At 41.8% G+C, this 67217-nt stretch overlaps 1 protein-coding gene across 2 annotated transcripts; it reads right to left on the bottom strand.

Moving 5' to 3' along the window:
* Positions 1-13725: 13725 nt before the first annotated feature.
* LOC115502653 (zinc finger protein 665-like) lies at positions 13726-59581 on the bottom strand. 2 transcript variants are annotated; one of them, XM_030298242.2, is made up of 5 exons: positions 59441-59581; positions 58936-59028; positions 54418-54583; positions 44422-46669; positions 13726-14697 (listed from the first exon to the last, which is right to left on the bottom strand). In XM_030298242.2, exons 2-5 carry the CDS (start codon positions 58948-58950, stop codon positions 14037-14039), a joined length of 3090 nt encoding a protein of 1029 aa, XP_030154102.2. In that variant the 5' UTR covers positions 58951-59028; positions 59441-59581; the 3' UTR covers positions 13726-14036. The 2 variants fall into 2 exon arrangements, with proteins under 2 accessions (XP_030154102.2, XP_030154198.1); XM_030298338.1 differs by lacking the exons at positions 44422-46669; positions 54418-54583; positions 58936-59028; positions 59441-59581 and adding an exon at positions 22562-23034 and having other exon boundaries at positions 13726-15328.
* Between the last annotated feature and the right edge of the window lie 7636 nt (positions 59582-67217).

Below are 67217 nucleotides of genomic sequence, written 5' to 3'. Positions count from 1 at the left end.
CAAACACAAGAAGGGGAATTCCTGGTGACTGGGCATAAGAGGTAACTACAAAATGCCTCAGCAATCCAATGCAAAGTCAGGGTCGAGCACCACTCAGAGGGCACCAGCCCAGCACACCTCCCACCTGAGGCTCTGCTCTCTCCTGGGCCCCTGTCCCCTGTATCCAGACAGTGGAAGAGGAAGGAGCAGAGAGACCCATGCGGAGTAGGCATTACAGGCCAGAGCCGGGGTAGGGACGAGGCTAGGATGTGACAGGGCAGTGTCAGAGATGGCCCCACAAGAAAGTGATATCACAACAAAGACCTGGGGAAGGAAGATCACCATGTGCATTTGAGGAGTCACAGAATTCTAGGCAGAGGGACCACCCTTGGGAAAGCCCTGAGGCAGTGCTGACCCTGGCCCCAGGAAGAGCAGACCTTTGAGTGCCTCTATCCCAGCGAGGGAGGAAGAGGGAGGAAGAGACAAGCCGGGTATTAGGTCACAGAAGTAGATCAGGAATAGCCAGCCGGCCATTGTCTTCAGACACTGTTCTCCCCCATCCCGAGTGAATTTTGGAAACCATGTAGTCTCTCATACATCTTAAGTTAGTATCTAATTATTATTATTTTTTTACTGTATTTAAGTGAAAACACACACAATATAATATGCTGTGCATTTTGAAAACATGCCAAGATGGTCACCTAAGCCCCAGGAAGGATGGCACTACTCTTAACTGAGAAGTGGAGGACTGCAGGGAACATAATTGGGGGAGTTCAGGAGCTCATGTTTGGACATCATAAGGTGGAGACGCCTGTTAGACATCCCAGCAGACGTGTCAAGGAGACAGCTGGACAACACAATCTGGAGTTCAGGGAGGAGGTCTGAGATGGAGTGAGTAACTGGGAGACTGCAGGGGGTTTAAGGCCCTGAGATAAGGTGACATGGAAAGTCACCGGGTATAGATGGAGAAGAGAAGAGGTCCAAGACTATGCTATGGGGCCCTCCCCCAATCAGGGAGCAGGAGTTTAGGAAAAATCAGCAGAGGAAACTGAGAAGTGAACATGGTGGAGAGAAGAAAACTGAAACAGACACACAGATGATAGATAAGATCTGTCAATAGTGGGATGTCCCAAAAGCCTTAAAAAAATGTCTTTAAAGGAAGAAGGAGTCATCACTGTTCAACATGTTGCTGCTCAGACAGATGAGGAGAGCCAATTAGCCAGCGTTTCTTTGAAATGAGAGGACATCAGTGCCTCTGACACGGAGAGTGGAACAATAGATGGGAAGCCCTGACTGGATGAGGGTCAGTGTTAATTACAGGGAAGACTGAAGAGAACATAGACAATTTTTGTGTATTTTGCTCTGAAAAGGAGCAAAGGGCTCTTACTAAAGAAGACAATGTCCATAAAAGAAAATTTTTGTTGTTGTTGTGAAGATGAGAGAGAGAGTGAATGAAGGGCTTTGTTAAGGTTGGGCTATACTACAATCTGCGCATGATGGCTAAAATACTTCCCTAGAGGTAAAAATTGAGCACAATTTGGTAGGATACCATGTCCATGCTGAGACTTGAGGGGTCTGGGAAGTGGTGCACACCATCAGGGTGGAGGACAGCTGTGTGAGAGGGCGGTCCCTTCCTCATCCACAGTGAAGGAGAAGACCCAGACGCATGAGGTATGTAGGTGGCCCAATCAGGGAAGATCTCTTTCCCATCGTTCCCAGGCCCAGACAGACCATCTTGGACTGAAAGTGAAGACAGGAAAGGAGCAGATGGCCTTCTCGGGGGCCCTGGAAGAAAAGGTATGGTAGGCAAATAGGGAAATTCCAGAGGAGGTGGTCCAGGAATTTGAAGGGAGACCAGTCAACCTTGGTTTGTTTTCCTCTAGCTCTGATGGAAGACAGACACAATAAGTAAGCAGAGCTGGAGGAGATGATGATGTGGAGGAGAAAGCAAGGAAGTTAAGGGTATGCAAGGGAATGGTTACATCAGTCCTTTGCAGGTGTTTAATTTGCGTGGCTATTAGTCTGTCGCCATCTTTTAAAATAACCTGAAAAGGTGAGGAGGGCATATTCATAATGTTTACCATTTATCCCCCTACAGCAGAGAGGAAAAGCCTGGGCCCCACACACACAGAATGAATGATTGAAGGTCTCTAGTGTAACCTTCATGCAGTGGTTTACGCAAGGGTCCTTGATGTCTACAAGGGTCCTGGTTGTCCTTAGCATGGTCTTCTCACAAGTGAAGAGCGAGCCAGCCAGGGGCACCAGAAGAGTTCAGAGCCAAGGGTCCTTCACTGAGACCACTATCCTCACCCCCAGCAGGTAAGAAAGGCACACTTAAGAAACTGAGTCGGTTGAACCACTGCCGTAGCCACCTCGGGCGGAGCACACCCACTCCAGCAATAAAGGAGCCTGAACTCTGCAGAAAGAGCAGAGGCCTCTGGGCTGCTGAGAGCCACTGATGGTGATGGTCCTGGTGTCAAAGATTTCTGACTTTGCAATGACATTTGGCTGAAATATTCACAGCCCAAATGCTGACTTATTTGGTCTATGACTGTGCAAACTGAGAGGTGGAGCAGGAAGTGTGTGTGTGAACAGAACAGTACAGGGGAAGCTGGGAAGCTGGAAAACTGGAAGGAGGGGACACAGGAGAGGCACAGACAGACAAACCAGCTTTGTTCCTCAGGTCACCCACCTGGAGAAGCACCACTCTGCCATTCCAGAAAAGATGAAGGACAAAGGGGGAATCATGTATGTAGGGTGAATGTGTGCCTTGGGGGGAAATAACCCTTCTCTTTCCTTTTTTTTTAGTTTTTTTTTTTTTTTTTAATTTTATTTTTGAGAGAGAGAAAGAGAGTATGAGCAGGGGGGGTGCAGACAGAGAGGGAGGCACAGAATCTGAAACAGGCTCCAAGTTCTGAGCTGCCAGCACAGAGCCTGATGTGGGGCTTGAACTCACAAACTGTGAGGTCATGACCTGAGCCGAAGTCAGACGCTTAACCGACTGAGTCACCCAGGCAGCCCTGGACTCAGACACTCTTACAAACCTCCCATGGAAGCCAATGCATTCCCTGGAGACACCATCAGGATCCTTCTATTCAGCTATGGAATCCCACAACATATTCCAGGCCCCAATAACTCAATCATTTATGATAGAATAATACACATAAAAACGCCCAAAGACCCACTGATCCCTGAAGCTGTATTTTCATCCACCCCAAATGTTGGCACCTCCGTAATCTACTAAATAAAATAACGTCTCCAGTGATGTACATACCCCAACAAGACCCCGACATCTTCTATGCAAGCACCTCAAATTATCATTTGTATCCTCCCAAATGCATATAAAACTTTGACTTCCACCCTAACCGTAAGAGTTCCCTAAAAGACCAAAAATAACCTCCAAAATCACCTCTATTTTCCCTGTAATTCCACTGTTGGTTGCATAATGAATCTTACACCCTCAAGACGGCCTACACAAGTCACTTGCGGAGCGATGCTAAGGTGCAGCTCCTGGATCCACCCCCTCAGGACCAACGCACTCATGTCCCTGCAGACTGAAGGATAAAGAGCCTGAGTTATGATGGCCAAGGAACAAAAAGTGCAGGGAAAAGACTCGAGACAGAAAAAAACGTTGGTGTGTGGGAACAGAGAAAAGGCAAATGTGACTGAGGCACAGGTAGCCATGAGAGGAGGGTAAGTGCTCTGAATACATATATATATATATATATATATATATATATATATATATGCCCCTTAAACAATAACTGGCATACCTCCCTGTCCCCCCTGTGGCAACCACCACTCTACTTTCTATATCTGAATTTGGCCGCTCCAGGTACTTTATATAACTGGAAAAACACATTTGTCCTTTTGTGTCTGGCTCATTTCAATTAGCATATGTTCATAGTTTATCTATGTTGTAGACTGTTTCTGAATTTCCTTCCTAAATTTTTAAAAAAAAATTTTTTTACATTTATTTTTGAGAGACAGACAGAGCACGAGTGGGGGAGGGGCAGGGATAGAAGGAGACCCAGAATCTGAAGCAGGCTCCAGGCTCCAGGCTCCGAGCTGTCAGCACAGAGCCCGATGCGGGGCTCAAACTCACGGACCATGAAATCACGACCTGAGCTGAGGTCGGACGCTTAACAGACTGAGCCACCCAGGCGCCCCCCCTTCCTAAATTTTTAAGCTGAACAAGGCTCTGTTGGATGTATATACATTTTGTTCATCATTCATCCACTGATGCACATGTGGGCTGTATCTGTCATGAACACAGGTATAAAAATACATGTTCGGATCCCTGCTTTCTATTTCATTGGTACATACTCACAAGTGGGATTGGTTGATCATATGGTAATTCTATCTTTAATCTTTTTGGGAAATCACTACATTCTCTTCCAGAGAGGGTACACCATTACTTTCCCACCATCAAGTCACAGAGAGTTCAATTCCTTCACATCCTCTCCAATGCTGGTTATTTTCAGTTGTTGTTGTTTTTGTTTTTTTTTTTTAACGTTTATTTCTGAGAGAGAAGGACAAAGCACGAGTAGGGGACGGGCAGACAGGGGGAACAGAATCCAAAGCAGGCCAGGCTGAGCTGTCAGCATAGAGTGAAACATGGGGCTCAAACTCCCAAACCGCAAGATCATGACCTGAGCTGAAGTCAGATGCTCAACTGACTGAAGCACCCAGGTGCCCCTTTCGAGTTTTTTGGTTTTTTTTTATAATACATATCACAAAAACTGTGAAGGTATCTCATTGTGGTTTTCATTTGCTTTCCAAAATGATTACAGATATTGAGCATTTTTTCACGAGCTTACTGGCTATCTGTATATCTCTTCTATGGAGAAGCATCTGATCAAGTCTTTAGCCCATTTTTATTTAAAAACAATTTTTTTTTTTTTTTTTAATTTGAGAGAGACAGAGAGGGAGAGCACAGACGTGAGAGGTAAAGAGGAAGAGAGACAGAATCCCAAGCAGGCTCTCTACTGTCAGCACCAAGCCCAACGTGGGGCTCAAACCCAGGAACTCTGAGATCATGACCAGAGCAGAAATCAAGAGTCAGGTCCTTAAATGACTGAGGCACCCAGGTGCTCCTTTTGCTCATCTTTAAATTGGTTGGGTTTTGTTATTCTTGAATTGTAGGTCTTCCTTTCCCTACACCTACACTTTCCGGGGAACTCTTCACACCTATTTCGCCTTGTCCTACTCTTTCTCCCCAATCTTTCTGACTGCTCCACTCGCCATACGTTTCTGCCTCTCTCTGCCCCCACGGGTGTCCCCTCTGCTCTCCCTGTTCCAATCCCGCTTTCCGGTTACACCCCCTCCGCCCGACTCACTGGCACCCCCATCGGATCTCGCACCGCTGTTTCTCTCCCCGCTATCATCCCACCCTCTCCTGCTGTCTCTGTCTCTGCCTCGCCCGCCCGCAACCTTTTGCTCCTTCCCGCTCTGCGTTTGAAGCGCCTCGCTCTTGTGGCCCCACTTCTGCTTGTGCTCGCTATTTTGCTCCCCTTGTCCTGGGGCGCCTCCCTTTTCTCCACATTTCGCTCTTTTCTCTTCTCCGCCTGCCACTCTCCCGAGTTACTGCGTCCGCTCCCACGGTCCCTCTGTGTCGACCCTCTCACTGATCTTCCCTCCCTCATTCTCCGTCTCTCTCTCCTCATCCCTGGCCTCCCTGCCGCAGTCACGGCTTCCACAAGGCCCCTCAGCCTCGCGTGCGAGACGTGACCCGCGCTCTGACACCCCGCGCTCTCCCGTCCTCGGTCCCGCTCCTGAAAGCCCCCGCTCAACAGTGTGCTCTTCCCGGGCATCCGTCCTCCCACCACATGCGGGGCTGCAGGGGAGATTCCTAGGAGGCGGCGGGGTCTGCGCCACCCCAGGGCCAGACTCCGAGCCCCGATGGGCCCAGACCCGCCAGGCTGCGGGCACAGGCGCCGAGCGCTCCCATCCACCCCGCACGCCCATCTCCCGAGACTCACGCGGCGCGGGGGACACGGGTGCCCAGGGACACAAGGCGGCAGGCAGCCTCTGAAGGCCCGAGGGTCCCGAGCACCACAGGCGGGGACCGACTCCGAAAGATCCGAACCGAAACCAACTGGGACCCCCGAGCCGGCAGCAGGGTTCGGTGTGTCCGCGACGCCACTCACCGCGGTGGGAGGCGCGGGGGAGGCGACGCTAACGTGCGTTGAGACCCCCCCCAGGCGCTGGGCGTGTGCGACTGTGGACTGGAGACGCTCACGTACAAAACGGAAAGTTCAAAACCAGCAGCAGCCGTGATGACCTTTTAACCTCTCTAGCCACTTGTGTGAGGGGCTTGTAAAACGCTGCGCGTGCGCGTTAGTGGAAGGGCAGGGCTGAGGCGGGCCCTAGGGAGAGCACTACAGGCCACGTGTTGGGTACGATAAGTTACACGCCTTGGGAGTGGCTGACGAAGCGCTCTGGCAATGGGCAAGTTATGAATAGTTATTTATATAGTTATGAATAGGTTATGAATAATATTTAGCCCGGATGCTCACCTTGGCGGGGCCTGGGAGGAGCGCTTCCGGCAACCGCCCGCCGGTCCTGGTCAGGCCTGGGTCGCAGTTCCGGGTCGCAGGATGAGGCGGAGGTTGGGGAGCGCTTCCGGTAATGAGAGGGGGAAATAGGCCCCTGGAGCCCGGGGCGGAGGGAGCTACGCCGACAGCTTGTAGCCAGGAATCGCCCTGACGTTTGCCCTGGCTGGGCCCTTGGGGGTGAGGCCGGGACCTCTGGACGGGGTGGGCGGAGCCCCCAGGAGGAGTCTTTCTTTGGAATCTCTGTGTCCTATGTCAGTGGACAGCTCCCTGCCTGTTTTGAATCGATGCCTCCAACAATTTGAGGTAGAGCTCAGAGTTGTGTGGGCCACGTGTGTTGAAAGCGAACATGTTTACGTTTTATCAAGGTGAGCCAGTTTTCGTTAAAAATGCTTTTGTTATAGAGGTAGAGATTGGCCTCCTGGGAGAGGCGAGCTGGGCTCCGCTGTCTGGGACCTGGTCCTGGGTGCGGAGTGATGTGGGGCCACGGCTGGATCCAGGAACTGCTCCTCTGCTAGAATTTAATTTAAGCAATTTAACTAAGCCAAGGAGTCCACCTGTCTGTGCAGGAGATGCAAACTGAAATATGAAATGTGAAAACCTACCAATGTGAAATGTGCCATTTTTACAGACATTTTTCAGAACCTCATTTCCACTTTATCGACTTTCACCATGTGCTTATTTCCAGAGACATTCATAGGCACACACTAGGGTGTGGTAGATGATTTTTTTTTTTTTTTTTTTTAATGTTTGAGAGAGAGTGTGAGAGATTGTGAGCAGGGGAAGGGCAGAGAGAGAGAATCCCAAGCAGCCTCTGGGCTGACATGGCCACTACCATGAGATCATGACCTGAAGCCAAAATCAAGAGTCTGACACTTAACCGACTGAGTCACCCAGGCTCCCCAAGACATGTGATAATTTAGGTCACTAACCATTGCTTAAAATATATGTGTGTGTGGATATATATATATATATATATATATATATATATATGTATATATATATATATACCACCACTGTTGACAATAGGCAAAGTATGGAAAGAGCCCAAATGTCCATTGATGGATGAATGGATAAAAAAGATGTGTTGTTGGGGCACCTGGGTGGCTCAGTCGATTAAGTGTCTGACTTGGGCTCAGGTCATGATCTCACCGTTCATGAGTTCAAGCCCCCCATCAGGCTCTGTGTTGACGGCTCAGAGCCTGGAGCTTGCTTCGGATTGTGTCTCCCTCTCTCTCTGTCCCTCCCCTGCTCATGCTCTGTTTCTCTCTGCCTCTCAAAAATAAATAAACATTGAAAAAAAAAATTTTTAATGTGTTGTATACACACGCATGCACACACACACACAATGGAGTATTACTCTGCAATCAAAAAGAATGAAATCTTGCCATTTACAGCTACGTGGATGGAACTGGAGAGTATTATGCTAAGAGAAATTAGAGAAAGACAAATATCATATGATTTCACTCCTGAGGAAGTTAAGATACAAAACAGATGAACATAAGGGAAAGAAAAGCAAAAATAATATAAAAACAGGAAGGGAGACAAAACATAAAAGTCTTAAATATAGAGAACAGAGGGTTCCTGGAGGGGTTGTGGAAGGGGGGATGGGCTAAATGCGTTAGGGGCATTAAGGAATCTACTCCTGAAATTATTGTTGCACCATATGCTAACTTGGATGTAAATTAAACAATAAATAAATTAAAAAAAAATAAAATAAAAATTTAAAAACCATAAAAAAGCCCTTTAAAACATAGATCTAAGTTGAGTTCTCTGTATTTTTATTTATATATTCATTTTGAGAGGGAGAGCATGTGGGAAGGAGAGAGGGAATCCCAACCAGGCTCCACACTGTCAGCTTGGAGCCCAGTGTGGGGCTCTAACCCACGAACTTTGAGATCATGACCTGAGCTGAAATCAAAAGTCAGACACTTAACCTACTAAGCCACCCAGGCGCCCTGAGTTCTTTATATTTCTCATTGCATTCCACACCTAACATGACTGATAAATTCAAATAACTTTGAGCTGAACTTTTGTGACATTATAATTCATTGCTCAATAATTTCCAAATATAATTTCAAATCCACTTTACTTTTAGCCAAAGTAACGTGTTTTTATACAAAAATTATTTTATATTTTGGCACTTCTGTTTTCTATTTCTGAATGCTCTGGGAGGTGTGGATTATAAAACTCTCTAACATATACATTCTTTAGAAGACTATTGAGTTAGTTTTCATTTAAATACTTTTGCAATATTTCCAGGGGCATTTGATAGGCATGTGTATTCTCATTATATGAACCCTAAAGAAAGTGAAGCTAGTTATCAATATTCCAGTGGTTTTATTTATACTTTCAATAACCTTTAAGAGAATATCCATTAGTTACTATACACCATGAAATACAGGTTTCTCTAAAATACATTCATGTTAGGGGCGCCTGGGTGGCTCAGTCGGTTAAGCGTCCGACTTCAGTCCAGGTCACGATCTCGCGGTCCGTGAGTTCGAGCCCCGCGTCGGGCTCTGGGCTGATGGCTCAGAGCCTGGAGCCTGCTTCCAATTCTGTGTCTCCCTCTCTCTCTGCCCCTCCCCCGTTCATGCTCTGTCTCTCTCTGTCTCAAAAATAAATAAACGTTAAAAAAAAAAAATTTTTTTTAAAATAAAATACATTCATGTTAAAGATGAATTCCCCTGTAAGAAATGTTAATGAGATAAAGGTGTTTTGGATATATATTTTAAACATATATTAAATTTACAAGGTTTCACTGTTCTATATATTATATAGTGTTTCATAAGCTTTAAGCATTAGTCATAGCCTTTTGATGTTCATTTCATTTGAATAACTTAACATTTACTATGGTTAAAGTATCATTATTCATAAAATTCTTAAGTTCTCACTCAGAAATTAATACCCTGGGGACACCTGGGTGGCTCAGTCGGTTGAGTGTCCAACTTTGGCTCAGATCATGGTCTATCTCATGGTTCATGAGTTCAAGCCCCGCGTTGGGCTCTGTGCTGACAGTTCGGAGCCTGGAGCCTGCAGCATGCTTTGGATTCTGTCTCCCTCTCTCTCTGCCCCTCCCCCGCTTATGCTCTGTCTCTGTCTCTCAAAAATAAATAAATGTTAAAAAAATTAATATTGTGATGATCCCACAGGATTGAATTTTGGATGAAAACGTTTTAAGATTTCTCTGAGGTATTTGCTGGTTTTAGTAATGTCTGACCCCTTGGTTAAATACAGTGGCCCACTGAGTATAATTTTAAGATCTCCCAGTATGAATTTCTGATTAGCGAAGATTCATCCTGTCTAAAGACCTTCCAAATTCATTACATTTGCCAACTTGTTTTCTACACACTTGATCCTAGCCAAAAGGCCGAGAAGCGATTGCCAAGTTCGTTTCTAATATGTACAACTGTGATATTTAATTATCAACAAAGGATGGATCTATTTAACATGAGGCACCTGGGTGGCTCAGTGGGTTAAAGCATCCGACTTTGGCTCAGGTCATGATCTGGTGGTTCATGAGCTGAAGCCCTGCATCGGGCTCTGTGCTGACAGCTCAGAGCCTGGAGCCTGCTTCAGATTCTGTATCTCCCTCTTTCTCTCTGCCCCTCCCTTGCTTGTACAAAACTAACCCATGTAGCTTTAAAAAAGGGGGGATAGATCAAAACTTCCCACATTTATGCCAATGTTAGTTTTGACACCAGCAAAGCTTCCTTCAGTTTGTGAAACTAAGAAACCATCTTGCTACATGTATTTTTACCTGATTACATTTACAATGTGCATCCTCAGTTTTAATTTTTTTTTTCAACGTTTATTTATTTTTGGGACCGAGAGAGACAGAGCATGAACGGGGGAGGGGCAGAGAGAGAGGGAGACACAGAATCGGAAGCAGGTTCCAGGCTCTGAGCCATCAGCCCAGAGCCCGACGCGGGGCTCGAACTCACGGACCGTGAGATCGTGACCTGGCTGAAGTCGGACGCTTAACCGACTGCGCCACCCAGGCGCCCCTGCATCCTCAGTTTTAAATGTCAGCAAGTCACTCAGGTGTATGAACGAGAATCCAATCCTATTATCAAATCATTCCATGTGGTTTTTTTCTTGCATTTTAAAAAACATACAGTGCTAAGGATAGACTTGGTGATCGTAATATTGACAACCAGCCATGTTGGCATGAAAGATTTCAGCATGGACTCCCATGTTCACAAGCAAGTAAGTGACTAGTGGCACTTTCACTAAACACTCCACAGTTGGGAAGAAGCCCATTATAGGTCAAAGTCATAGATCCATTTTGTTTATGGGGAATTTTGCTGCTTGTAAAATTTACAAGTCACTGGCTGCGGGGACCCTTCTTCTCAGGGGCACGTCTGGAAGTCAGCTGAGTCCGCGGGCACACCCTTGACCGCAGCGCGGCTGAGCACCTACTGTTCGGGCTTTGGGACCCGCCTGACTCGGCCGCCGTGCGCTCCGGGCTCTACCTCCTGGTCCCTCAGCTTCCGCCTCCGTTTCTGGCCCGGGGAAGTTGCCCACAGACACCCCGAGTGCCAGCTAGAGTTCATCCCCCGAAGGCTGGAAGGCCTCTCCGCGCGGAGCAGTGGTTGCCCCAGCGCTCCGCTCCTGACCCGGAAGAGGTGGCGTGGGCCGCTCGGCCACCCCGTGTACTCCCCAAGCTCTCGGTGCGCGCAACGCCAACCCCGCTGCTGGTCCCGCGGAACCAACTTGGGAGCAGGAGACTGAAAGGAGGCGTGCGGGACAATCAAGGGACTGCAAAGGGGCAGTGACAGTCCTCACGGTGCGAAGGCTACGGCTTGTCGCTCCCTTTGGGCTTCCCAAGGTCTGGCCCACACCCTGGCTTCCCCAACCAGACAGGGCTGAGATGTGGGGAACGCATGAGCGGAGCAAGCAGGACCCGATGGAAATAGTGCTTCCGTCGCTGCAGGTAAGGGGCTCAAAATATTTTGGTTTTCACTAAAAATTAGCGAGAGTAGGAGGCTAAAGAAGGGCTGGAGGAAGGCACCTGAGCATGTATGTAAGTAAATAATCTTGCATGCAGGGAATGCGGGGGCGGCCATCGTGTTGGGGGGTATCAGCCCTACACTTCCGTATTTGAGCTGTGCGAGCAAGCTGGGTGAATCTGGTTCTTGGGGGTTTTCCATAAAGTGGAAGTCTCTACACCGTCACAGAACCAAGGACCTACTTCCAAGCTGACATTAAACGGAAGTTGTTTAATGGTGACCAAAGGGGAAGATTCACTAGGCGGACAGAAATCAGCCCCAGTCACGCTCCACGTTCTTACTGGGGTCTTCCGTTAGTCCTCTTCGTGCCGCACGGTTTTCCTAACCGAAGAGAAAGTCAAGTCCCAGTGCTGTCCAGCCACACTTCGAATGAGCTCTGGGCCCCGGTGCAGCTGCAGCTGCATGGAGCTGGGGAGGCAATTCTCTGACCAGATGCGCTCATGTGGTGGCCCTTAGCTGCTGTTTTCCATCCCAGTAGCATTCCCTCCCTCACAGGAGCCTGACTCCCTCTGGGAACCCTCCCCCCTCTGCCTTTTTCTGAAAAGTCCAGCTAAATTGCTCAGGAAACAGGCCAGCTTTCCTAATGTTCCAAGCTTCAGTCCTCAGGGCCTGCAGGGATGTTGGATGGGGGGCAGGTGCACCAGCCCCGCATTCTCCATGGGACCCAATCCACACTGGCTATCCTGGTCAGCCAAGTTCCCAATTCCCAGGAGGCTTCTGTGGCTACCTGCAAGTTCTCCAGGATCCAAGTAGCCACTGAGGTGCACACCGGGCGGGGGGTGGGGGGGGGGGAGTGGGGGACTCGGGGGTGGTGGTGGCTGTGGATGTGCTCTCAGAGTCCCATTGTGAGAAAGGGAGAGTGTGGATATGTGGACCCATCTCTAGCTCAGAAAGAGAGAGCTAGGGGAAGTTTCCTGAAAGTGAGAAGTGCTGCTAACTGTAGGAGCTTTTCCTCCAGATAAAAATAATAATAATAATAATAAAGCCATATTAAAAATTTAGACTAGTACAATAAAAATAAATTGGTCAGGAACTTTAAAGTATGTATCTCTGAATGGCACTGAAGGTCCCTGCATCTTTGATATGGCTGTTGTGTCTGTTCCTCTCACAAACACATCCTTAAGGCACACAGTGTTGAGTGATTTCACTAACTTCATGCCTTGTTTAGCAGCAGACTGAAGACTTGAACTTATGGGGGGTGGTAACAAATCACAGGATTTAACCATCATGATACACTGAAAAAGCTGGATGGCAATATTCTTCCAGTAATCTAGATTTACATTTAGGTGTTTTCATAACTTGTTCTCATATTTTAGATTACTGGTGTATTATTTATAATACTGGCTATGACCAGTTTCCATTTCCATTCTGTGCAAAGATTTATTTTATATGCTAATAAAAATTAGGCATAAAGCTCTGAGATCTTAATAAACTGTAGATACTCTGATTGCAACATAGTACCATAGGAACCTGCCTCATGACCGAGTTGGACTTAATGACTGCAAGATTCACTTCGTAACAGTATAACAGAGAGTTCTCTGTTTTTATACTAGGAAGAAAACAGAGTGGCACCTGTCACCAAAGCATTGAACTATTTCATACAATGTCCCAAAGTATGGTAGATAAAATGCCATTTACACCAAGGCTGCAGGCCATAAGGTTAAGGTACAAAAGTTAACTGCCTTCGGAGATACCAGAAATGAACAAGTGAATTGAAAATTAAAAACAAAACCCATTTACGTTAGGACCAAAACAAAAGGTTCCATCACGGGCACTGTTAGGGCAATATGTGAAACGTCTGTGATGAAGACATAATGTCAATAATATATTTTCAACCACAGGTTCAAAGTCAGTAATAAAGTAACCTCATTAAGAAATCTAAAAGAACAGGGTGCCTGGGTGGCTCAGTCAGTTGAGTATCCTGCTGAGGTCACGATCTCACAGTTCGTGAGTTTGAGCCTCGCATCGGGCTCTGTGCTGACAGCTTAGAGCCTGGAGTCTACCTTAGATTCTGTGTCTCCCTCTCTCTCTGCCCCCAACCCCATTCTGTATCTCTCAAAAATAAATAATAAATGTTTTTAAAAACAAACAAAAAAAAAGAAATCCAAAAGAATAAAAAGATTGTATAAACTTAAGGGGTTTCCACAGATGTCCCTGCTCCTTTGACACCCATCATCTCATGAATTTTAAAGCATTTTGACTTTTAATTTACCTGCAGAGTGTAACATTTGATTTGATTAACCTTCAAGAACTAGACTAAGTTCTCACTATTAGGAATTCTCTAATGCACAGTACATTGTGGAACCTGCTTAAGCAATGTACCACCTAATTATATTTGTAGGGTTTTTTCCAACATGAAATCTTTGGTGAATCCTGAGATCAAGTCATGGCATGAGGGCCGTGCTATATTCTTTTGTAAAGTTTCTTCACAGTATTCATTCCCCTATGACTCCAAAGGTGAGAACATTTAATAAAAGTCTTAACACATCCTCTATACCTTCACTGTATGTATATTCTGATGTCTACTGAGGCTTGAATACTGCTTAAAGGATTTGCCACATTCATGACATTTGTAAGGTTTCTCTCCAGTATGAATTCTTTGGTGAACTGTAAGGCTTGAATTCTGACTAAAGGCCTTGCCACATACTTTACATTTGTACGGTTTCTCTCCAGCATGAATTCTCTTATGCTGTGTAAGGTTTGAACTCCCAGTGAAGGCCTTTCCACACTCATTACATTTGTAAGGTTTCTCTCCAGTATGAATTCTCTCATGACTCCAAAGGTGTGAACGGGTGGTAAAATCCTTACCACACTGATTACATTTGTAAGGTTTTTCTCCAGAATGGATTCTCTTATGTTGAGCAAGATTTGAACACTCAGAAAAGGCTTTGCCACACACATTGCATTTGTAAGGCTTCTCTCCAGTATGAATTCGTTCATGGCCCCAAAGGTGGGAACGTATCATAAAATGCTTACCACATACATTACATTTATATGGTTTTTCTCCAGTATGAATTCTCTGATGCCTTGTGAGGTTCGAGAACCTATTAAAGGCTTTGCCACACTCGTTACATTTGTAAGGTCTTTGCTCAGAATGAATTCTTTGATGATTAGCTAAGGTTGAACAATGGCTAAAAGCCTTCCCACACTCACTGCATTTGTAAGGTTTTTCTCTACTGGGGGTCTTCTCATATTGTGTCAGTAATGAAGGATGCATAAGAACCTTCCCATATTTATTAACAATGTTGGTTGTGACACTAGAAGCAATTCTTTGAGGTGGTGAAACTGAGGACTTTTTGGTAGACTTCTCAACTTGATTACTTTCACAAATTTCCTCTTGGGTTTGAAATCTCTGCAGTTCAGCCAGATGTGAATGAAAGCTTACTCCAAGCTTATTGCCCAAGCAGTTCATACACTTGTTTCCTGAATGGCCTACCATGTGATTTAGTTCCTTGTTTGTCATATCATGTTTATAATATGGAGATGTACTTCTTCTTATGGAAACACTGTGCTTTACAGGGAAATTATTCCAGAATTTAGGATGTTGTTGGTCTTCTCTACAGGTGAGATTTTTATAATGGGATGTAGTTATTCCTTCATAATATTTTTCTTCATAAATCCACGGAGTCTCAAGTTTGTTCACATCTTGCTGGTCTTTCTTCAAATCAAAGTCATCAAAGTCATGACTTAGGTCTCTTTCAAAAGTCAACGTTTGCAGTAATTCTCCATTATTAATGTAGTCTTTTGGTGGTAATTCTTTGCCCACACATCTAGTAGCCTTATCTGTAAGATATAAATAATCGTAGACGTCTTATTAACCAGAGTTGAAGATGGGTATTTACACTGAAACGTATTACACCAAAAGTAAAACTCATAACTGACAAGGGTTATCAGGTTTCTCAACCATGGCATGCAAATGTATAAACACAGAAAAGACATAAAATTCTTCAGTAAAGAAAGGATGACTACATATGGTTTAAATTATTTTCAGGGAAACCTATGTTCAAAAGCTCTGTGGTCAAAAGTTCCAACTGCCCTGGGGCGCCTCGGTGACTCAGTCAGTAAGGTGGCCAACTTCAGCTCAGGTCACTATCTCATGGTTCGTGAGCTTGAGCCCTGTGTCAGGTTCTTTCCTGACAGCATGGAGCCTGAAGCCTGCTAGGGATTCTGTGTCTCCCTCTCTCTCTGCCCCTCCCCCACTTGTACTGTGTCTCTCTCAAAAATAAACATTAAAAAAAAAAAGTTCCAACTACCCTGAAATAATAGAATTTTCCACAGGCACCCCAAAGTTTACAGAACCTCACAAGAGGGATAAAGGTGAATCATATTTGTAAAAAATATAAATATTAAAGCTAACTGAATACTTATTTTGTACACAATATTAAGACCACATTTTGAAGATAGTAACATATTCTCCTGAAATACTTCTTCAAAAATATATCCATGCAAACAGGCATTCTGCAATGTTAATAATCAGTGCACTGAGGTTATATACCGTAATATACATAAAAATTAAGTGTTAATCAAAATAAAAAATAATAAAGATTTTAGTAACCCAAGGCAAATCCAGCACTAATTAATAAGTATGTTCATTTATTAAAAATATATGGACTTCAGAATTCTAAAGAACTCACCCATAAGAAAAAAAGAGGTTGTATTTTAGAAGCACATAATATCATAAATGGAAAACATAAATATTTTGAAATAGAAGTTCTGATAAATAATATTACAGAAATTAACAATGAGGAACTGTGACATCAAAATGGCAAGAAGGGAACTCCAAATGTACCTCTTTTTACAAAGCAGGAGATAAACTAGCAAAAATTGTCAGAATGAAATTTATAAGACCTCTAGAAATTAGTCACAGGATTCTAGGCACCAGATACACTCTTAATCAAGAAAAAGGTATTTGTTTTAACTTGCTGTGACTCTGTGCTCCGCACCCCAGCTAGGAAATGGCCTTGAAGATGGGAGCCTTTAAAGAATTGTGACTAGTCATTTGTTTGTTTCAATCTGTCTGCTGGCTCCCTGAGGGACTGGCTTAAAGTGTCTACCCTTCTTTGGCCTACCTCACATCTCTATCTAGGTGGAAGTGATAACTAGGGGCCACTTGTCACAAATATTTAAAGGTAAATGTAGTAGCTACTGCCATCTAGGGAAAGGGATAACAATTGGGGCAAATACTGGACAAACCAAAACCCTAAGAAAAACCTTGGGGAGTGAGGTGCAGTGGGAAATAAGGCTCTGAAGTCCCCCTACATACTCCAGGGACTCTAGAAGGATACAGGTATGTCCAGGACCAGGCTCATGAGAAAAGACTTGAGAAACCCCCAAGCTTTTACCTCCTGCTGACCATCAGATTCTGAGCAAGCAGAAGTGAAGGGAAGGCACCACTGTAAACGTCTATACTGTGTGTTTCATGCACTCCCCAACACACACACACTTATCTACAAAGTATGGAAAGTTGGTTTGTTTTGGGTTTGGTTCCAGCTGTTTCAGGAAATCTGTTGAATCACTAGCTGACCAATAAGCGAACCAAAGACTTCAGTGGCTACCTGTAGCAAAGAAAATATGCCACACAAAATTTGTTGAGAGAAACAAACACACAACAGCAATCACAAGAGACATAAAAAACCCTAGGAAGGGAGAATATTATGATTTCCAAAGTATCAGCATATTCATATTCATAATGTCCCGTTTTTTTTAATTTTGTTTGTTTCTGAGACAGAGAGAGACAGAGCATGAGTCGGGGAGGGGAAGAGAGAAAGGGAGACACAGAATCAGAAGCAGGCTCCAGACTCTGAGCTGTCAGCACAGAGCCCAACGCAGGGCTCAAACTCACAAACCATGAGATCATGACATGAGCCAAAAGTCGGTCACTCAACCAACTAAGCAACCCAGGTGCCCTAATAATGTCCCATTTTTTAATAAGAAGGTACAAAGGAGGCAACACAACAATAAAGTGCGACCCATACAGAAAAATAAATAACAAATCTTGACCCTAACGAAGCCCAAACTTTGGAATTATTAAACAAACACTTTAAATCAACTATTTAATCTAAAGGAAATGGTGGGCAAAGAATTAAAAAGAAATCAGAAAAATTGTGTTTAAATAAACAGAGAATATCAATAAAGAGATAGAACGTGGAAGATGAAACAAAACACCTTCTCAAGTTTAAATGTAAAATACTCAAAGTGTAAAATACACAAAATGAAAAACTTCACAGAGAAGTTCAATAACAGATTTCATGAGGTAGAAATAAGATTCAGCAAACTAGTAGGGAAGTCATTTGAAATCACCTTGTCTGAGCAGCACAAAGAATGAATACAAATGAACAGAGTCTAATAGTCCTACCAGACAACATCATGGGGAACAATATATGAACAATGAGAGTCCCACAAAGAAAGGGAAGGAGGCAAAGGAATATGGAGAAAATATGGTAGACAATTCTGTAACTGTTAAAAGACATGAATCTACAAATCTAAGTACTCAATGAACACACAATTAAGAAAAATTCAGAGAGACGTACACTGCAACAACTCATGATCACTACGTGGAAAGACAAAGGTAAAAAGAGAATCTTGAAAGCAAGAAGTGAGAAGCGTCATGTAGAAAGCACACACAATAACTTTCAGAGCTGAACGTTCATCCAAACCATGAAGCAAAAGACCATGGGATAACATATTTAAAGTGTTGACAAAGAAAACAAAAACAAAAACCTGGCAATCAATTCAATCTCCAGAAACCCTGTCCTTTGAAAATAAGGGAGAAATTAAGACTTACTAGAGAAACAAAAGGTGAGGAAGTTCCTTATAACTAAAATAACACTACAAGGAATAAACAATGGCACTTCTTAGTTTATTCTGAGGCAAACATTATTCTGATTCCAAACCAGACAAAGACATCACAAGAAAACTACAGAACAATACCCTTATTAATAAAGATGTAAAAGTCTTCAGCAAAATGCCAGCCAACTAAATAGAAAGCATATTAAAATCACACAACATAAGTAAAAGGGACTTATTCCAAGAATTTAGTGGTAGAAAGTTCAACATATAAACATCTATCAACGTTACAATCCACATTAATATTAGGAAGACAAAAAGAAAAACAAAACCTAATGATCTCATTGTATGCAAAATATCTGAAAAATTCTAGAACTCTTAAATGACAAAACACTCAGCATACTCAGAAGTGACCTTCCTCAACCTTGAAAGATTATTTATGAAAAACTACAGCTAATATCCTCTAAGAAACAGTAAAAAACTTCCCCCTGAGATAAGAAATAAGACATGAATATCCACTTTCACTGCTGGTATGTAACACTATTCTGCAAGTTCTAACCAAAGCAATAAAACAAGAAAAAAGGAAAACAAGCATAGATAATGGAAGAGAAAAAAGGAAAATTATCTCTGTGTGAAAATGACACAGATAAATAAATATATATAATATACATATATGTAAATATATAAAATATATCTGTTCTATAGATTTTCTTTTTCTATTTTGTCTGGACTCTTCACAGCCCTTTGCAGTTCTGTATGTTTTGAGTCATGTTTTGCACTTTCTTTAAAAAAAATTTTTTTTACATTTGTTTACTTTTGAAAGAGCAGGACCAGAGGAGGGGCAGAAAGAGAGAGGGAGAAAGAGGATCCAAAGTGGGCTCCACACTGACATACCCCCCCAACACACATACAACCTGCTAATGTTTAAAAAGACGTCAGGAAAGTTGCAGGATACGGTACCAAAATTCACTTGTGTTTTACACACTATAATGAACAATCTGAAAAGGAAATTTTAAATATGGTATCAAGTATAAAGTACCATCCAAAGAATAAAATACTGTGAAATAAATTTTAACCTAGGAGGTAAAAGACCTATACGCTGAAAACTGTAAAATGCTGCTCAGAGAAATTAAACACATAAATAAAGAGAAAGACAATACATAATTATGGATTGGAAGATTTCATATTTTTCAAGATGGCAATATGAGGGCCCTGGGTAGCTCAGTCAGTTAAATGACCTTGTTCTCAGCTCAGGTCTTGATCTCAGGGTCGTGGGTTCAAGCCTGTATTGGTCTCCACACCGGGCATGAAGCCTACTTAAAAAAAAAAAAAAAAAAAAAAAAGGCAATATTGACCAAAATGATCTGGAGACCCTACATAGACACGTGAAAACTCCAAAAACCATTTTTAAATAAGTGGAAAACATGGGGCGCTTGGGCGGCTCAGTCAGTTAAGCGTCCGACTTCAGCTCAGGTCATGATCTCGCTGTTTGTGAATTTCAGCCCCACGTTGGACTCACGCTGTCAATGTGGAGCCTGTTTTGGATCCTCTTCCCCCTCCCACCCCGCCATGAGGTGAGGGATGCTACCACCAAATGTATTAAAAAACATATAATTATCATGAATGAATAAAAATAACATGCACTTGCCCAAAATTAATAAATCCTGACTTCACAAAATTATCAGGAGACTATAGATAACCTTAAGGGTCATATGACCAAAACAACAAGGAATAACTTCTAATGAAGGTGGTATTACCAGTAGCAGTTAAGGGCAGAAACAATATTTGCCAGTTCCAAAGATCAATGGAAGAGGTTGGCTGTGCAGAGGTACCAACAATACAGGAAACAATAATGGTGGCAGAACAACAGGACAGCGGTATGTGGGTCAACAAGAACAACGTGAACCTTAGAGTTCAGGTTAAATAGAAGATGAGAAACAAAATAGTAATCATGGGTTAACTGAAAAATGGAATTTCCAGAACCTTAAAAATTTTGTGGAGATCTATGCCATAAGTAACAGTGATGAAGAAGTACATGAAAGAAATTGGTCATGTTGCTATAAAGTAAAATTAGATATTTAACTATTAGTTCAGTATACTCAGAGTTACACGGTGGATCTATAAACTGAGATGACTAAAATAAAACATTTGAACTGAAATTAAAAAATATATCAAATTTATATAAAACCCAACAAGTTATCTTTAGACAAATTAAAACATACTATAGAAAAGGATGATATCTTATATAACTGTTTATGGACGAAATTTTTATAATTCTGGAATTAACAATCATTTCATAACAAAACTATATTCTCAAGATATCCAATATTCCCAATTTTAAAATCCAAATTCACTCAAAAGAGAAAAGTATTTATTATTTTAATGTTTATTGATTTATTTTGAAAGAGAGAGAGAGAGAGCTTGAGGAGAGGAGGGGCAGATAAAGAGAGTGAGAGAGAATTCTAGGCAGGCTCCATACTGTCAGTGCAGAGCCCAATGTAGGGCTTGATCTAGGGAACTGTGGGATCATGACCTGAGTTGAAACCAAGAGTCAGAAGCTTAACCAAGTGGGCCACCCAGGAGCCCCAAGAAAAGCATTTATTAATAATGTGTTATAATGTCAAGCAAAACTCATGCAGAAAGGGTAACTATGATTTTACTCACCCCATTTTAGAGGTTATATAGGTTTGGGAAAAGGCGTGCTCACCCATAACCCTTAACGCTCAGGAAGGAAATCTTGTAAAATGTATGAGACAACATTCATTCACTGATTAAATAGTCCCACAAATTGCAGGTATAAGACTAACAACACTAACTTGAGGAGGAACAAGGGCATACACATGGAATGAATACTGTTGTATGAATATTAGTTTAGTCAACAGTCTCAAAGACGGGTTTCTGAAGGCAGACAAAGATCTCACTAGAATAATTTCCTGTATTTCTTCACACCAAATCAAAGGGGGATGACCCTTAGTGTACTCGATCCCTATTACCACTGTGCCCTTGAGAGACACTTTTGTGACACTCCAAAAACCAGAAGTCCTGGAGCCCTAAGCCAGGCTCTCATGCTACACTCGATGCCAGCATCCTGGAACATGCTGACCACTCTACTCAGGTGCTTCGGGGGCACAACTCCACTTGGCAGAATGGTGCTTTGACATCTAAATATAAGTGTTCTGCATCTAGAATGTTCTTTTTACCACTAAAACTTTGTATGGAAGAGTTCACCACACAAGTCATCCAGTACATAATGGGTAGGTTATCACCACAGAAAATACGAGGATAAAAGTTCAGACACTAAGGAAGTGTATTTCACAACCCAGAAAGTTTCAGAGGCAAAACCACACAAACTTAGGAGACTATGAAATCAGGGAGAGCCAAGGTTTTCCCACACTCCCAGACTAAGGAAGACCTGCAAGACAGAGACAAAGAAGATACGAGACTAAGGAAAGGGGTTATACTTTGTGGGATGTTGAAACAGGACCTGGGATCTACCTACAGACTCCTGGCTGATGGCCCAAAGCCTGAAATACGGTCCCCATGAAGGACTGGGGATCAAACAAAGGTCCCCCCAGCTGACTGCCCCCGCCACACACTGTCTTTACAGCATTGCTGAGTAACAATCTCGAAACAATCACTCCATTCCCAGTACACACGCCCCTACAGCGTGAAAGTGGAAATGAAGAAATGGCAGAGGCATGGAGCATGCAGAGGGCTTGGGCCAGCCCATGCACCTGCCTCTGGCCCAAGATGCAAAGAATGTTCCCATCATGACAGGTCACTCAAGCACATGAAACAGGATACAAGCTGGAGAAGGCCCGCAGTCAGGACGAAGGGGGCCTCACCTAAGATCTGTGTGACTGACTAGAGAAGGAGACGCAACGAAGGAAGACGCCCCTTACAAACAGCCCTCCATGTGCTCCCCAAGGTCGAACCAGTAAGGACTCCTGGGGGCAGAGAAGGGCATGCCTGGGTCGTGACAAAGACTTTGCCCTTGTTGCTGCCAGGAGCTGCACTCCCACTGAGGAGGGCAGGAGACACGCACACACCAAGAAGAGGGTGAAGGAGGAGAATAACACCCTCCTTTGAGACCCCACAAGAGATCAACTCTTCTTTTCCAAACACCTCTCCCACCCGGGGAGAATGTCCCAAACAACATTTCAGGGAGTCAATTCCTCTCTGCCATCTGACCCTCACTTGCCTTCACATCTTTGATACCTTCCCACCCACCTGGGTTTTGCCGCTAGTTTCACCCCACTCCTGGCCGTGCAAGGCTCTTCCTTCCTCCACAGTGGAGACGATATTCAGCTCAGAAAGAGGGTCTTGCTGACATGGAAACTGGTAGATGATGCCCTGCAGCTTTTCCATAAACTAATCCCAGTCCCTGGACAGCTGAGACCAAGGACATTCAACACAGGCGGGTTGTGAATAGCATTTCACAGACTTGTTCAGCGACGGACCTACATCTTCCAAATGCTTGAATGTTTGACAAATACAGATATCCAGCTCTCTTCCCAGAACTACTGAATCAAGAGTACAGGAGTAAAACCAGGCAATCTGATATTATAAAGTTTTGACATAAAGTCTTGTGTCTTCCCAACTTCTAGCGCCACCACTAACCTGCATGTAGTGAGCACATCATCGGAAGAAAGGGGGCACTTCAAATCCAGACACCTCGTTGTGAAGCTTTTCATTTCTGGATCAACAGGGCTTCACTCTCAGTCAAACAGGGCAGGGACTCTCAAGCGCCTCCCAAAAGAAACACAAAGGTAGCCTAGAACAGTTCCCAACCTCTGCAGGGAAACTATCCTCACCCAGGGAGACCAGGGTCCTGTAGTTCTCCAACATCACGTCCCTGTACCAGGCCCTCTGAGCGGGGTCCAGGCACTCCCACTCCTCCTGAGAGAACTCTATGGCCACATCCCTGAATGTCAACAGTTCCTGAAATGAAAGCACATTTCACCAAGAGGCCATCAGGAGAGTACTTCTTTCACAAAAATGAGAGAAAGAGAGGTATAAGAGTCAATTATAAGTGAGTAATCAGATAAGTACATAAAATATTTTAAACAAGCCACAAATCCCTGAATTTGCTTTGTTACATTTTCCATCAGAGAATTTCCATCAGCTAAACTATGGAGAATTTTACAATATTGTGCCAGATAAAATACACAAATAAAAAACTTCAACAAATGGTAGACTATATGCAAGTTCTAGACAGTATCATTCCAAAATTCCAGCATCATTCACAATATGCCTGACCAAAGAAACTTCCTTCATGGTTTTAGTCACATTAATCCCAAACAATTAGTGCCTCTTTTCCAGGAATTTATAGGGAAATGTTTTAAACATATAAAATGATAAACACAGAGATTTGCTGCTTAACATTTGGGTCAGCTATGGAAATGAGCTCCGAGCACATTTCCTGACCATGAATAGATGGGTTCTGTTGGAACAAAGTTCCAAGTCAACCCAGCCTACCTTCAACATATTCAGACGATGGACAAGGGGGACTTGAGGGAACATCTACTTCAAAGCTGACACCTAACTCATAGACAGATCACATCAAGGAAGACACGTTGTGCAATATTAGACTAACTTACTAAACTAGGTTCTGTCTAGATCATAGACACACCAAGTGCACAGTGAAATAGTAAAATTATTCACTGATTAGAAAAAATGTTCCAACATATGACAAAAAGTAGAAAGAATGGAGAGCTGCTCATCTGAACTACACAAAATATATATTTTTTAATCAGCAATTTTCATTTAATCTAATGTCTTCTGGGGTCAAAGCTTTAAAAACTGCAACTACGTCCTATTTAGAAAAGAATAATAAGGGCTGGTTTGAGATGTCAACAAAGCTTATTGAAGAAGTTAATGATTATTTACAGAACAGCAGATATCCAATACACTAACATTTACCTCTATTTAAAAAGATAATAATAGGGGCGCCTGGGTGGCGGTCGGTTAAGCGTCCGACTTCGGCTCAGGTCATGATCTCACGGACCGTGAGTTCGAGCCCCGCGTCGGGCTCTGTGCTGACAGCTCACAGCCTGGAGCCTGCTTCAGATTCTGTGTCTCCCTCTCTCTCTGCCCCTCCCCTGTTCATGCTCTGTCTCTCTCTGTCTCAAAAATAAATAAACGTTAAAAAAATTTTTTTAAATAAAAAGATAATAATAATTAAATGCGAGAGAGGTAGAAAAATTAAATCCATTTAAAAGGAAAAGAAACACTTGATAGTGCTTTAAAAAGCATCATGTAGTGCCCGATTCAGTAATTTCTTGCTCTAGTCCACCTCCTTCATGCCATCCCAGGATAAGAGAAGAGGGTGACCCATAACTGACTGAAACAGGTCTCTCCCCTCTGGCTGATTAAGGTTGCAAATGCAAGCTATGTTATGATGCAAATAATTATAAAATGCGCGAGCCATATAAGCAGGAGTTCTGTAATTCTTTTTCCCATCTGTTCAATTCAAACCAGCAAATTTCACTTGTTATTTATTTTTTTAGAGAGAGAGAGACAGAGAGAGACAGAGTGCGAGCGGGGGAGGGGCAGAGAGAGGGAGACCCAGAATCCAGAGGCTCCAGACTGAGCTGTCAGCACAGAGCCAGCGATGGGGCTTGAGCTCATGAACCATGAGGTCTTGACCTAACCCCAAGTCGGACGCTTAACCGACTCAGCACCCAGGTGCCCCCAAACCAGCAAATTTCAAGTTAAAAAACCTTATGAAGACACAGGTCACTGGATCACAACTTAATCACCCATATCCCATCAACCACCACTCATCCAGACCTGGGTTCCCCCTTTTTTGTCCCTCCGAAGCACTGTATTTCTATCAATCTGTTCATGTCTCCCTCTTTCCTGATTCTCTCCGCTGTTTTTCCTGTGTTTCCCCATCTCCTCCCTTGCTTTCTCCCCTTTCCTCTCTTCCTTTCCCGACACCTACACTTTCCGGGGAACTCTTCACACCTATTTCGCCTTGTCCTACTCTTTCTCCCCAATCTTTCTGACTGCTCCACTCGCCATACGTTTCTGCCTCTCTCTGCCCCCACGGGTGTCCCCTCTGCTCTCCCTGTTCCAATCCCGCTTTCCGGTTACACCCCCTCCGCCCGACTCACTGGCACCCCCATCGGATCTCGCACCGCTGTTTCTCTCCCCGCTGTCATCCCACCCTCTCCTGCTGTCTCTGTCTCTGCCTCGCCCGCCCGCAACCTTTTGCTCCTTCCCGCTCTGCGTTTGAAGCGCCTCGCTCTTGTGGCCCCACTTCTGCTTGTGCTCGCTATTTTGCTCCCCTTGTCCTGGGGCGCCTCCCTTTTCTCCACATTTCGCTCTTTTCTCTTCTCCGCCTGCCACTCTCCCGAGTTACTGTCGCCCGCTCCCACGGTCCCTCTGTGTCGACCCTCTCACTGATCTTCCCTCCCTCATTCTCCGTCTCTCTCTCCTCATCCCTGGCCTCCCTGCCGCAGTCACGGCTTCCACAAGGCCCCTCAGCCTCGCGTGCGGGACGTGACCCGCGCTCTGACACCCCGCGCTCTCCCGTCCTCGGTCCCGCTCCTGAAAGCCCCCGCTCCACAGTGTGCTCTTCCCGGGCATCCGTCCTCCCACCACATGCGGGGCTGCAGGGGAGATTCCTAGGAGGCGGCGGGGTCTGCGCCACCCCAGGGCCAGACTCCGAGCCCCGATGGGCCCAGACCCGCCAGGCTGCGGGCACAGGCGCCGAGCGCTGCCATCCACCCCGCACGCCCATCTCCCGAGACTCACGCGGCGCGGGGGACACGGGTGCCCAGGGACACAAGGCGGCAGGCGGCGCCTGAAGGCCCGAGGGCCCCGAACACCACAGGCGGGGACCGACTCCGAAAGATCCGAACCGAAACCAACCGGGACCCCCGCGCGGGCAGCGCCGCCAGCACGGTTCGGTGTGCCCGCGACGCCATTCACCGCGGTAGGGGGCGAGGGGCAGGGGACGTTAACGTGTATTGAGACCCCCCAGGCGCTGGGCGTGTGCGACTGTTGACTGGAGACGCTCACGTACAAAACAGAAAGTTCAAAACCCACTGAGGTCGATACGACCTTCGCTTCGTCCAGCCGCTTCCGGGTCTTTCAATAACTGCACAAGAGCGCAGGTGGAAGATCGGGCATGGGACATGCCTGGAGGGAACGCTTCCGGTAATGGGCGGGGTGTGTCTATTGGCCAGGCCCCGACGCGCAACGGCTGAGGGCGGGGTTGAGGCGGGGCCTAGGTGAAGCGCTTCCGGCAACGGAGTGGACGCAGGCACCTGCCACGCCTTGGCCTAAACGCTGCAGGCAGGATGGGGCGGAGCTTTGGAGGGGCGCTTCCGGTAATGGGAGGAAAACAAATATGGCCGCTGGGCTGAGAGTATCCGAAGGGCCTTGACAGGGCGGTGACCTGAGCGGATTGTTTAGGCACCCGTTGAAACGCGATGTTCGCTGGGACTGGGGCCTGAGGGCAAGGCCAAGACTTCTGGGCGGGATGTGCGGGGGCGGGGGGGAGGTGTGCTGGTCTTCTCTGGGTGCCGATCCCTGGGCGTGTCTTTTTTTGGAAATTCCCACTCTCTGAATATGCTTTGTGTTCTCTGGGTCAAGACTGTTCCCTCCCCCCCAATAAATTTTTTTTTACGTTTATTTTTATTTTTGACAGAGTGCGAGGGGGAAGGGACAGAGAGAGAGGCAGAATCCGAAGCAGGCTCCAGGCTCTGAGCTCTCAGCACGGAGCCTGATAGTGGGGGATCATGACCTGAGGCGAAGTCAGAGGCTCCACCGACCGAGCCCCGGGGCGCCCCTAGAGTTTTAGAGTTGTGTGGGCCGCTTGTGTTAAAAGTTTACATTTTATCAAAGTGACAATCGCTTAACTCAAAAACTTTTCAGAACAATCTCTTTATCCCTCTCTCGCTGCCCCTTCCCCACTTGCACTTTCTCTCTCTCAAAATAAATGAACTTAAAAATATATATATTTCCACAACAAGAAACACTAAGCCCCTTGGCTGGGTGTGGAGACAAAGGAACTCCCTTGCACTGTTGGTGGGAATGCAAACTGGTGCAGTCACTATGGAATACAGTATGAAGGTTGCTCAACAATTTAATTCTGTAACTACCTTATGACATAGTAATTTCATTGCTGGGTATTTACCCAACCAAGAGGAAAACACTAATTCACAAGGATACAAGCACTCCTGCGTTTATAACAGCATTATTTACAATAGCCAGAGTATGGAAAGCAGATTAGTGTCCATTGATAGAGGAATGGGTAAAGAAGATGTGGCATAAATACACAATGGACTATTACTCGGCCATAAAATGGAGTGAAAGTTTGCCATTTCAAAGAAATAGACGGAGCTAATGTATATTATACTAAGTGAAATAAGCCGGTCAGAGAAAACAAATACCATAGGAATTCACTCGTGGAATTTAAGGAAAAAAAGAAAAAAGAAAGAACAAAGGGGGGAAAAAGACCAAAAAAAAAAAAAAAAAGCCTTTTTATTGTTTTGAGAGAGAGAGAGAGAGAGAGTGTGTGAACAGGAGAGCAGCAGAGGGAGAGAGAGAGAGAGAGAGAGAGAATCCCAAGCCAGCTGTTCATTGTGGTCTTGACACATTCTGGTCTTGACCTCACCTACTGTGAGATCATTACCTGAGCTGAAATCAAGAGTCAGACACTGAACTAACTGAACCACCCAGGTGCTCACCCCCTAAAACAGACCTTGAACCTTAGAAAATTTATGGTTAGCAGAGGGGGAACTGGGTGGGGATATGGGAGAAATAGGTGATGGGGATTAAGACTACACTTATGATGAACACTGGGTAGTATATAGATTGGTTAAATCATGATACTGTACACCTGAAACTAATGTAATACTGCATGTTAACTATATTGAAATTAAATTTTAAAACTTAATTAAAAAAAACTTTTCACAAAGTGGTAGAAAGGCACATCCTGCGAGAGGCAGGCAGGGTCTGCAGTCTGGGACCAAGTCACCCATGGAGAGTCTATGTGGGGCCATGGCTGGATCCACATATGTCTCCTGCATTAGAATTTAAGCAATTTAACTAAGTAAGGAGGGCTTCTGTCTGTGTAGGGGATGCAAACTGAAATGTGATATGCAATGCTTACCAATGTGAAATGTGCCACTATTTACCGACATTTTTTCAGAACGTCATTTCCATTTCTATCCCCGTTTACCATGTGCTCAACCCTGTGCTCATTTCCAGAGATGTTCATAGCCACAACACCTGGGATGTGGGAGATAAGGGATAAGACATGTGATAATTTAGCTTACCAACCATTGCTAAAAAAAGAAAAGAAACCTAAAACTTCAAAATGTGAAACTAAGTTGAGTTGTTCTTTGTATTATTCATTGTGTTCCACACTTGAGGTGATTGATAAACTCAAATAACTTTCAGGTAATCTTCATGACATAATAATTCATTTCTCAGTAATCTCTAAATATAATTTCAAAATCACTTTACTTTTTTAATTTCAGAAGATTTTTTTATTTTTAAAAAATTGTTATAGTTTATTTTTATTTCCACTTAGCTAACATATAGTGTTAATATTAGTTTCAGGTGTAAAGTATAGTGATTCAGTAATTCTATACATCACCCAGTGTTCATCAGGACAAGTGCACTCCTTAATCCCCATCACCTTTTTAATCCATCCCTCCATCCACCTCCCCTGTGGTGACCATCAGTTGTTGTTTTTTTTAATTTTTTTAAGTTTATTTCTTTATTTTTGAGAGAGACAGAGAAAGAGTGGGTGGGAGGGGGCAGAAAGAGAAGGAGAGAGAGAAAATCCCAAGCAGGCCCCTCACTGTCAGCACAGAACTGGTCACGGGACTCGAACCCACAAACCCTGAGATCATGACCTGAGCTGAAATCAAGAGTCAGATCTTTACCCAACTGAGCCACCCAGGCACCCCCTACCCCCATCAGTTTGTTTTCTATAATTAAGAGTCTATTTTTTGGTTTGTCTTTCATTTTTTCCCCTTTGGTCTTTGTTTTCTTTCTTAAATTACACGAGTTAAATCGTGTGATATTTGTCTTTCTCCAACTGACTTATTTCACTTAGCCTAATACACTCTACCTCCATTCATGTTGTTGCAAATGGCAAGATTTCATTCTTTTTTATGGTTGAATAATATTCCAGTGTGTGTGTGTGTGTGTGTGTGTGGCACATCTTTTATTATTATATTTTAATTTTTTTAAGTAAGCTTTATACCTAACATAACACTTGAACTCACAACCCTGAGATCAAGAGTTCTGTGCTTTACTGACAGAGCTAGCCGTGCCCCTATACTACATCTTCTTTATCCATTCACCAATCGATGGACATTTGGGCTGTTTCCATATCTTGGCTATTGTAAATAATGATGTTGTAAACATAGGGATGCATGTATCCCTTTGAATTAGTGTTTTTGTATTCTCTGGGTAAATACCCAGTAGTGTGATTGCTGGATCATAGGGTAGTTCTATTTTTAACTTTTTAAGGAAGCTCCATACTGTTTTTGACAGTGGCTACAACAGTTTGCATTCCCACTAACAACGCGTAAGCGCTCCTTTTTCTCCACGTCCTTGCCAACACCTGTTGTTTCTTATGTTGTTGATTTTAGACATTCTGACATGTGTAAGGTGATACCTCACTGTAGTTTTGATTTGCATTTCCCTAATGGTAAGTGATGATGAACATCTTTTCATGTGTCTTTTGGCGATCTGGTTGTCTTCTTTGGAGAAATATCTGTTCATGTCTTCTGCCAAATTCACTTTACTTTTTATCCATAGTAACTAACATGTTTTCATTGAAGAAAATTATTTTATAGTTTAGCAATTTTGTTTCTTTCCTGTTTCATTTTGGATAAAGACTTTTCATATATTAAATTTGTAAGGTTTTTCTTCCTTACATGCATTATGCATGTAAGTAGTGCTTATAGTTTTGATGGTCATTACATTTGAATCACTTAACATTTACTAAGGTTTGAATATCATTACTCATAAAATTCTTAAGTTTTCATTCCAAAATTAATAATGTGATTATCCCACAAGGATTGCGTTTTGAATGAAAATGTTGCCACATATATGACATTTTAAGATTTCCCAGCACCTGGGTGGCTCAGTCAGTTGAGCATCCGACTTCAGCTCAGGTCATGATCTCGTGGTTTGTGAGTTCAAGCCCTACATTGAACTCACTGCTGTCAACCTATCAGCACAGAGCCTGCTTCAGATCCTCTGCCCCCCGCCCCCCCCCATCCTTCTCCCACTTGGGTTCTCTCTCAAAAAATAAATAAAACATTTTTTGTCAAGATGTCTCTGAGGCACTTATTTACTGGTGTTTAGTAATGTTTGACTGTTGGCTAAATACAGTGCCCCATTCAGTATAATTTTAAGATCTCTCCAGTTTGAATTTCTGACTAGTGAAGATTTATCCTAAAGACTTTCCAAGTTCATTACTTTTGTAGTTTTTTTTTTTTTTTGGTAATAACTGTGATATTTTATCAACAAAGAAGGGACCAAAACTTTCCCACATTTATATAAATGTTGGTTTTGACACTAGGGGAAATTCTTTCTGATTGTGACACAAAGGGACTATTTTGATAGATTTCTTTACTTGATTACATTTACAATGTGCATCCTCAGTTTTAAATGCCTGGAATTCACCCAGATAGATGTGAAAAGAGACTCCAATCCTATTATAAATCATTCCATGAATTTGTTTCCTACACATTAAAAAAAGCACAGTGCTGGGGATATATTTGGGAATCTTCAGAAGGTAATGTATATAGATTATGCTGTATTACATAATATTAACAACCAACCATGTTGGTTTTAGAGATTTTAGCATGGACTCCCATGTTCACAAGCAAATAAGTGACTTGTGGAACTTCCATCAAACTCTTAATAGTTGGGGAGAGAAGCCAATTATTGGTTGAAGTCATGGACCCATTTTGTTTATGGGGAGTTTTGTTCCTTGCAAAATTTACAAGTCAGCAAAATTAAGACATTCACAGGAAAAAGAAGAGACTATCTCCTCAATCACAGGAAGATTTTGAAATATGTCTCCCTGTTACATCATTATATAACAGATGCAAATTATTAAAGATTTAAGACTTCAAAATCATTAGACTTCAAACGTCAAAAAAAGCATAGGAACTAGCTTAATTAGGTGAATTAAAAATTAAACGTTGTACCACAAAAACAGAGACAACATTTTTTAAGAACACATATTTATCAGCATAAAAATTTTTAAATCTGGACTTAGATAAGGAGAGTATACACAAAACATTATTGCAACAGAGAAAATTCTCTGATCACAAAATGTGCAAATATTTCAAAGGACAGACAGAAAAAAAAGTGTTTCTTTTATAAAAAGGAGTAAACAAGACCAGAGAGAAGAGGAGATGGGATAGTTGGATGAACAGGTGTCATGACCTATAGCTGATGAGGGAATGTTTTGCCCAAAGGTCAGCCTTCTCTTTGGACAGACTATTAGGAGGAAGGATTTTTTCCTAATTATAATGCTCAAGGATGAGGCAATGTTCAGGGTCCTTAGGAGATAAGCTTAAGTAACATTTGATTAAATCATTTACAAATATTAAATTCTGATTGATCAGTAGGACAATCAGTTCACCTAATTATTCATAAGATAAGAAATGGGAATTTCAAGGATCTGTGTCTGACCTTGTCCTAAGCAATCTATGGGCTATCTATAAGTCCTAACAAGTAATATAAGAAAGGGTGTTTTTTGCAGGAAGCTGTTTCCTGGAACAGATATAATTGGGGGAATTTCTTAACCATACTGTTTTCCAGGATCTCATACAGATAAATTTCAATATTGTCACTACCCATTAGGAGACCCTAAAATGAATGTAGTTCAAAAAAATGAATACATGTTATATTTGTAAAAAGTAACATTAAAAATGTGGATTAAAAATGTGATGATGAACTTGCCTAGGAACTTTGAAGCATATACCTTTGTATGTCACTGAAAGGCCCTGCATCTTTATTATGTCATTTTTGCAAAATTTTGACAGGATGCTTAAAAATTATTATACAATATACGATGAGGTGCAGAATGATAACCCCATTTTGTATGATAGTATCACATTTTATGAGAGTCCATTTCATCTTAAAGGGGTCTTTTCTAAAAACCTGGAAAAGAGAGTCCATGTGTATTTTCCTAGGATGCAGGGGAACAGATCATATTTAGGTAAGCAGAAGAACATGGAGAAGTGACGGTCATATAAATGACAAAAATGGTGATGTTTAGTTAGTTCAGCTAGTATGGTTATGACTGGGGAAAGATCAAAACAAGCTATGGGAACACCTACTTGTAGCAACCTAATTTGATAGATAACATACATAGGCTTTCAGGTATAATCAGTAGTGGCATTTGGGAACTAAAGGGAAATTGGTTACAGTAAAATCAAGTGGTCTTCAACATAGTGAACAGATCACAATTTTTGGTGACAAATCCAACAGTCAGAAAGATTTTCCCCTTTTGGAATGGATTGACACAGTGCATATTGGAGTACTGTCTAGGAAAGAAACCCCAGAAATTAAATCTTTGTGTGAAACCACAGAAGAAGAGTTTTCCTTGCTCAAGCACATGAATAAGTCCTGGAATAGAAGAGGGGTAGTGAGGAAACCAAACCCTGACCACTGGCCCCTCCAAGACAATGGATTATTTTTTGGTTGGGAGGTTTTGATAACAGATTCCACTTCCTTACTTGTCATTAGTCTGTTTAGATAGATTTTGTTTGTGATTTAGTCTTTGTAGATTGTATATTTCTAGGCACTTTTTTAGGTTATTTAATTTGTTGGATGGTTCATACTTTCTTATGATCCTTTGTATTTCTATGTTATCTGTTGTAATGTCTCCTCTTTTCATTTGATTTTGAGTTTTCTTTCTTTTCTCTCCTAGTATAGCTCAAGTTTTGTCATTTGTATTTATTTGTTAAAAAAAAACAGTCTTTAATAATAAAGGGGACAGTCCAACAAGAAAATATAACAATTATAAAATTTATGCACCCAACATAGAACACCAAATACATAAAACCATTAATAACAAACATAAAGGAACTATTTGATAATAATACAATCATAGTAGGGGACTTTAACACCCCACTTACATCAATGCACAGATAATCTAAACAAAATCAACAAGGAAACAATGGCTTTAATAACACACTGGAACAAATGAATTTAACAGATATACTCAGAACATTTCATACTAAAATAGCAGAATACACATTATCTTAAAGTGCACATGTAACATTCTCCAGAATAGATCATATATTAGCTCACAAAACAAGACTCAACAAATTCAAGATAGAGCTCATACCATGCATATATTCTGATCACAATGCTATGAAACTAGAAGTCAACCACAAGAAAAAAATATGGAAAGACCATAAATACACAGAAGTTAAATAACATGTTACTAAGAAATGAATGGGTCAACCAGGAAATAAAAGAATAAATCTAAAAATATATATGGAACTAAATGAAAATGAAAACACAATGGTCCAAAACCTTTGGGACACAGCAAAAATGGTTCTAAGTGGGAAGTTTATAGCAATACAGGAGTACTTCAAGAAGCAAGAAAAATCTGTAATAAACAACCTAGCCTTACACCTAAAAGAGCCAGAAATGAACAACAAACAAAACCTAAAACCAGCAAAAGGAAGGAAATAATAAAGATCAGAGCAGAAATAAATGATATAAAAAGTAAAAAACAAGAGAACAGATCAATGAGACCAGGAGCTTGTTCTTTGAAAAGGTTGGAAAATACACACACACACAGACACACACACACACACACACACACACACACACTAAACCTCTAACCAGACTTATCAAAAAGAAAAGAGAAAGGACTCAAATAAAATTGCAAATGAGAGAGGAGAAATAACAACCATCACCACAGAAATACAATTAGGGGCCCCTGGGTGGCTCAGACAGTTAGGCCTCTGGCTTTGGCTCAGGTCATGATCTCACAACTCATGAGTTGAGCCCCGTGTCAGGCTCTGTGCTGACAGCTCAGAGCCTGGAGCCTGCTTAGGATTCTGTGTCTCCCTCTTTCTCTGCCCCACCCCTGCTTGCTCTCGGTCCCTCAAAACTGAATAAACATTAAAAAAAAAAGAAATACAAACAATTATAAGAGAATTATGAAAAATTATATGCCAAAGAATTGGACAACCTATAAGAAATGGATAAATTCCTAGAAACATAAACTACAAAAACTGGAGAAAGGAAGAAATAGAAAACTTGAAAAGACTGATAAAGAAATTGAATCAGTATCAAAAAACTCCCAACAAGCAAAAGTGCAGGGCCAGATGAATTCACAGGTGAATTCTACCAAACATTTAAAGGAGGGTCAAATCTTACTCTTCTCAAACTTTTCCAAAAAAGGAAAAGGAGGGAAACCTTCCAAATTCAATCTATGAGGTCAGCATTATCCAGATATCAAAACTGGATAAAGACAACTGGATAGAAAAGGGAACTATAGGTCAATATCCCTGGTGAACATAGAGGCAAAAAAACTAAATAAAATACTAGCAAACCAATTAAAAGAATCGTTCACCATGATCAAGTGGAATTTACTCCTGGGTTGCAAGTTGGTTCAATATTTCCAAATCAGTGTCTACATCACATCAATAAGAGAAAGGATAAGAACTATATGATTATATTATTAGATGCAGAAAAAGCATTTGACAAAATACAACATCCATTCATGATAAAAATCCTCAACAAAGTAGGTTTGGAGGAAACATATCTCAACATAATAAAGGCCTTATATGAAAAACCCACAGCTAACATCATCCTCAATGGAGGAAAACGGAGAGCTTTTCCCCTAAGGTCAGGAACAAGACAAAGATGTCAACTCTCATCACTTTTATTCAACATTGTACTAGAAGTTCTAGGCACAACAGACAACAATAACAACAACAACAAATTAAAAGGCATCCAAATCGGTAAGGAAGAAGCAAAACTTTCACTATTTACACATGACATGATACTATATATGTAGAAAACCCGAAGACTCCACCTAAAAAATTTGCTAGAACTGATAAATACAGTCAAGTTGCAGGATACACAACCAAAGTACACAAATCTGTTGCATTTCTATACATCAATAATGAAGCAGAGCAGAAAGAGAAATTAAGAAAACAATCCCAGAGCATCTGGGTGGCTCAGTAGGTTAAGCGTCCGACTTGGGCTCAGGTCGTGATTTCACAGTTTGGGAGTTAGAGCCCTGCATTGGCTCTTTAATAGCTCAGAGCCTGGAGCCTGCTTCTGATACTGTGTCTCCCTCTCTCTCTGCCCCTCCCCCACTTTCTGTCTCTGAAAAAGTAAATAAACATTAAAAAATATTTTTTAAAATACCATTTACAATTGCACCCAAAATAATAAGATACCTAGGAATAAAACCTAACCAAAGTGAAAGACCTGTACTCTGAAAACTTTAACACTGATGAAAGAAGTTGAAGATGAATACAAATGGAAACACCCACACCCACCCACGCGCGCACGCGCGCGCACACACACACACACACACACACACAGGGAAAGACATTTCATGCTCATAAATAGGAAGAACAAATATTGTTAAAATGTCTATACTACCCCAAGCAATCTATACATTTAATATAATCCTTATCAAAATACCAATAGCATTTTCCACAGAACTAGAGCAAACAATTCTAAAATTTGTATGGAACTGTGGCACCTGGGTGGTTCAGTCAGTTAAGCGACCAATTTTGGCTCAGGTCATGATCTCATGGTTTATGGGTTTGGGCCCCATGTCAGGCTCTGTGCTGACAGCTCAGAGCCTGGAGCCTGCTGTGGATTCTGTGTCTCCTTCTCTCCCTGCCCCTCCCCCACCTGTGCTCGGTCTCTTTTTTTCTGTCTCTGTCTCAAAAATAAACATTAAAAAAATAATAAAATAAAATAAAATAAAATTTGTGTGAAACTGCAAAAGACCCTAGGGGCGCCTGGGTGGCGCAGTCGGTTAAGCGTCCGACTTCAGCCAGGTCACGATCTCGCGGTCTGTGAGTTCGAGCCCTGCGTCAGGCTCTGGGCTGATGGCTCAGAGCCTGGAGCCTGTTTCCGATTCTGTGTGTCTCCCTCTCTCTCTGCCCCTCCCCCGTTCATGCTCTGTCTCTCTCTGTCCCAAAAATAAATAAACATTGAAAAAAAATTAAAAAAAAAAAAAAAGAAACTGCAAAAGACCCTAAATAGTCAAAACCATCTTGAAAAAGAAAAGCAAAGCTGGAGGCATCACAATTCTGGACTTCAAGTTATATTACAAAGCTGTAGTAATCAAAACAGTATGGAACTTGCACAAAAATATTCACATAGATGAGGGAACAGAATGGAAAGTTCAGAAATAAACCCACAACTATATGGTCACTTTCTCTTTGACAAAGCAAGAAAGAATATCCAATGGGAAAAGGACAGTCTCTTCAACAAATGGTGTTGGGAAAACTGGACATCAACATGCAAAAGAAAGATACTGGACCATTTTCTTACACCATATACAAAAATAAACTCAAAGGTCTAAATGTAAGACCTGAAACTATAAAAATCTTAGAACAGGCAGTAAACTCTTTGACATCAGCCATAGCAACTTTTTCCTAGATATGTCTCCTGAGGAAAGGGAAACAAGAGGAAAAATAAGTAATTGGGACTTAAAATAAAACTCTTCTGCACAGAGAAGGAAACAATCAACAAAACAAAAAGGCAACTTACAGAATGGGAGAAGATAGTTGCAAATGACATATCCAATAAAGGGCTAGTATCCAAAATATATAAAGAACTTATAAAACTCAACACCCAAAAACCAACTAATCCAATTAAAAACTGGACAGAAGACATGAACAGAATTTTTTCCAAAGAAGACATCCAGATGGCCAAGAGATACATAAAAAGATGTCATCACTTACCATCAGGGAAATGCAAATCAAAACTACAGAGAGATGACCTCACACCTGTCAGAATGGCTAAAATCAACAACACAAGAAATAACAGGTGTTGGCAAGGATGTGGTGAAAAAGGAACACTTATATACTGGTTGGTGGGAATGCAAACTGGTGCAGCCACTCTCTTTTGGTTTCCATTTACATGGAATATCTTTTTCCATCCATTCACTTTGAGCCTTTGTGTATCCTTAAGTCTAAAGTCTCTTGTAAGCATCGTGCAATTGGGTCTTTTTTTTTTTTTTAAAGCCTTCCAACAACTGTCTTTGATGAGATAATTCATTCATTTACATTGGCTAATTATTGATAGGTAAGGGCTTACTAATGCCATCTTATCAATTGTTTTTCTGGCTGTTTTGTAGTTCCCTTATTCCTTTTTTCCTTTCTGGTTTCCTTTAGGAATTGATAATTTTCTATAGAGGTATGCCTTAGTTTCCTTTTCTTTCTCTGTGTATCTACTGCAGGTTTTTGCTCTGTGGCTATTATAAGGCTTACATAAACCATCTTGTAGATAAAAGTTCATTTTATGGTGATAAGAACTTAAATTTGATTGCATATAAAAACTTTATTCCCCTCTCACATTTTGTTTTCGATGTCACTGTTTTTACATTGCATGTGCATTAAAAAAGTTATATTTTTATTACTTTTGTCCTTTAATTTTTTTATACTTGATCTAAGTGGTTAACACACCACTCTATTGCAATATTAGAATATTCTGCATTTGACTACATACTTTACCAGTGTTTTTTCTATTTTCATATTTTTATATTACTAATTAGCATTCTTTCATTTCGGCTTGAAGCCCAATGTCTGGACATCCTCAAAGATTGTTTCTGTTTTTTAATTTTTTTTTGTTATTGTTGCTTTAATATGAAATTTATTCTCAAATTGGTTTCCATACAACACCCAGTGCTCATCCCAACAGGTGCCTTCCTCAATGCCCAGCACCCACTTTCGCTTCCCTCCCACCCCCCATCAACCCTCAGTTTATTCTCAGTTTTTAAGAGTCTCTTATGGTTTGCCTCCTTCCCTCTCTGTAACCTTTTTTTTTTCCCCTTCCCCTTGCCCATGGTTTTCTGTTAAGTTTCTCAGGATCCACCTAAGAGTGAAAATATATGGTATCTGTCTTTCTCTGTATGACTTATTTCCCTTAGCATAACATTCTCCAGTTCCATCCATGTTGCTACAAAAGGCCATATTTCATTCTTAATTTCTTTTTTCTTGTGACTGAGTCATACTTTTGTTTCTTTGCGTTCCTCGTAATTTTGGTGAAAACTTGCATTCAAAATAGTATAAAGTGGAACTCTGGAAATCAGATTCTCCTCATTTTTTTAGAGTATGTTTTTGCTGTTTGTTATGGGTTATAATTCGCTTAGTGACTTTCTCAAACTAATTTTGTAAAGGCTGTTTCCATTATCATGTGTGATCAATAGGCTCTCTTCCATTAGCTTAGTAATCATATTGTGGTTTGACAGATTTCACCAAATGTCTAGCACTAAAAGAAAGAAAAGAGGAAAAGAAAAAGAAAGAGGAAACGAAAAAGAAAAAGAAAAAATTCTCCCATCATTTGCAGATTTGCTCTTAGTTGTGACACTCCAACTCTTAACCAAGCGGTTTACCACTCTGCTTTTACCTTTGTTTTACACTTTGTGCAGAGCCAGAGGAGACAGCTTATGGTTTTCTCAGGTACTTTATTCTCCAGTATATGTAGGCTTTATTCCATACACTTTTTTTTTTTTTTTTTTTTTTTTGCTCAGCCTCTCCCCATGCTTTTGGTCTATTGCTTATCCTATTTTCAGTCTACTATGGTCAATCTTTTGCTTTTATTTTATTTTTTAATGTTTATTTTTGAGACAGAGAGAGACAGAGCATGAACGGGGGAGGGTCAGAGAGAGGGAGACACAGAATCTGAAACAGGCTCCAGGCTCTGAGCTGTCAGCACAGAGCCCGACGCGGGGCTCGAACTCACGGACCGCGAGATCGTGACCTGAGCCGAAGTCGGCCGCTTAACCGACTGAGCCACCCAGGCGCCCCAATCTTTTGCTTTTAAACACTGTATGATTCTCACTGGTTTGCTAATGAGAAAAACCTAGATGGAATTTGGAAGGCAAAGTGAAACAGAAAATGTTAATCTCGGGAGAAACCAGTGACCAGATAAAGATTTTGCAGACCTCCCCACTAGCTCTAACTACATATTTAAGGCAACCAGAGGCAGTAATTTCTCAGATATATGCATGATTTTTGGCTTCTCCACCCACTGTGGAGCTTTAAGATGTAACTGTTAGTAACTGTTCCTATGATCTACCAGTCTTTCACACATTTCACTGCTCAAACTCCTTCCAAAATCTTGCCTTAATTTATACAATTCTTACTCTTAAATAATTGTATGTATATATTTCCCTGACCAAACACTGATCACTACAGTCCCTCAGAATACTACTATTTACGTATTTTCAAAGTCTAAAAATGTCAACCAGCCTGACTATATTGGTTCCATGGCCCAGTGGTCTTATTTCTCTTAATAAAAGAGCAATTTTGATCTTTTTAAATATAGTAAAGGAACTCTGATGCTTAAAAACATTGAATAGATGGAGGGGAGCCTGGGTGGCTCAGTTGGTTAGGTGTCCGACTTTGGCTCAGGTCATGATCTCACAGCTTGTGAGTTCAAGCCCCATGTCAGGCCCCGTGCTGACAGCTGTCTGGAGCCTGCTTCAGATTCTGTCTCCCCCTCTCTCTCTGCCCCTACCCCGCTCATGCTGTCTCTCCCTCTTTCAAAAATAAACATTAAAAAATTAAAAAATATATATTGAATAGATGGGACAATTGGGTATCTACATGGAGACCTCACACCATATACCAAGGTCAATTCAGAGGCGCCTGGGTGGCTCAGTCGGTTAGGCATCCGACTTTCGTTCAGGTGATGATCTCATGGTTCATGGGTTCAGGCCCCACATTGGGCTTTGTGCTGACAGCTCAGAACCTAGAACCTGCTTCAGATTCTGTGTCCCCCCCCCGCCCCTCCCTTGCTTGTACTCTCTCAAAAATGAATAAATGTTAAAGAAATTTTTTTTAAAAAGTCAATTCAAAACAGATCAAAGAACTTAATGCAAGAACTATAAAATATTTGGAAGAAAACATAGGTATAAGTCTTCCTGACATTTGAGTTAAGCAATGGTTTCTTAGATACAACACCAAAAGTGCAAGCAACCCCTTCCCAAAATAAAGTTTCACCAAAACTTAAAAGTTGTGTGTCAAGGACATTGTCAAAAACGTGAAAAGATAACCCACAAAATACTTACAAATTATATACCTGATAAGGGTATAATATATCTATCATATGTAAATTATTCTTAAAACAAAAAACAACTTCTCAATTTAAAAATGTGTATAGCACTTGAATAGTTTTTTTTTTCTCCAAACAAGATATACCTATGGCCAACAAACACATGAAACACATTAGTCATTAGAGAATGCAAGTCAAAAACACAGTGAGATACCACTTTCACCTGTTGGGGTAGCTGTAATAAAGAAGGTGGAAAACAACTGTTAATGAGGAAGTGGAGAAACTGAAACACTTGTGTATGATTCTTATGGTACTACAATCTCAACCCAATACATGTACCCAAGAGAACTGAGAATGTCCACCACACACACACACACACACACACACACACACACACCAAAACCCAAAACCCAAGAGGTTGTAAGTGCAACATTACTTAAATAGCTTAAAAGTAGGAGTCCAAAGAATTTCATACAATGATTTCATATATAATATTTCAGGACACTTATAATACTATAATTCAGCCATAAAAAGGACTCATGTAATGATCCATTACAACATGGATCAGTCTTGAAAACATTTTCACAGAAAAAAGACATGACAGGCCACATATTGTATGATTTCATTTATATGAAATGCCCAGAATAAGGACAAACATGGAGACAGAAATTACAGTGCAATTTCCAAGGGGTGGGGGTGTGAAGTGCTAAAGGGTATGGGGTTGCTTTATGGGGTGATGAAATTGTTCTGGAGTTAGTACTGATAGGTTTTACAAAATTGTGAATACAAAGTGACTTAATTGTACACAGTTTTATGGCATGTGAATTATATATAAATAAAATGAACAAATATCCATTATATTTGCATTGAATTCAGGAAAACATTCTGACTGACTCTGTCCTGCAAGACCTTGGAGATATGGGTCCCAATCTCCATTGCAATAGAAGTGATGACGACAGCAATTGTAACAGCAGAAAGAGCATGTATTTTAGAAACTTCTCAGGTGAAATGAGCATATTTTTAACTAAAATTCTAGTGACTTTCAGGGAAGCACTAGGTCTCCTGCCTCCACATTACAAGATACCAGTTCATCATCCTGTACCATTGCAATTGTTACACTGAACTAAAGACATGACAGACCTTCTTTCTTTACATTCATAAAGCACTTTGTACCTCTCATTTTTATGTTTTAAAAGTTTCAGAAGCCCTTTGTCATACATCCTACAAATTTTTTACTGACTAAAGGGATAAAATGTAAATTAAATATATGTTGATTTAAAAGATGTGAAGGGAAAAGTGGTAAGAAAAAAAACTTATAAGAAAATCAACATGAGAGGTGCCTGGGTGGCTCAGTCGGTTAAACAGCTGACTTCAGCTCAGGTCATGATCTCGTGGTTTGTGAGTTTTAGCCCTGCATTGGTCTCTGTGCTGTTGGCTCAGGGCCTGGAGTCTGCTTCAGATTCTGTGTGTGTTTCTCTTTCTATCTCTTCCCTGCTCACACTCTGTCTCTCTCTTCCTCTCAAAAATATATAAACATTTAAAAAGTTAAAAAAAAAATTAAAATGAATCTCTAGCAAAGTTGAAAAAGAACCATGAACCATAAGGCTTGTTACCATAATCCCAAATTGAGATTTTTTTTTTTCAACGTTTATTTATTTTTGGGACAGAGAGAGACAGAGCATGAACGGGGGAGGGGCAGAGAGAGAGGGAGACACAGAATCGGAAACAGGCTCCAGGCTCTGAGCCGTCAGCCCAGAGCCCGACGCGGGGCTCGAACTCACGGACCGCGAGATCGTGACCTGGCTGAAGTCGGACGCTTAGCCGACTGCGCCACCCAGGCGCCCCTCAAATTGAGATTTTGATAGCCTTTGAAAAACTGCTTTCCTAGTAAAATCCCTAAATCATATCTATTGTCTGATAAAACTTCCTACACATTCATTTTCATGAAATTACCCTAAAAATGTCACAGGCAATTTATCTAAACAGTATTTCACAAACACTTTCACATATTATATAAATGATCCTACATGTGCAGCAGAAAAGGACACGTGATTATTAGCACGAGGAAAACTCATCTTTCCCAACCAAGAAGTGAAAAACTTTAAGAGTAAACGCTCAGTGTTAAATTAGTCTAACTTTATTTTTTGTTTACTCATTTTGAGAGAGGGAGGGAGGGAGGGACAGAGAGAGGAAGAGACAGAATCCCAAGCAGGCTCTACACTGTTAGCACAGATCTGATGTTGGGCTCAAACTCAGAAACTGCAAGAGCATGACCTGAGCCAAGATCAAGAGTCCAACGCTTAATTGACTGAATCATCCGGGTGCTCCATTCTGACTTCATTTTTTAATTATTTGACTATTAACGGCTTCAAGTCTCCCATCCTTCCTCCCTTCGTCCAATTAGGTAAGCTGATTAGATAGCCTATCTACTCTTTCTTTGGCATTGGTTGGGAGGTTTAAGCCACATTCAGTACCCTCCTCAGATCCACTATAAAAGCCCCATACCAACAAATCTGGAGAAGAGGGTCCTTAACACATTGGTCTTGATGACTGGGATCATAGTTTTACATCCACTATATGCCACCCACACTGTCACTCAAATTCATGGTTCTTGTTCTTGCAGGAAACTCTGGACATGGATGAACATCACCTAATGAAGTTTGCCCTTTTATCTTATTAAACCCTTCCAAGAGATCTTCATGGTGACATGAAAGGATTGTAATGAAGGTATAACATGAACAGATTTCAAACCTCAGGATGAAAATCATCAACAGTAACTTGGCCTTTTCAAGAAACCTGAAATAAACTATATAATAAGAGGAAAGTAACAGGACCTTTTCACAGATAGCCTTGTAACTTAAATAACCAATTAATAGGTATTATTTTGATTTTTTTAACTAATCACTATTAACATTATTTGGAATTTTTTAATTTTTTTTTTTGGTGTTTATTTATTTTTGAGAGACAGAGAGAGACAGCATGAGCCGGAGAGGGCAGAGAGAGAGAGAGGGAGACCCAGAATACGAAGCAGGATCCAGGTTCCGAGCTGTCAGCCCAGAGCCCGACGCAGGGCTCGAACCCACAGACCGCGAGATCATGACCTGAGCCGAAGTCAGACGCTCAACCGACTGAGCCACCCAAGCGCCCCAACGTTATTTGGAATTTAATTGAATAACCCTTCAGGAGAACTTAGACATTATCTTCTCCACTATGAATTATCTGATGTGTAGCTGATTGTGAGAAATGGTTAAAGAAATTATCACATCGTTTCATTTTTAAGGTTTCTCTACAATATCAACTCTCTGATGAATCTTAAAAGTCAGACCATTGTCTAAAGGCCTTGCCATTTTCAATACATTTGTATGTTTTCTCTCATGGCCCCTAAGGTAAACATTTTAACATCTGACAAAAGTTTAACACATTCATTATATTTATATGGTTTCTTTCCAGTAGGAGACATTACATATGCTTGATCTTTGGATAAAAGCCTTGCCATACCCTTTACCTTTTTGTGGTTTCTTTCAAAGATGCATATTCTGGGGTCTAATTAAACGTGAACCCTGGTTACAAGCTTTGCAAATACATGACTTTTATATGGTTTCTATTCAGCATGGATTCTTTGATGTTGAGTAAGTCTTGAACACACATTAAAGGTTTTACTATAAACATTATATTTGTAAGGTTTCTCTTCACTACAGATTCTCTGATGATCCCCAGTACTTGATTTTTGGACAATAGCATTTCTACACGTATTGAATTTACAGTGTTTCTATTCAGTATGCATCTTCTCATGTCTAGTAAGATTTGCAAATTGAGTAAAGGACTTGCCACATTCATTGCATTTGTAAGGCTTCTCTCCAGTATGGATTCTTCGATGCCGGACAAGGCTTGAACACACATTAAAGGCTTTGCCACACTCATTACATTTGTAAGGCTTCTCTCCAGTATGAATCATCTGATGTATGACAAGGTTAGAGGACTGGCTAAAGGCTTTGCCACATTCTTTACATTTGTAAGGCTTTTCTCCACTATGGATTCTCTTATGTTGAGTAAGGCTTGAACCCTCCATAAAGGCTTTGCCACACTCGTTACATTTGTAAGGTTTCTCTCCTGTATGAACTCTCTGATGAATTATAAGATTTGAATATTGACTACAGACCTTGCCACACACATCACATTTATATGGTTTCTCTCCAGTATGGATTCTCTGGTGTCTAGTGAGGTGTGAGATGCAGTTGAAGGATTTGTCACACTCATTACATTTGTAACATCTCTGCCCAGAATGAGTTCTCTGATGATTGGTGAGGTTTGAGCTGCCTCTAAAAGTTTTCCCACAATCATTACATTTATAAGGTTTCTCTCCAGAATGGATTTGTTTATGTCTAGTAAGGCTTGAATACTCAGAAAAGGCTTTGCCACATTCATTACATTTGTAAGGTTTCTCTCCCATATGAATTTTCTGATGCTGTGCAAGATTTAAATTTTGACTACAGCCCTTGCCACGTATATTACATTTATATGGTTTCTCTCTGGTATGGATTCTCTGATGTCTAGTAAGTTTTGCAAATTGGGTAAAGGCTTTGCCACATTCTTCACATTTGTAAGGCTTTTCTCCACTATGGATTCTCTTATGTTGAGTAAGGCTTGAATGCTCCATAAAGGCTTTGCCACACTCATTACATTTGTAAGGCTTCTCTCCTGTATGAACTCTCTGATGAATTACAAGATTTGAATATTGACTACAGACCTTGCCACACACATCACATTTATATGGTTTCTCTCCAGTATGGATTCTCTGGTGTCTAGTGAGGTGTGAGATGCAGTTAAAGGATTTGTCACACTCATTACATTTGTAAGGTCTCTGCCCAGAATGAATTCTTTGATGAAGGGTGAGATTTGAGCTTCCTCTGAAGGTTTTCCCACATTCATTACATTTATAAGGTTTCTCTCCAGAATGGATTCGCTTATGTCGAGTAAGGCTTGAATACTCAGAAAAGGCTTTGCCACATTCATTACATTTGTAAGGTTTCTCTCCTGTATGAATTTTCTGATGCCGTGAAAGATTTGAATTTTGACTATAGCCCTTGCCACATATATTACATTTATATGGTTTCTCTCTGGTATGGATTCTCTGATGTCTAGTAAGTTTTGCAAATTCGGTAAAGGCTTTGCCACATTCTTCACATTTGTAAGGCTTCTCTCCTGTATGAACTCTCTGATGAATTGTAAGATTTGAATGTTGACTATAGACCTTGCCACACACATTACATTTATATGGTTTCTCTCCAGTATGGATCCTCTGGTGTCTAGTGAGGTGTGAGATCCGGTTAAAGGATTTGTCACAGTCATTACATTTGTAAGGTTTCTGCCCAGAATGAATTCTTTGATGATTGGTGAGGTTTGAGCTTCCTCTAAAAGCCTTCCCACAATCATTACATTTGTAAGGCTCTTCATTATTATGTGGTTTTTGATGTGTAAGTAATGGAGGATGAATAAGAAATTTCCTGGATTTACTACAAATGCTAATGTTGATATTAGAAGGAATTCTTTGAAGTGGCGAAGCAGAACTACTGTTGATCAACCTCTCAACTTGATAAGATGCATGAATTTTCTCTTCAGTTTGAAACTTCTGAAGGTCAGTCAGATGTGACTGAAACCTTAATCCAATCCCATTTTCAAAACATTTTATATACTTGTTTCCTGCACAAGTTATGTTATTTTCTAGTTTTAACAAATAACTTTTATATGACTTCTCGCATTTGTAAGATTGAGAAGTACTTTTCCTTACAGAAACATCCTGTTTTAGAGGGAAAACATTCCAGGAGATGTTATGCTGTTGATCTCTTCTACCAGTGAAACTGTGGTTATGGGCTGCAGTTACTCCTTTGTAATTTGTTTCATTATATCCATAGTGACTCTCAAACTCATGTGTATTTTGCTGGACCTCTCTGAAACCCAAGCCCTTGATGTCATTTCTTTTGTGTCTTTCCAACATCAGTGTTTGGAACAGTTCTTCTTTGTTAATATCCTCTTTTGTTGATAATTCCTTAATCACACTTCTAACAGAAATATCTGAAAGATATAAAGAACCATAGGTTTGCTATTAACTAGAGTTGTAAAATGAATATTTTACCTTGAAAACATAACATTATGCCAAAAGTTATTCTTAGATAGTTCTAAAACTTCTCAACCAACGTATGCAAATATTTAGGAATACAAAGGGAATTGGATTCCTCAATTAAGAAAGGGTGTTTACACATAGATAAAATTATTTTCAGGAAAGCCTACTTCCAACACCCTATGATCAAACCACTCAGAGTATTTACATAGGCCCTGAAACAAGTAGTATCTTTCTGTTGCCACCCCAAAGTACTCACCATTTGGCAGTAGATATTTGGGTGTCTCATATTTGAAGAAAAGCAATATTATATTAATGCACATACACTGTAAAGGTACCTAACTATTTAGGTACAACAATAAAGGCTAAAACAGAGCATTGATATTATAATGATAAATAATATCTTAATTTTTTTTTAATGTATGTTTATTTTTGAGAGACAGACAGAACACGAGCAGGTGAGGGGCAGACAGAGAGGGAGACACAGAATCCAAAGCAGGCTCCAGGCTCTGAGCTGTTAGCACAGAGCCTGACGCTGGGCTCGAACTCACAAACCACAAAATCATGACCTGAGCCAAAGTTGGACACTTAACCGACTGAGCCACCCAGGCACCCCAATGATAAATAATATCTTAACAAACTTCTCTAATAAATAAATCGCAATTCACAATTACAAAATAAAAACAGCTCTGAGAAAATGAGGCAAACTTGATAAAACACCATTGTAAGAATAACAAATACTGTTCTGAATTTCTATAATAAAACTATCTATATTCATGCAGACATTAACCACTGGTGCATGACAGTCATAATACATAATGGATACTGAAAACCATTATCTGTAAATCATAATAAAATGAATCTAACATTTTTAGAAACCCACAGTAAATCTAGAAGATAAATAATAAGCAAACACAATTACAAACCATTTCAATCTGTGGCATTCTAAAAACTTCTTCCGTCAGAACAAAGAAAAAGGCTCCTATTTCAGAAGGAGTACGTACTATGAGCATTGCAGTCAAATGTTCTACCACTGAGCTATACCCCCACCATATGAGAATTGAAACATATGTTAAGAACCACTGATGTTTTAAATATCTGGTTCAGGTATATACATATTTTAAGATAAAGAATTTGGGAAGGCGATCAGAAATCAGAATTATGATTTCATACTTGCAGTTAACTAACTAACAACCAATAGAGCTATTTCCTAACTATGAAACAACACTTAATTATGCAATTCTGCAATTACGAAATACATGTACTAGAGGGGCGCCTGGGTGGCTCAGTTGGTTAAGTGACCAACTTCGGCTCAGGTCATGATCTCATGGTTCATGGGTTCGAGCCCCGCGTTGGGCTCTGTGCGGAACGCTTGCTCGGAGCCTGGAGGCTGCTTCAGATTCTGTTGTCTCCTTTTCTCTCTGCCCCTCCTCCGCTTATGCTCTGTCTCACTCTCTCTCTCAAAAACAAATAAATGTAAAACAAAAAATTTTTTTTTTTAAATTACATGTACTAGAGTATGTGCCTCGAAAATTTACTAAGGCAGAGACAACATTGAGATGAGACAAATTACAAAATGAATACAAACACAATACACTGCAGGCAAAGGTCAATCACGTAAGAGGGATTAAAAAATATTAGAAAAACAAAAGTAAATTTTCAGTCCTTGCTATATGCTATACAAAAATCAAAATGTTCTCACAGCATTAACATATTTAATATTCTTGAGGTAAATCATCACATTACTTCAGGTAAAAACAATGGGCCCATGGTGTTTATGTATCTAATACTAATTCACCCAGAAAGTAAATGTGAAAGCCAAAACTTGAACCTGGGCCTGCAAGCTCAGAGCACAGGTCCTTGAGCACTAGACACTGCTGCCCACCCCAGGAAGTAAGCAAAAGGGCATAATAAATCCCATCAACCTGCAGAGAAATGCTTCAGGAAAACTACGGGAATTGAGTTGTGTCACTAATATTGTTACTGACTCCTCCCTCCTGGATAACGGCATCTGAATCATCACTCCCTGAAAGTGTTGATTTAGAGAGTGACCAGGAGTGGTGCTATCCTGAGCAAGATGTCCTCTGGAAGAGTATAGATCTTTATACAATGTGGGAGAAGGGGTAAGGATAGGGTTCTCTGAGGAGACTTGGGTGTCCAGGGGCTCAACAATAATACGCCAATAAAGGAACAGTGTGCTCCATCCAGATCAATGAACAATCTGAGAAAAGGTAGAAGAACAGAGCCTATGCTTGCAAATTTATGAGAATACAATTGTGCTGGGACAGTACAAATCTTTATCTTACAAAAAGACATGAAGTGATTTATCAAGTGGCACAATATTGACCCATTCTTCAGGAAATGCACTATGGGTGTGGCAGGGGTGGGGCAGGGAAGAATGAAGAGATTAGAAAGGCAGTCGGTATGATACAGTGGGAGGAATATAGGTTTACCTTCCAACATTTGCCTTAAAATTTATCAAATTGAATATCCTTGGCTTTCTGTTTATAAGCATATACTCAAAAGAATCCTACATACATATTACAATCAGACATGTACAAAAAATGTTCTCAACAGGTATCAAAAGCAAAATTCTTACGGTGCCTGGGTGGCTCAGTCAGTTGAGCATCTGACTCTTGGTTTAGGCTCAAGTCATGATCTCATGGTTCATGGGAATGAGCCCTATGTGGGGCTCTGTATTGACAGCATGGAGCCTGCTTGGGATTCTTTCTCCCAGAGAGAGAGGTTCTCTGCCCCTCCCCACTGTGTGTGTGAGCTCTCTCTCTCCAAATAAATAAACATTAAAAAAAATAAAAGCTAAATTCTGGACATGGCCATCAAGGAGAGAATGGATGAATTCATTCCAGGTACACATGCAGATGCAAAGAAAGTCTGTCAAGAATTCAGCAATGGAGGGTGACACATGGCAAGATGATGAATCCCTGGTAGGGAAGACAAAGGGTTTGTTAGGAGGAAACAAATTTAGCAGCAGATTTTTGTCAAGTTCTGAACTTGGGGGGATGTGGTTAGATTAAGCTAAAAAAATAAAAATAAGGGGAGCCTGGGTGGCTCGTTCAGTTAAGCGTCCGACTTCAGCTCAGGTCATGATCTCATGGTCTGTGAGTTCGAGCCCCGTGTCGGGCTCTGTGCTGACATCTCGGAGCCTGGAGCCTATTTCCAATTCTGTGTCTCCCCTCTCTCTCTGACCCTCCCCCGTTCATGCTCTGTCTCTGTCTCAAAAATAAATAAACGTTTAAAAAAAAATTTTTTTAATAAAAATTGAAAATATATATATATATACCAACCAAATTATTTACATATTTTATAAATAGAAATTTACCAATTTTGGCATGTTAGCCTTTTTGAGGCTAAGTATCCTTGTTTGTTATATAAAAATAAGAGTGCTTCTTTTGCACTCTCCTCTAGTTATCTGAAATCATATATTTGGATCTCTTTACACCACTGCTGGCATAAAGAGACATGAGGTAAAGGATGTTCTTGCTATAGGTATTGGTGGATATATAGTTATTATGAATCAGTGGAAATTATGTGTACCTAGCCAAAATTAATAAATTCTGATTTCATTAACAATTATCACAGCCTAGGCAACCTCAAGGGGAAAATAATGACTCACAGTGCGGAATGGATTCTACCGAAGGGCAATGTTAGTACCAGGTGACTCTACAGAAACAACTTGTGGCACTGCCACGCAGGGGGCAGATGTGCAGAGAGGTGGTTAGCAATGTAAGCAGTTGACTGTAGCCAGGGAACTGCAGAGTACTGACAGGTGAGAGTCAACGAGGACCAGGTGAACTTTTTGTGGAATGCAGTTTAAAAGATGAAGATCAAAACAGCCTTCAGGTATTAAGCAAAGGATGTAGTTTCCAGAACGTGAAAAATTTGGTGGAAAATTCCAGGAGTTATAGAAGCAATAGTGGTGAGGATGTACATGGAGTGGAAGAGGTTGGCTAAATTCCCAATAAGATAAAATGAGACATTCAAACATTAGTTAAGTATACCAAGATGTACATGATAAATCTAGAGAGGGAAATTAATTATCAGAATAAAGCATTTGGGGGTGACTGGGTGGCTCAGTTGGTTAGGTGACTGACTTTAGCTCAGATCATGATCTCACTGTTCATGGGTTTGAGCCCCACATCAGGCTCTGTGCTGACAGCTCAGAGCCTGGGGCCTGCTTCAGATTCTGTGTCTCCCTCCCTCTCTGTCCTTCCTCTCTCTCTCTCTCTCAAAAATAAATAAACACTAAAAAAATTTAAAAAATAAAGCATTTGTACCAAAATAGAAAGAGTCAGTAAAATTCAAATAAAATCCAAGAAGTTGTATGTATGCATGTATTTATTTATTTTGAGAGAGCAAGAACACGAGTGGGGTAGGGGCAGAGAGAGGGAGAGAGAGAATCCCAAGCAGGCTCAATGCCTGGTGTGAAGCCCGATGTGGGGCTCAATCTCATGACTGTTAAATCAATCATGACCTGAGCCAAAATCAAGAGTCTGATGCTTAACCAACTGAGCCACCCAGGTGCCTCCAAGAAGTTGTATTTAGAAAACTTAAATATACTATTAAAAAAAAAAAAAAAAAGCAAGGTATCCTATATAACAAATTGTGGCAAATCAATTTAATGGTTTCTGGGATGAACACAGTAACTTAATAAAAAAATATTTTCTCAAGATATCCAATAGTCCCACTTTAGAAATCCCATCAATTTGAGAAAAGGGTACTTTAATAACAGGTAAATCAGGTGAAAGAGAAATAAAGGGACTAAGATAAATTTTTCACAAAATTAGGAGTTTGAATAGATTTTGGGGAAACTGCTGCTGAGCCATAACTCTCAACATTCAAGAAGCAAATTTTTTTTTTTTTATTTAAAAAAAAAAATTTTTTTTTCAACATTTATTTATTTTTGGGACAGAGAGAGACAGAGCACGAACGGGGGAGGGGCAGAGAGAGAGGGAGACACAGAATCGGAAACAGGCTCCAGGCTCTGAGCCATCAGCCCAGAGCCCGACGCGGGGCTCGAACTCACGGACCGCGAGATCGTGACCTGGCTGAAGTCAGACGCTTAACCGACTGCGCCACCCAGGCGCCCCAAGAAGCAAATCTTATAAAACACATTTAAAAATATTTATTACTTGATCCAGCAGCCCACAAATCACAGATATAAAACAGAATTCTGAGTGTCATCAAAAACATATAATCAATGATTAAATTTTTGAAGTTCATTTTTTAAAAATGTTTATTTATTATTGAGAGAAAGAGACAGAGTACAGGCGGGTGAGGAGGCAGAGAGAGAGGGAGACAGAATCTGAAGCAGGCTCCAGGCTCTGAGCTGTTACCATAAAGCCCAACAAGGGGCTGGAACTCATGAACCGCGAGATCATGACCTGGGCCAAAGTCAAACGTTCAACCGACTGAGCCACCCAGGCGCCCCTAAAGTTCATTTTTAATATGTACATGGAAATGTAGATAATGAAAACTGCTGTGGTTTAAACATAACAAATTAGAAGTTAAATGGAGGCATAATATTGTATACCTAAAACTAATACAACACTATGTTAACTACACTAGAATTAAAAAAAAAAAATGGAGGCATCATTTAACTTCAGAAGTTCCCTCAAGATGGATCACAATCAGGGACGCCTGGGTGGCTCAGTCAGTTAAGCGTCTGACTCTTGATTATGGCTCAGGTCATGATCTCATAGTTTCATGAGTTCAAGCCCCACGTCGGGCTCTGCGTTTACTCTGCAGAAGCTGCTTGGGATTCTCTCTCTCTCAGCCCCTCCCCTGCTCATGCTCCCTCTCTCTCAAAATAAATTAACTTAAAAAAAAAAATCATTATTTGTTTGAAGGAGAGTAAACAATGGTGCATGCCAGGGGAAAAATGTGACATGAACCACAGTTTGGCCAAAGCCTCACAGACACACAGTTGTGACATTTTCCTTTGGATAAGTTCGTACACCTTTGATTACTGGCTCAAAGGGAATGATCATTAGATATTTGATCAATATCGCCACACTGCCCTTGAGAGACAGGGTGACACCCCACCAAAGCAGAAAGATAACTATTATCACCGATCAGTCGGGCTATCCTGACACTTTCTATGTCAGCATCCCTAGGACTTGCTGACCACTCCACTCAGTGGCGTAAATGGGCACTTCCCGTAAGTAGCAGGACAGCACTGTAATACATTAATCAAAGCGTTCTTCAAAAATTTTGTTACCCGATAAGCCCCCTCCATAGGTAAGTCCACCAGAGGTTGCCCATCATCTAAAAGTGGGTTATCAGAGCAGATAAAGAAGCTATTTCAGACCCTAGGAAAACAAGTTTCACGGGCAAAATTGCACTTAGGAAAATTGTACTTAGGAAAATACGAAATCTTGAAGAGCCAAGTTTCATCTGCATCCCTAGCCTAGGCAGAGCGCTGGAAGGACAACAAGGCAAGATAACAGAAGTAGAGGAGTTAGATTTTATAGGGTCTTTGAGAAGACTAAGGCACGCTCCCCACGTAGGACTGGGTTTCAAAGAGACGATCTCTCTGTCCACTGTCTTTACGGTACTGATGACCAACAATCTCAGAAGAGCCACCCAACTGCCTGATTATACTCTTGATGTGTGGCAACAGCAGGTCTGACAAAATGGCTATGAGGCCTTGAGGCAGTCCCACGAAGCCTTGGGGCCCAAATGCAATGGAGGAGCACTCAGTGTTTTCCTATCTCGTAAACAGTTCTCCCAAACACAGGAACTGAGGACGAACCCTGGACAGGTCCTGGGGCCAGGACTACAGAGGAACTGATGGATCGGTTGGAATCAGATGGAATCAAGTACGGGAGGAGAGACCAGGGGAACGAGGGTCCCCGTGACACAGCCCTCCTCATCCCTCTCAAAGCCTGGGGCCCAAAAAGGTCACAGCAACCAGATAATAGAGTGTTGTAGGTCATGATAAAGACTCTGCCTCTGTCTCTGCATCAGCTGGGACACCGTCAGAGGGTTGGAGGATACTCCAACTGTACGACAGAGTAATGGGGGAGATTTCCTTTGCGTGTTCACAAGTGCTTTTCTTTTCCCAGACCTCTCCTTGTTGGGGAGGGTTTCTCAGACAATATTTGACGAAGCAGCTTCATCTCTGACTGTCTCAGCTGTTACCAGCGTTCACGGCTTTGACACAGATGTGGAAAACCAACTTGGTTTTCTCACTATTTTCATCTTGCCCTCCAGACCCCTGGGCTCTGTCCCTGGCTCCAAAACAGAGATAACATTCAGGTCAGAGAGATTCCTGCTTATAAGAAATGAAAGTTATGTGCTGGGGCTTTTCCAGAATATAATCCCAGCCCTTAGTTCATCTGAAGACGGAAGATGTTACAGATGGGTCTACACTAATTTCATCCACTGACTGCCTTCTTCTGCTTAAGGAACATTTTACATATATAGCCATCTAGCTCTCTTCTGAGAATTACTGGATCAAAAGCATGGGAGTAAAACCAGGGAATCCGGTATTTTAAAATTTTGCTGTACGGTTTGGTGATTACTCAGGTAGTGGAAGCAATACTAATCTAGGGAGGAGTGGGCAGATAATCTGAAGAAAGGAGGAGATGAAAGTCCAGATGCCACTTCATAAAGCTTTCATTTCAGAGTCAAAACAGCTTTGATCACAGTCAGGCAGGGCAGAGGATCCCAAGAAACTCACTAGGGCAGATCCCAACATCTGGACGCACTTTATCCACACCCAGGGAGACCAGGTTCCTGTAGTTCTCCAGCATCACTTCCCGGTACAAGGCCCTCTGAGCAGGGTCCAGGCACTCCCACTCCTCCTGAGAGAAATCTATGGTCACATCCCTGAAGGTCAACAGCACCTGTAACGAGAAACACATTTGACTAAGAGACCATGAGGAGAGTTATTATGTTCATGCAAATTATAAGAGAAAGATGTAAGGATTGATTTGGTGGTAGTGAGTTTTTTGACAAATCAGTAGAAGATATTTTTGAGCCAGTCATATAGCCCTAATTTTGTGTTATTATACTTCTCAAAGAGAGGACATACATCCACAAAGTCACTGTGCATTCTGCAATTTTGTGAACAAAATACATAAATTAAAAAGTTCATCACAAGGTGGACTACACAGAAGTGTTAGATAGTATATTTTACACATTAATGATTTCTCTGATGAGCTACGCTATGAGTAGTGTCTTTAGAGACTACAAAATTCAGAGACGTTTAAGAAAGTCTGAGATCTAAGAATGTGAGGATTATAAGAACAGAGACAAAAAGTTTTTGAACATTTATAACGTGCTACATATTATTCAAATGGGTATTATTTTGGGTAATAACATTAAAATTGTTTTTTTTTTAATTTTTTTTTTCAACGTTTTTATTTATTTTTGGGACAGAGAGAGACAGAGCATGAACGGGGGAGGGGCAGAGAGAGAGGGAGACACAGAATCGGAAACAGGCTCCAGGCTCCGAGCCATCAGCCCAGAGCCCGACGCGGGGCTCGAACTCCCGGACCGTGAGATCATGACCTGAGCTGAAGTCGACGCTTAACCGACTGAGCCACCCAGGCGCCCCTAAAATTTTTTTTTAATGTTTATTTATTTCTGAGAGACAGAGTATGAGCTGGGGAAGGGCAGAGAGAGAGAGAGAGAGACACAGAATCCGAAGCAGGCTCCAGGCTCCGAGCTGTCAGCACAAAGCCTGATCCGCGTCTTGAACTCACAAACCATGAGATTAGGACTTGAGCCAAAGTCAGACGTTTAACTAACTGAGCCACCCAGGCACCCCTTAATTTGGGTAATTAACATTAGAGAAATATCTGTTCCTGCCTTATAGAGGAGGCAACTGTCACAGAGACTCTAAGAAATTTGCCTTGGGTCAAATAGCTAAGAAATGGCAGAGCTGGAACCAAAACCAGGTGTTCGGAATTTAGACTTGAACCTAGAGTCCACAGTTAAGTAACAGAAGCAGCATTAAAATTACACTGAGGGGTGCCTGGGTGGCTCAGTCCATTAAGCGTCCAACTTCAGCTCAGGTCATGATCTCACAGTTCATGGGTTGGAGCCCCACATTGGGCTCTGTGCTGACAGTGCAGAGCCTGCTTCAGATGCTCTGTCTCTCTCTCTCTGCCCCTCCCCTGCCCACATACTCTCTCTCTCTCTCTCTCAAAAATAAACATTTAAAAAAAATTTTTTTAACGTTTTTATTTATTTTTGAGACAGGGAGAGACAGAGCATGAACAGGGGAGGGTCAGAGAGAGGGAGACACAGAATCTGAAACAGGCTCCAGGCTCTGAGCTGTCAGCACAGAGCCCGATGCAGGGCTCGAACTCACGGACCGTGAGATCATGACCTGAGCCGAAGTCGGCCGCTCAACTGACTGAGCCACCCAGGCGCCCCCAAAATAAACATTTTTTAAAAAGTATATTGCTAGCAGGTTTTCTAAGTGAGAAAGCATGAAGAATTCAAAGCTGAAAACATGGACCTGCATATAATGTCGTTATATATGCACACACATAGTACATTACTATTCTTACCACTATTAATTTACTAATGAGTTAGTGCAGAAAAAAACTTAAGGCCATGAAAAGTATGTAAGAACAATTTTCAAAGGTTAAAATAAATATAAAAGTTATTTATGGGGGCTCCTGACTGGCTCAGTCAGTTAAGCATCTGACTCTTGAGCTCGGCTCAGGTCATGATCTCAGTTTCATGGGTTCAAGCCCCATGTCAGGCTCTGCATTGGCAACTCAAAGCCTGCTTGGGATTCCCTCTCTTCACCCCTCCCTGTTCATGCTCTCTCTCTCTCTCAAAAATAAACATTTAAAAAAAATTATTTATGAAACAATGTGTCTTTAATACACACTTTTTTTTTTTAATGTTTTTTAACGTTTATTTTTGAGAAAGAGAGAGAGAGAGAGAGACAGAGTTAGAGCAGGGAAGGGGGAGAGCGAGAGGGAGACACAGATTCTGAAGCAGGCTCCAGGCTCTAAGCTATCAGCACAGAGCCCAACATGAGGCTCAAACTCATGAACCATGAGGATCATGACCTGAGCCGAAGTCGGATGCTTAACCGACTGAACCACCCAGGCGCCCCTCACATCATAGGTTTCTGCTTGCATACATGCACACACACTTAAACACACTTTCATTAAAAGCAGTTGTCTCAGGGGCGCCTGGGTGGCGCAGTCGGTTAAGCGTCCGACTTCAGCCAGGTCACGATCTCGCGGTCCGTGAGTTCGAGCCCCGCGTCGGGCTCTGGGCTGATGGCTCAGAGCCTGGAGCCTGTTTCCGATTCTGTGTCTCCTTCTCTCTCTGCTCCTCCCCCGTTCATGCTCTGTCTCTCTCTGTCCCAAAAATAAATAAACGTTGAAAAAAAAAATTAAAAAAAAAAAAAAAAAGCAGTTGTCTCAGACAGATTTGGGGGATGAATTTTTTTAATCTATCATTTTTTTTTGCTCATCTGTATTTCAGTATTTTGGGTAAAATAACATTCAGAAATTGTACTTAATTTTAATGAAGTTGTTGTTAACATTATTCTTGTATTAACCTAGTCATAAAAAAATAGAAAACTACCTTTTCCACTAAAATACATATATATGTAAATATCAAAATTTTGTCCATTTAAATATAAGCCAAGCATAGTATATCCAATAATAAAATAATGATTGATTATAAAATGCATTAATGTTCTACATCAATTTAATAGATTAAGATAGAAAAATGTTTCGAAAGCATTAGATCTTTGAAGATATTATTGGATAATTAAGTCATGCTGAATAAAAAATCAGAAGTGTCATTAAGCAAGAAAATTCTAGTAAACATCACGATCGGCAATAAACAGAAGCATTTCCACAAAAACTGAGGCTGACACAGGGACATTGTGGCTCCTGCCATTCACCACTGCACACAGTGCCTGTTCATTGGGAACCATGTGGGATCCATGCATCTTCATTCAGAGAATGCTTTTTTTTTTTTTTAAATGTTTATTTATTTTTGAGAGAGAGAAAGAGAGTGCAAGCAGGGAAGGGGCAGAGGGAGAGGGAGACACAGAATCCGAAGCAGGCTCCAGGCTCCGAGCTGTCAGCATAGAGCCCGACGTGGGGCTCGAACCCATGAACCGTGAGATCATGACCTGAGCCGAAGTCAGATGCCCAACCAACCGAGCCACCCAGGCGCCCCTAGAGAATGCTTTAATGAGGATCTAAAAAGAACAAGCTGTCTATGTATACTGGCACAAAAACAACTCCAAGATCTGTGTATGGAATAAAATAGCACAGTATAACATTCACTGAATAATTTTAACTAAAATCAACTAATGCTGGTAAATGCATTTTTATAAGACTTGCACTTAATCTTGCACAGAACAAAAGTCAGCGAGTGATGATGGAGGGCGTGACAGGGAAGTAGATGTTTTACTTCTTAGTCCAGAATGTGCAACACTGTTTGGCGTTTCACCTGAAAATAAAGATATATAGCATGTGATGTTTAAAACAAATTGGTGTTCAGTAACAACTGGTGGGGCCAGAATTTGCCTCCAGGCACTCTGACGACAAAGACCAAGTTTTTTGCTTCACTGGAATTGCTGAAACATTTTTACGTCGAACACCTGCGCAAAAGCCCCAGGGTGAACAAGATCTTCACGGGATGGATATGCTTTGAGTGATTTTAAAGAACTTACTGTTAAAACAAATTACACAATAAAACACCCTTTATCATTGTTATGTTTCAGAACTCTCCATTCCAATCCAAATCATTACTATCTCCGAGCCAGAAACACGCCCATTCACTTGGTTGGTTTCAAACGCCTTGTAAAAGCAGGGACAACAGGTTTCCCCTCTTCAGTCTTCTTTTCCAGCTGTTCCTGCAGGTTAACTGGGCGCACAAATGTGCAGTTCTTCTTAAAGCTGTCCACAAGGAACTGACGGCGCGTTCCTATGCAACCCCTAAGACAATCCCCTTTGCCAACCTCACGGACACCAAGCTTCTGATCCAAACCTAAGCATGAAACCTTCCTCCTAGATGATCCCCAACACGGCCTCTTCACAAATTCCACGTCTCCGGGTCACCATGCGGGAGGAATGGAATCTAAGTGACGATGAGAGGTACAAGGTCTGGGGGAGTTCCAGCACACGTGTGAGGCAAGTCCCTCGAGAGAAAATTACCAATTTCAGTTAAGAGACACAGAAGAAACAACCAAGAATGTGACTGTTACCTGGGAACGACTCATTTCGACCTCCTCTTTCTTTCCTGTTCCTCGGGGCTTCTTTCTCGGATAAGATCAGTCTTGAGAAGTGAACCCTGAGTGCTGAAAATAGGCTGTTTCATGCTTAGAATGAACAAACCGTCTTCCGGTGACACAACCACACACAGAGGTAGAACCTCAACACGGGAAGGGACAGGGCTCTGCCGCCCCAGGAGGAGCCCGAGGAGGGGCTCGTGAACGCAGAGGCGAGCAAAGGAGCGGGTTCTTCCCCTTTTCTGCAGAACTCGTTGGCCTGCTGAGGGGCCCACGCACTCTGCTGCTGCAGTGGGACCTGGGCTGGACTGACTCTCCCCTCCAAGCCACAGACCCGGCCCTGACCAAACACCGCACAGAAAAGAGCCCCCCCCCCCCCTCCACCAACCCATTCTTGGACCAGGGACGGAGGAACAGGGCAGTGAAGCACGTGAAGCGGCGGAGGGGCTGTAAGCGGAGCCGGAGCCACGCCGGGACTCACCGTGAGCGGGAGGGAGAGAACGGTAGTTGTAGCCACCAGAGAACCTCGAGTGGAGGACAGCAGGCTCTGCTGCCTCGAAACACGGGTTTGATACTGGGTATCCCAAATTCACTCACCGGAGAGTTTCTGCCCGTCAGCTCGATTCACTTCCGGGTCTGAAGGAAACTGCGCACGGCAGCCTGGAGAAGTAGTTTAGGGGGCGGGGCCTGGGCGAGGCCTGGGCGGGGCCGCGTCCAGCGAAGGGCGGGACGTGGAGAGTAGGGACTGGGCAAGGAAGCGCGCGGTGGGGGCGGGCCAGTGTGGGGGCGGAGCCTGGACTCTACTGGCCCTGCTCCGCCTCTGGCAGTTTATGGGTCTGTTAGTCCCTCTGCCCCGGCTGTGCTTGTTTCTTTGCTTTTTGATCGCTGTGGAACAGAGCTGCTTCCTGCGTGTTCTAAATTAACGTTTCTAACAATTTAAGGTAAGAGAGTAGTTATAAGGCCAATTATATTATAAGCTGAGATGTTTTCCTCGAGTTGAGGGTGACTAAATTCAAAAGCTCTTGGTGCCAGCTGGTGGAGATGTGCCTTGTGAGCGATGGACACTGCAATGACATCTCAGGAAAGAACTAAGAAGTATCATCGGGAGCTGAGACCTGACAACGAGGAAGAAGGACCATCGACATTTATTCTGTTGCCACAGTTAGTTCAATTTACCAGTTTGGTTCTACAAATTAGTTAGAAAGGATTTGGATTTGATATAGGTCCTGAGTGTAATAATATGCTATATTGATGATAGCATAAGAATATCAGAAACTTAAAAATAAGATAGGTAGAACTGATATAAATGCATTAATGGCACCAAAAAAGACTGGTTGTTAAATCTAGCAAAGATCTAGGGACTTGCCCAAATGGTGAAATTCTTAGGAATATTCTGGGCAGAAGCCATCCGTGACGTTCCACAGGTGACTAAAAAGAAACTAGTATCCTTACCTACCCCTAGAACTAAACAAGAAGCCCTATGTTTGAGTGGTCTATTTGGATTTTGGAGATTGCATATTCTACATCCAGGAATATTGCTAGTTCCTATCCATGAAACTATCTCAAAGAAGGCCATATTTAAATTAGGACCTAACAAAGACAAGTCATGTCTGATTTGCAAAAGTAGTGTCTCTCAATGTCTATCTTTGGACCCCTGTGATGCTTTAAGAAACGATTTTGGAAGGGACTGCAATGCAGAGTAGTGCAGACTGTAATTAAGGGTAAAAGCCTTTGAGTGCCACCTAGTGGCAGCCACTAAGATATGGGACCAGAGGATGTTTGGATGCCTGGGCATTACATATACTATCTGAGATAAAGTTACTACCTTGCTACTAGGTGTTAATTGAGATGGCCATAAAGGACATAAAATAATATTGAAACACGAAATTCTTATGCTGTTTCGGCCCATACTGGACAAACACTCTGCTAAGGGATGAAGTGCCTATAAGTGTTCCCTAATAAAAAGGAAACCATTTTCACAGGAGCGTGCTACAGGGGGAGTGCAAGTAGGCAGCCATCATGTCCACGGCCGGTAGCCTCTTTTCTCCTAAGAACAACTTTAGCAACACCTAGCAACACCCGAATTACTGCCAGAGCCTACTGACACTTGTTTTTCTGGATGGAAAGCTATTAAACAGAATAGGAGAAAACTATGGGCTTCTGATGACCAGTAGGCATCTTACAGTGGGTCTGAATTCCCCTGGAAAACTGCCCCACCCTGAACCTAGGAAGGCAGTGGGAAACCCAATGACATACTCAAACTAAATTTTGTCTAGGTGTAACTACTATGCATTTAACTCTAGTTTGGGGGACTCAACATTTTCGCATACAAAACATGTATCACCCTCACATACATATACATACGTTGGTGAGCCTTTATTAGTATTGCATTGGGTTTGCAGATTATTAGCATTAAGAATTGATATATTCATGCTGTGAATGAAGATGCTCCCACTGACGAAGATGCTCTTTATTCAACTCTTTCTCATATCCCAGCACTCTGAGGCTAACTCTCCTTGAGATTTGTCCCATGCAGATAATCCAAGATATTCTCTGCATCTCAAGATCCTTAATTTAATCGCATCTGCAAAGTCTCATTTGCTTGTAAGGGAACATAGTCAAAGGTTCCAGGAATTAGAATGCAGAGATCTTTGGGGGGGGGCATTATTCTTTATACTGTAGGTTCTAAGCTTCTCTATTACATTAATTAATAACATGGAAAAATATATAATATATATATTATATATATATATATATATGCGGTTCTTTAAAGAATTGAGCACAGTATTTCTTTCAATGCCTGCTGCTCCTACTAAATTATAGCTCTTATATGGGCAGAGACTCTCACTGTTCACATTCTCACAGTTATGTGATAGCTTATTGCAACTTAAAACTCTGAGATGGATGACTGAATAAGTGACTATAATTGTGAGGAGAAAACATAAAATTATATCTGTCAAACAAGATTGAGGGATTTTATTCTTTTTATTTTTTAAGGTACACTTCACATCTTCACAGCATGGAGCCCAATGTGGAGGGTCTGAACTCATGACCCTGAGATCAAGACCTGAGCTGAGATCAGGAGTCGGATGCTTAACCCGCTGAGCCACTCAGATACTCCAAGATTGAGAGATTTTATATAACTTCTAGAGGTAAAGGAGACACAACAGAACCAGGATAAATGGGTGTGCCAACTATTGAAGGGGCTAACAGTTGCGAAACATGAAGGCATTAGAGCAGAGGTGTTCAGGAACCAGCAACTGGAATTCTCCAAAACCACCATATAAATTGAATAGAGGAAAGAGATGATGTAATAGGATACTAAGGTGCTCACTAAGACAAGGACATATCAGGTGGCCCTGGTCTCAGGGGAGGACCTGGCAGAGAAGTTGGTCCTGTGAATATGTGTCTGTATAGGTTGAACATCATGGAGCTTCTGGAGAAGTTTGTAAAGTCACAAATGTGCAACATCCAGAGAGATAACAATTCTGCATGGAATAACTGTGATTTTCTTACCAACCATTCCAGAACGATATGCCAGATCCTTTTGCTTTTGGGATATTTTTTGCTGCCCCATTTGCCAGAAACGTACATAAGGAATTATGATACTTACAAGCATTTGTATAGTCCAGAATAGGGTAACCAAAGAGCCAACGCACTTGGGACCTTACACTTTAAGCTCTGTTTGCTCTGAGTTCCTGGGCTGATTGTGATGGCCTGGAAGACACTCAATAGGCCAGTGGTGCCAATGGACACACCTCTGGCAACCCTGAATACTGAGAGAGTTGACATTCAAAATTACTAAAAAAAAAAAAGCTTTAATCCAAAAGCTTCCAGTGTATGAAGGACTCATTTAGAGACAATAAACAAGGAGTTGGCTAAAATCAGGTGCTTGAGAATCAGGTCTCTAGACCTTAACATACATCCAAGGAAGCAAAGGTAGTGGTAAATAAGAAAGAAATTCTCCAGGGTTCCAACTAAAGTCTGTGATAAGAAGATCATCTCTATTGCCAAATTCCTGGTGGCCATTCTATCATTTCCCACTAAATAATATTCATATTTAGAGTCCTTCATGGAACCAAGAGGTTTGGGTTATTATTATCATGGCAACTGAAATCCTATGTTCTCCACCTACAATTTTTTTCCAAGATATATCTCCTGTCCTTGTAAGATTGTCTAGGTTTGTACATCTTACTCAAGGAGAACCCCTTTTCCACATGTGAACACTTAATTACCTAGATTCTTGATAAGCCTCCTTCCCATACAGAACATCACTCAGACTGAAATAGAAAGTACAGTAAAACCTTGGATTGCATGTAACTTGGTCTTCACGTGTTCTACAAGACAAGCGAACATTTCTAACAAATTTTAACTTGATAAATGCGTGATTCTTGCGATGCCGAATGTGACATATCACAACTGAGCCAATGTTACCTAAATTTGTTTTCATATACAAGTGCTTTGGATTACAAGCCTATTTCTAGAGCGAATTATGCTCAAAAACCAAGGTTTTACTGTACTCACCTGATTCTTTCCTGATGATATGGACACCTCTGCCAGGATTACTCACAGGAGATATTCAGTTTAAGTGTGATGGCAGAACCAGCTATAAATTAAATTTAAGACACTTGCAATGGTTTAGAGTGCTGTACCAGGATGGAGGTTATTTGCTTCTGGAGGGAAGCTCTAGGGGCAGAGATTCGGAAAGACAAAATATCATCAACCCCCTCCCTCCTTGTATCTCCTGGGGCTAAGATGTTCCTTAAAACACAAACCAAGACAAAAGTAAAAACAGGTGCCAGTTTTTTGCTTTTCCTTTTCCTACAGAAATCAATGTATCCCATTTCAAGATCTACAGTTTTATTCTTCACAATCATATCTTATTTCTACCCAGACATTTCATCCCAAAGAGCCAGGTTATAAGAGGGACACATTCTTCTGTATAAAATGTAACCCGACTTACATTTGGGTCCCATAACTCCCTTTGGGCTGGGTTACCACTTTGAGGTATACAAACCCATCTGGCCTGGGGTGGCCACTGAAGGAAGGAAAGCCACATTATGCCCAGGAATGGTCAGTGTGGAATTCAAATTTGGAAAACAGATCCATATAATCCCCACTGCTCCTTCCCTCCTTTTCCCGGAAGCAGCTGAGAGAAACTGATAATCCCTTTTTGATTATCCCTTTTTGACACTAACATCTAATCACCAAATTACCTTGTAACCAAGACATTGGATCATCTGGAAGAAAGGAAGTAAAATGGGTCAGCCCATTTTTTAGTGTTTTTTGTGATAAAAAGCATAACATGGTCAAGGGTGCAAACGGACAGGAAAGTCTAAAAGGCGATACAGATTAGTTTCAAGGGGCACAGTGGTGTGGCTGGAGTCAATCCATAGGAATGTGTGAGCAGTAGTGAGGCATGACCAATAAACTGGACAGGCGGGTCAAAGGTCCAGTGAAGTCATTCCACCAGGAGTGACTGGGAGCCTTCCAAACCACGAAACAAATGGGTCAACTTTTTCCTGCAGCCACAACTCTGGCATGCAATGGTAGCCGATGCATCAACAGAGAGCTGGGTTTGATCAGCGTCTTGACAGTGTTCAGTCTCCTCAGACAATAGGTCCTTACCATGGGCTTCCAAATGAGTGGCTCAGACAACAGGGCAACAGCTGAGATTTATTTCTGATTCACAGCCCCGAAGAAGGTGTCATTAATCAGACAGTCTATAGTTTCCAACACGGAAGACCAAATCACTAAAACACGGGCAACAACCCAAACCCCTGAGTTCCGACCCCTGAGTGGAGTGATTGCACTGCTTTCAGTTCTGCATGGCTGGCCCTGAAGCTAAACAGCCACAGAGCCCAGAGGACATCAGCTCCTGTGACCCATCAGTGAACAAGGGACAGATATTTAGAAGACCCTTGGTGAACCAGGCACCCTATACAGCCAGCAAGCTTTGCTTCAGGCACTGGAGGGGGGCATAAAATGTCCATCGAACACAGCTCCAAAATTTTCCTGGATAGCTGAGAACTTGCTTGGGCAAGTCAGGTTTCCTTTTAAATATACCATATCCAAATAAACCAATACATGTAAGTAAACTTCTGAGTTCTGTGAGCCGCTCTAGCAAATTAACTGAACCCAAGGAGGTGAGGGTCATTGGAACCTCCAGTCTATAGCTGGTCAGTCAGAAGCACAGGTTGACAACCTGTACTTGCAAGTGGCATCTGAAGGGTGAGGGAGGAGGGTGGTCTTGTGGGACTGAGCCCTTAACCTGTGGAATCTGATGCCAGCTTGGGTGTCAGAATTAAGCTGAGTTGTAGGACACCCTGCTGGTGTCTCAGAGAAGTACTTGTTGGTGTTGGGAACACCCTCCCCCCCCACACACGCAAACACACCCCCGCCACTGCCATACCCCATGGTGGAATTTGGTGCTCAGACCCCTTCTTAAGGATCCATACCTAAATAGTATGTATTTCCATGTGTCTGGCTTCTTTCACTCAATGTTAAGTTTATGGGATTCATCCATGTTGTTGAGTACAAATGAATTTTATTCATTTTTATTACTAGAGAATTATCCCATTGTGTGAGTAAATTATAATTGTAAACCACACCAAAAATACGTACACACACACACACCCTATATCTATTTGGCAAGCAAAGTCTTGGGTATTCTCTATCTACTAAGTTCATCAACCCCAAAATGAAAATATTGGGCTAGGAAGGTCCATTCTCTACGGGTCAGGCTTCAGTTTTAATCAGAGCTCTGTAGCAACCAAATAGCCTCTTTTAGAATCCACATCACTATTAGTTGTGACAGGGCAGCTCTGAGTCCAAGACCCCAAGGGGTGCCCTCAGATGGAGGCTGTCTCCCTTTGCCAGAGGCTTCAAATGACGAAATTACCAAGTTTTCTTTGGTCACTGGAAGAATCGAGTGTCATAAGTCTGCCCATATAGTTCCAACAAACTTTAACTGGATGACAGGACTCTGATTATTTTCAGGTTTTATCAGCCTTCCCTAGTGTCAGAGATATAATACAGACAACTAAGTGCTATTGATACTGAGACTTATTACTTTCCAACAAAAAGACCATCCATAGGGTGAGCATTTGGATACCAGATGATAGAGACATCATGCTAGATTCTGACCTACCCACAGGGGGCAAATGACAGTGGAGTGTGTCTTTTGAACACTTTGTTTTTGTTTACTTTTAAAAATTATTTTATTTTTAAATATTTTTTAATGTTTATTTGTTTTTGAGAGAAAAAGAGAGAGAGAACGTGAGCAGGGAAGGGGCAGAGAAAGAGGGAGACACAGAATCCAAAGCAGGCTCCAGGCTCTGAGCTGTCAGCACAGAGTCCCATATGGGGCTCGAACTCACAAGCTGAGCCGAAGTCGGACGCTTAACCGACTGAGCCACCAAGGCGTCCCTAAAAATTATTTGAGAGAGAGACAATGTGAACAGGGGAGAGAGGCAGAGGGGGGGGGGAGATTATTTATTTATTTATTTATTTATTTATTTATTTAGTGGGGGGTGGGGAGGGGCACAGAGACAGGGAATCCCAAGCAGGCTCCACACAGGGCTCGAACTCATGAACTGTGAGATCATGACCTGAGCCAAAACCAAGAGTTGGACGCTTAACTAGGCACCAAGCTAGAGAGAGAGAGAGAGAGAGAGAGAGAGAGAATGAAAATCTTCAGCAGGCTCCATGCTTAGCTCCTGAATACTTTGAGACCAAACCCAAGTCCATCTGCCCAATGCACAGCAAAGCCAATCACTGAGACATCAGGCTTTCAGCAAGGAAAGGGTTTGAAAGGCAGCCAGACAAGGAGACAGGAGGGCAAGCCTCAAATACCCTTCCTCCAAGGTGGAAAAAATGAGGTGTTTTTTTTTTAATGTATATATAATCATAGGGGTTGAGATTACATACATATTGATGAGAAGGGCCAGAAAAGGTATGACTATTCATGAGGAAAGATGGAGCGTGCGCACTGAACAAATATATGTAATATATGCATTCTGTGTTCACTTTGGGGTGGAGACTTAACATCAGAATAGGGTAAAATTCAGTCCCTGACATCAGGAGGTTATCTTAGGACAAGGAGAAGGGCTATGGGTATGCTCTGAGAGCTGGTACAAACTGAATGGGGTCTTGGGCTCATTATCTCAGGTAAGCAATGCAGGACCTTGCTTGTTCATGGGCTGGAACCATATCAGTTGACCTTGAGCCCAGGCTTCTGTAGAGACAGCTAGTGGGTT

Source organism: Lynx canadensis, chromosome E2 (assembly GCF_007474595.2).
Source record: "Lynx canadensis isolate LIC74 chromosome E2, mLynCan4.pri.v2, whole genome shotgun sequence".
Taxonomy (NCBI): Eukaryota; Metazoa; Chordata; class Mammalia; order Carnivora; family Felidae; genus Lynx; species Lynx canadensis.
This window is presented reverse-complemented; position numbering and strand designations above follow the sequence as displayed.

Bases quoted from the DNA above. Each gene is read 5' to 3' on its own strand.
- LOC115502653 (XM_030298242.2), bottom strand. The intron at 46,670-54,417 runs GTGAGTTTCTTG...TATATCTTTCAG, and splicing joins AGATGTTGGGATCTGCCCTA to ATATTTCTGTTAGAAGTGTG. The intron at 14,698-44,421 runs GTCCTTTACTCA...TTACAAATGCAG, and splicing joins AAATGCAATGAATGTGGCAA to TGAGTGTGGGAAGGCTTTTA.